The sequence below is a fragment of the Lactuca sativa genome, chromosome 4 (assembly GCF_002870075.4).
Source record: "Lactuca sativa cultivar Salinas chromosome 4, Lsat_Salinas_v11, whole genome shotgun sequence".
Lineage (NCBI taxonomy): Eukaryota > Viridiplantae > Streptophyta > Magnoliopsida > Asterales > Asteraceae > Lactuca > Lactuca sativa.
This window is the reverse complement of record NC_056626.2, coordinates 111718841-111790929: the sequence shown is the minus strand read 5'-3', so window position 1 is coordinate 111790929 and position 72089 is coordinate 111718841. Positions and strand designations below refer to the sequence as shown.

General features: G+C 35.9%; 1 protein-coding gene and 3 long non-coding RNA genes across 17 annotated transcripts; all 4 read right to left on the bottom strand.

Annotated features, from left to right (window-relative positions):
- Positions 1-34396: 34396 nt before the first annotated feature.
- Positions 34397-35899, bottom strand: LOC128133253 (uncharacterized). Its single transcript, XR_008231660.1, has 4 exons — positions 35719-35899; positions 35205-35623; positions 34983-35123; positions 34397-34872 (listed from the first exon to the last, which is right to left on the bottom strand). It is a non-coding gene; the product is annotated as an uncharacterized LOC128133253 (long non-coding RNA).
- Positions 35900-36485: 586 nt separating this feature from the next.
- Positions 36486-45451, bottom strand: LOC111887757 (uncharacterized). 4 transcript variants are annotated; one of them, XR_006190609.2, is made up of 11 exons: positions 45022-45451; positions 44750-44861; positions 38965-43764; positions 38626-38870; positions 38467-38522; positions 38277-38386; positions 38113-38194; positions 37399-37614; positions 36794-37171; positions 36592-36670; positions 36486-36510 (listed from the first exon to the last, which is right to left on the bottom strand). It is a non-coding gene; the product is annotated as an uncharacterized LOC111887757 (long non-coding RNA). The 4 variants fall into 4 exon arrangements; XR_006190610.2 differs by having other exon boundaries at positions 38315-38386; XR_002848903.3 differs by having other exon boundaries at positions 38113-38386.
- Positions 45452-46770: 1319 nt separating this feature from the next.
- LOC111887758 (uncharacterized) lies at positions 46771-48712 on the bottom strand. The gene is made up of 3 exons (XM_023883917.3): positions 48555-48712; positions 47499-47564; positions 46771-47080 (listed from the first exon to the last, which is right to left on the bottom strand). Exons 1-3 carry the CDS (start codon positions 48600-48602, stop codon positions 47033-47035), a joined length of 162 nt encoding a protein of 53 aa, XP_023739685.1. The 5' UTR covers positions 48603-48712; the 3' UTR covers positions 46771-47032.
- A 4270-nt stretch (positions 48713-52982) lies between these two features.
- On the bottom strand, positions 52983-61195 carry LOC111887759 (uncharacterized). 11 transcript variants are annotated; one of them, XR_006190600.2, is made up of 11 exons: positions 60942-61190; positions 60592-60703; positions 59317-59385; positions 58691-59062; positions 58534-58620; positions 58327-58454; positions 57734-57817; positions 54284-54344; positions 54093-54160; positions 53852-53933; positions 52983-53573 (listed from the first exon to the last, which is right to left on the bottom strand). It is a non-coding gene; the product is annotated as an uncharacterized LOC111887759 (long non-coding RNA). The 11 variants fall into 11 exon arrangements; XR_006190599.2 differs by lacking the exon at positions 57734-57817 and adding an exon at positions 59961-60006 and having other exon boundaries at positions 60942-61189; XR_006190597.2 differs by having other exon boundaries at positions 57734-58454; positions 60942-61193.
- Between the last annotated feature and the right edge of the window lie 10894 nt (positions 61196-72089).

Genomic DNA, 72089 nt, shown 5'->3' with positions numbered 1-72089 from the left:
TGCACGAAAAACGATGCAAAAACGCGAGAAAAATGGAAGAAATGAGCAAACTACTCGGCTGCCCTCGACACCCTTTTATAGGGGCTAGAAGGCTGATTTACGCGGGGCGTAATTCATAGTTACGCGGGGCGTAACGACGATAAGGTCGCTGACTCCCCCCATGGATAATATCGGCCAATATATATTTAAATTAAATTTCGAAAATATTTAATAAACTTCAGAAATTCATATCTTCCTCATACGAACTCCGTTTTCGACGTTCTTTATATCCAGGCGTAGGTGAGACTACGATCTACAACTTTCTTTTAGACTTCGTCGGCTAATTTTGAATTTATTTTTAGTAGGCCGGGATAGGAAAACTCCGTTATAAAATCATAACTTCTTCATCCGACATCCGTTTTCGCCTATCTTTTTATCGTTTTACTACAATTAATGAGATCTTCAATTCTCATTTAGATTGTTTTGGCTAAAAACCGCTCGGTCTCAAATCGAGTATTCGGGCTGTATACCGCTATGTCGAAACTTCGAAAAATCATAACTTCCTCATACGAAGTCAGATTTGGGCGTTCTTTTTATGCACGCTCATGGTTTAACGTATTCTACGACTTTCATTTAGATTGATAAGGCTAAATATCGCTCTAACGTAAATTCACTTTTTACGTCGCGCTGTGTCGTGTCGGTTCTGTCGCGAAACTTCGACAAGTCATAACTTCTTCGTTATAACTCGGATTTCGGCGTTCTTTATATGTACGGAATCCTTGTAACATATACTACAACTTAGTTAAGATTATTCATTCTAAAAAATCTTTTATCAAAAAGTCATTTTTGACACTTATCGTCTCTAAATTGACTAGCCCTTATCTACGGGCGTTACAATTATCTCCCCTTAGGATGATTACGTCCCGGAATCATCAACGAAATAGGACTTGCATAATGATTCCACACGTTATTTATTCATCCTAGGTAATAACCGTAACTTCTATGTTTCCTCGAAAGAGTATTTAACTCTATGGCTTTCTTGACCACAGAAGATGCCAAATCTTGCATCTGCTTATCGTACTATGTTGTACTTTCAATCGTAACCTTCAAGTTACCAAATAAGTCCTCATTGTGGACTCCTTCTTCTTCTCAGGATAAATACTTTCCTTTACTATCGTAACAAACCGATGGGTCGTGCTCTATTGACCTCTCATCGCACGATGCGACGCTTAGACTCGGTCTTTAATAAAGTTAAATTCCAGAATGGAATATACCTTCCTTCATATTCTAATGTGATATAATCACATTTCAGCATGTAGCATTTCTACCTGCAAACTTCTTTTAACAACGAGCGCGACACTATCAATCGCATTAACTTCAACCTTCTGACTTAAGTCAGATGTTACATCTAACTTGGTCCTCTAGACCACGTAACATACTCCTCGTAGTCGAACTCAAATTTAAATATTACCACTAGGGTCGGAACAAGAACCATCTTACTAGTCATTACCGAAACAATGGTAATGACATACCAGAATAAAATGGAATCAATCACTAGCTTCTTGGTAACCTTGTGACTTTCCCTGATCCAAGTGCGAGTCATGTGCTTCCGGTAGTATATGCATCTACTACCTTTCACACCTACTCATACTCGTCCCAAGTATTGTCCCGCAGTTGACCAAGTCACCATACAAGAAAATCACAAAACAATTTAACACATACGAATGTGTCCAAGTAATCATAAACAATTTCCCTAGACTCTACTAGGACTTTTTCATTGCTCAATCTTCAATCATCAACTCTACTTCAACTCGATTGGTGATGAAAATATCAGACGATGAGACAACTTCAAGAACTTCACCAATCGTTCCATCATCCTGCCAATCGAAGGTGTACTTTAGACGTACCGTACTCCTCTAAACGTACTTTTCTTTCATAAGACATACTCTAAAGGCAAGATACCACTCTTACGATATCTTCCGATAGGTGTCTTTCACTATCATAAGCCTCCTTTATTTCCTCCATTTACTCAATTCTCTACAAGTCTTCACCATGACCTTTTATACATCCAAGCATACATTCGGTGTACCAAGCGAGAATTTTAAGATAAGAAAGTTTTAATTACGATAAACGTATAAATCTCCTTATCACCCCGAAACGTTTACATGCTAGTTCTAATACCGTAGTCGTACGCTTAGAATCCTAAACACATAAGGTTTCCAGATCCGGTCGGCAACAGACCATAGATCCGAACAAATAATAGCATCAATATAGCTATCACACAAAACATTTAGCACATAAAAGCATTTTAGGCATCACTCCTAAAATAAACTAGTGCTTGTGTCAATTTAGGTGTACTACCTAACATATTTTAGACACACTCCTCACAATCATTACTTAGCATTCTAAGTTTAAGTCTAGAAATTTCCTACAAATTCCTAGTTCGCTTAAACTAACGCTCTGATACCAACTGTGACATCCCCAATTTCTCGGCCAGAAAAGACCGATTTTTTTATGCTTGGTTTTTAAAATCAGAGTAATCTTTTAAAGAAAATAGTTGCGGAATTTGTTCCCAAAATATGATAAAGATTTATCAAAGCATTTCTTTAGAGAAATGTATTTTTATTATATAACAAAATCTCGGGATGTCATGTTCCGATACAGACACATAAGCATAAACAGAACTTACATTATTTACACTAAAGATTTTACATCTCCTTTAATCTCTCCGTGAAATATATCTTCGTATCGATACCTGTGATACAAAGAAAACTGAGTGGGTCAGGCTTGGGAGCCTGGTGAGCATATAGGGTTTTCAACCCACAATAATATAATTATTATATTTAATTATCAAACAATCAATTCAAATACCCACCCCCATTATCTCCATTTATTTCTTAAAGATTTATCCTAAGAACCAATTACCCTTCTCCCATTCATTCCTAAGGATTGCCCTAAGGAACTAACACAATGTCTAGTGCTGCCAAGGTTCTTAGATTACCTCTAGTGAACACGCAATTCACAATAATTAATGAACACCTAGTTCAAGAACACCTAATGAACAGTTAGTTCCAATATTACCCAATGAACACCTAGTTCACAAACACTTAATGAACACTTAGTTCAATTATCTCTGATGAACACTAAATTCAAATATCTAATGAATACTTAGTTCGATTATCCCTGATGAACCTAATTACCTAAGGAATACAGAGTATGAAAGCTCTTAGTTCAAACAACGTGATAATAAAGTATATCTCGATCCTGCAAAATCACTAATATTATAAACGCATATAAATTATATTTCTAAAACAATATATCTCATCCCGTCGATCCCCACATACTGACCCTATACTATGATCTTACGAGATCTAGCCTAAGGAATCGGTATGAACAACAAACTGACGAAGCTGCTTCGGAAATTCCCTAGCAACAAACGAGGATCAATAAAGACATCAAATGAGGGGAATAGAATGAGTTTCACCACAAAGCTTCGTTCGTAAAACAAAGAACCACAAGACATTTTAAGTCAGGGGTAGTTATCTAGATAACAATGCCTAGGCGTGGTCTGACTATCATGAGGTATTATACCCCCAGACTTTACCTATCCCAGCATCGAACTTTGCCTAGCAGTGGCCTGAATACACGAGGTATTTAACCCCCAGACGCACCCTATCCAGCAATATAACACCAAACATACCTAGCAGTGGTCTATAACCGACACACTTTATTAGGCAGTCTACGAAGTTCCCTTAATTACTTCGTGAAAGAAAACGTTGACATATGAAGCTCGATCGATCACTTCATAAAAGAAACGCTGACTCCAAAGCTCTCTCAAAATAAAAGTATTGGGAATACTACTAGAGTACTCCCGTATGCTCCCGTAACTAACACACAAAATTGTCAAAAAGACTTTGTACACGATAATACTTCTGGCACATTATAGTACTCTGGTATGCGAAAGGATCGTACCCGAGAACATAATAGTACCCTGGCACAAGCAGCACCCAAGACACTGAGCATTGAAAAAGACTTCGTACATATAATGTACTTCTGTACGTAGGACGTACTCCACCGATCATCAATCTCACAACGCATGTACTCTTAATAAGAGACTACCCAATGTCCAAACATAATTGAACTAAAAATCCCATTTAAGTATTAGCCCATCACTAGGCAAACCTACCTTACTTATAATCAATTCCCAATACTATCTCTGTTTAGGAAAAAGACTAACTGGCGTATACTTAACACAAGGTTTTAAGTAATAATACCATATATATATACATCTTAACACATATTGAACCATATCTGATTCGTACGTTGTATATCATCAAATATATCTAACACTTATTTCAGAAAATAACAAATACTTCACGTACATATGTATATTTCATACTTTAATCAATTCTTGTATTCAAAATCACGTTCCTAAAAGGGACTATACACATGATACCTTATCGAATGAACACGTAATTCAAAAATAAATAATCCTTACTCCCGGATCTAAAACTAACCTCTTGATCTGATCCCTACTCTCGGATCTAAAACTAATCTCTTGATCTGATCCATACTCTCGGATCTAAAACTAACCTTTTGATCTAATCCATACCCTCGGATCTAAATCAAGTTTATCTCTTTATTCCTTTATCTCATGGCCCAACCCATATTTTATCACTTACCAACAACCTCATCTACTCATGTTCTACTCAACATACCTTTAGATACAAAATACATATATAGTTTAACTCATTAAAACTTATATAATTCACCCGTTCCACAATCATCTCAAATAAACAACAAAATATTATACACATAGCACGTAGTTCATAGCAAATACTTAATATTTATGTGTTAGAAGAAAGTGACCACACACTCACTTGATTAGAAGATGATCGGACAGCACTACGACTTGTAGAAGTAGTAATCCTCAGCAGATCTGGAAGATCTCTACAAAAATCGAACTTCTCGTGGGCAGAGCTTCGGCTCGGGAATTGCACTTCTCAGGATCTTTGGGGCCTCGGGACTTGCTTCGGGGCTCGGGAATGATACCGGGGCTTCGGGATAATTATTGCACGAAAAACGATGCAAAAACGCGAGAAAAAGGGAAGAAATGAGCAAACTACTCGGCTGCCCTCGACACCCTTTTATAGGGGCTGGAAGGCTGATTTACGCGGGGCGTAACGACGATAAGGTCGCTGACTCCCCCCATGGATAATATCGGCCAATATATATTTAAATTAAATTTCGAAAATATTTAATAAACTTCAAAAATTCATATCTTCCTCATACGAACTCCGTTTTCGATGTTCTTTATATCAACGCGTAGGTGAGACTACGATCTACAACTTTCGTTTAGACTTCATCGGCTAATTTTGACTTTATTTTTATTATTTATTTTTAGTAGGCCGGGACAAGAAAACTCCGTTATAAAATCACAACTTATTCATCCAACGTCCGTTTTCGCCTATTTTTTTATTGTTTTACTACAATTAATGAGATCTTCAATTCTCATTTAGATTGTTTTGGCTAAAAACCGCTCGGTCTCAAATCGAGTATTCGGGCTGTATACCGCTAAGTCGAAACTTCGAAAAATCATAACTTCCTCATACGAAGTCAGATTTGGGCGTTCTTTTTATGCACGCTTATGGTTTAACGTATTCTACGACTTTCATTTAGATTGAAAAGGCTAAATATTGCTCTAACGTAAATTCACTTTTTACGTCGCGCTGTATCGTGCCGGTTCTGTCGCGAAACTTCGACAGGTCATAACTTCTTCGTTATAACTCGGATTTCGGCGTTCTTTATATGTACGGAATCCTTGTAACATATACTACAACGTAGTTAAGATTATTCATTCTAAAAAATATTTTATCAAAAAGTCATTTTTGATGCTTATCGTCTCTAAATTGACTAGCCCTTATCTACGGGCGTTACACTCTCAATATCCTTATCCGTAGGATATAGGCAGCTTCTCCAAGGTCCTTCAGAGCGAAACACTTCCCAATCCTGGACTTAACCTCCTACAAAGTTAGGATGTCATTTCCCATGAGTAGTATGTCATCCACATACAGTACCAAAAAGCTAACTATACTCCCACTAGCTCTAACATACACACAAGACTCATCTTCGCTTCTAGCAAAACCAAACTCTTTGACTTTCTCATCAAAGCAAAGATTCCAGCTGCGAGATGCTTGTTTCATTCCATAAATGGATTTCTCAAGCTTGCACACTCTATCGGGGTACTTTGTATTGACAAAACCCTCTGGTTGACTCATGTAAACATCCTCAACCAACTGTCTATTATGGAAAGCGGTTTTGACATCCATTTGCCATATTTCATAATCATGAAATGCAGCAATGGCTAGCATAATCCTGATAGATTTAATCTTTGCTACTGGTGAAAAGGTTTCATCATAATCAATTCCCTGAGTTTGAGTGAAGCCCTTCGCAACCAGTCGCGCCATATAAGTGTGCACTTTCCCATCCATGTCGGTCTTCTTCTTGAAGATCCATTTGCACCCGACCTTCTTATGACCTGGTACACTGTCAACCAAGTTCCAAACTTTATTGTCATATATGGATTGAATCTCGCTGTCCATAACCTCTTTCCATTTAGCAGACTCGGGGTCTGCCATGGCTTCCCTATAGCTGTTAGGTTCATCCAAATTTACCAGTGTACTATCACTGGTAAAAGTATCACATTCTGCAGTAATATGGAAACCATAATAATGCTTAGTTGCATTCCTAACTCTAGTGGAACGCCTCAGAGGTACAGACTCATCAGTTGGTTCAACAGGAGTTTCCTCCTCAGGTTGATTGCTAGGATTTGAGGTTCCTTCACCACTTGACTCTTGAAGCTCTTCAAGGTCAATTTGCCTCCCACTTTTTCCTTGGCTTATAAATTCTCTCTCGCGAAAGACCCCTCTCCTTGCCACAAAGACCACATTTTCACTGGATCTCTAGAAAAGGTAACCAAAGGATTTCTGTAGGTAGCCGATGAAAATACACTGCTCACTATGAGGTTCAAGCTTGTCCCGAGTCTCACTTCTCACGAAAGCCTCGCAACCCCAAATCTTGATGTGGTCTAAATTAGGAACTTTCGCAGTCCACATCTCATGAGGTGTTCTGGCAACCTTCTTGGTAGGGACTAGATTAAGGATATGGGTGGTAGTCTCTAAGGCATACCCCCAGAATGAGATTGGTAACGAAGCTCGATTCATCATGGAACGAACCGTGTCTAACACGGTTCGATTACGCCTATCAGCCACACAATTAAGCTATTGTGTTCTGGGAGGTGTCAATTGTGAAATAATTCCACATTCCTTAAGATAGTCAAGGAACTCTGTACTAAGAGACTCTCCTCCTCAATCGGATCAGAGCATCTTAATGTTCCTGCCCAGGTGATTCTCCATTTCCTGTTTAAACTCTTTTAACTTTTCAAAGGTTTCTGACTTATGCTTGATTAAGTAGACATAACCATGTCTACTGTAATCATCAGTAAAAGTCACATAGAAGCGGTTAGCATCCCTTGTGGCGGTTCTGAAGGGTCCACACACATCTATGTGTATGAGGTCCAACAAACCTTCACCCCTAGCACAAGTACCAATAAAGGGTGACTTTGTCATTTTTCCAAGCAAATAAGACTCGCAACTATCATCCGAATTTAAGTCAAACGACTCCAAGACTCCAGCCTTTTGGAGTTGGCCTATGAGCTTCTTGTTGACATGTCTAAGACGACAATGCCACAACGATGCCTTATCCAAACTAGTGAAAGAATTGACATACAACAAATTATTTCCTAAGTTGTCTACAACCGACACAGTTTAATATACACTATCACAAGGTAATGCTTTAAAGTAAAGAACATTATTATAAAAAGTATTAATACCACCACATTCATTATCAGATGAAAAAGTAAACCCTTATTTGTACAAACCGTGAAAATAAATAATATTTCTTGCCATTTCAGACGAGTAACAACACTTATTAAAATCTAACATTAACCCACTACTTAGCAACAAAGAATAAACTCTAATATTGGTGACAGGTGAAGCTTTCTTATTCCCCATGATCAAGTTTATCTTTCCGTGCTCCACATCCTCACTTCTTCTTAGGCCCTGCAAATCAGAACATATATGAATACCACAACCTGTATCAAGGACCCAAGAATTTGTATGCGGTGAGTTATTAGACAATATAGTGTAAATACCTACATGGGTAGGTTTGACCTTCCCATCCTTAACATCTTGCAGGTACTTGGGGCAGTTTCGTTTCCAGTGCCCCTTATCACAAAAATAGAAACATTCAGCTTCCTTTGGGCTGGAAGAAGGAGTGACAGAACCACCTTTGGTTCCACTTGAAGAGGAGCCATCAAGATACTTTCCTTTGGTACCCTTCGAAGAGGTCTTCCTCTTTTTCCCTTTACTTTGCCCGGTTGCCAAAACAGGGGCGGTGTTAGGAGTAGGAGTAGTAACAACCGATTTACCTTTAAGACCAGTTTCGGCGGTCTTCAAAAGTCCTTAAAGTTTGCTGAGTGTGACCTCCACCTTGTTCATGTGATAGGTCATTCGGAATTGATCATAACTAGTCGGTAAGGAGTGCAGTATGATATCAATAACCAACTCCTCAGGGAAGTTCACATCCAACTTTAGCAAGCGGTCTACCTTTGCATTTTATGCATGTGGCCCGTGAAGGAGTCACCATCCTTCATTCGGGTTGTTATCATGGAAGAGATAATTTCATACCTCTCTTTACGATCACTTTGATGGTAGTGGTCCATCAGGTCCATGTGCATCTCAAAAGGGTAAAAGTCCTCATAGGACTTCTAGAGTTTAGTTGTCATTGTGGCCAACATGATACATGCCACCTTAGTGGAATCTCTCTCATGTTCCCTAAAGTCAGCGATCTTCTATGGAGTAGCAGTAGACTCATCAATTTCTTTCAGCTCCTTGTTGAGGACATATTCCTTGTCCTTGTAACGCGTGACCATCCTGATGTTTCTGATCCAATCATTAAAGTTTGAACCATCAAAGATGACTCTCTCACAAAGGTTCATGAGAGAGAAGGAGTCGGTAGGGTTTGAGCCAAAAGCAACATTGTTGGAAGACATCTGAAAAGAAGAAAGACAAGTTTAGATTAGATATACAATCCTTAATAAGACACCCAAATCTAATATTAAGGCTAGGACCCTACACAATACTTTATAACGTGGAAGAGGGATGCCTTAATCCAAGCTATAAAATATTTGAAGGTAGGCGAATGACGATTCACCAATTTCCACCATGAAAAACGAAATGAATTATTAGGTTTTAATTGGATTGAAACTCCTAGATCTTTGGAGATTCATTGAACTTTTCAATGGCATGTTTAAATCTCGATTGTGCCCTCTCAAAATTGTGACTGGGATGCCGAGGATCACAAACAAGGTGTAAATAACCATGCTAATTAACTTGGTACCCTTAATCTTTATCACCTAATCAATGTGTCGGTTACCCACACGCGCTCCACCGATCTATGATAAAGATTAAGTCACCCTTTGCAACTCTTACTAGTCCATGTTAGTGTGTCGGTTACCCACTCACGCTCCATCAATGACTTGATAAGGTACAAAGTGTAATTTCATGGGTTAGCACCAATTTCACATTTTCCTAAAGTAACTAAGATTGAGAATTTATAAAAAGTTTAGTTACTTTATATCTATCATTATACTTTTAATGAGAATTATAGTACTTGCCCTACCCGTTCGGCTAATGACCCTCCACCAGTCAAGGATGTGGTGGGTGAGAGTGGACACCCATTAAGCTGTCATTTTATAGGCAACAACCTTATACCCCCCCCCCCCCCTTATAGACCGGCTTCGTGAATGAGGTCTACTAACGGTAAGACTGACTTGATCTTATATATATATATATATATATATATATATATATATATATATATATATATATATAATTAACTTATAATACTATAAAGTATATGGGTTGAATTTTAACTTTTTAAAACTCTAGGGTTTGGAATTAAAGTGTGTGTGAGACTTTATAAATTCCAAGACTTGAGGGAAAGTTTTGAAACTATTCAAGACTTTTCAACTTCATAACTTATGAGTTTAATGGTCTATTAAAATGAAGACTCTTCATTTTATGTAACATATGGTTCTTTAATGACTCTTTAAAGAAGTGACTTTTGGTAATCCAAAACTTGAGGACAAATTATGCACTCCATCAATTGGCATTTAGATCAAGAATTACACTAACAAACAATTTGCAAATAATTCCTATGATCTACTAAAACTCATAAGTATGAACATACATATCAACAATTTCAAGAATCATATAAACACATATAAAAATTGAAATTTTGACAATAACCATTGAAAATGGATTAGCATAATCGTTACCACATCAAAAACAAGTTTTTTTTAAGTCCAAAACAGTTTAGGGAAATGCTTCTAGTCCATTTCCAACAGCAAAACTCGAAAAAATGCACACATGGCCTCCTACTCGTCGAGTGCAAGAACCTACTCGACGAGTAGGATGAATTAACACATGGACTCGTCGAGTCCCCCCACGGACTCGGCGAGTTCACTAAATAGTGAACAATTTTGCAATTTTTTCAAGCATTTTGCATCAAGTATAATGAAAAAAAGCCTAGGCTCTGATACCACTGACGGGTTTTAAGCATTCCAGCATTCCTATGGTGTACATGCAATCCTAGAAACATTGGATCTACGTTTTCTCTAATATTCATGCAAATTTGATTTTTCCAAGGTTCTCATCCTAACTAGCATGACATGGGGTACTTGTAATATAAAAACTAGTAGAATGACATACCTTTCTTGTAGCTTGGATTCATTTAAGAACTTGTGAGCCTAGCACCCTAAATGTGATGCCTCAGATGTTTCACACAACACCACAAATCTTGGGATAACTTGAGAGAAGAACACTTTCACTCAAAATCGGCTAGCCCTCCTTATTCTTGTCTTAGTGTCCGATTTTTCTCCATATGAGGTTGCTTATATAGTGTGTCACATGTAGGGTTACACCATGTAAACCGTGACGTGCATGGCTTTTCATTTCCCCCATGATCCATTGGTTTTAACCTCCATGGGGCATCCATGGAGCACCCAATGGGTCCTAGCCCAATCTAGTAAATCATGGACCATAAGCCCACTATATAAGAATGAATGATTTACAAATCAATCCCCATATATTTAATTAGTCTCTTTTTAATCACAAAATTAATTCCAACTTAATTCTTGATCAATACTAATTAAATAATATGATTTCATATTAATATATTAGAACTTATAATATATTAACAAACCATAAGTGCCCTTATTCTCATTTTGTCTATCCAATTGTTATGATGCCATGCAACCCGATTTGGCATGCTTATAATATATTAACAAACCATAAGTGCCCTTATTCTCATTTTGTCTATCCAATTGTTATGATGCCATGCAACCCAAATGGACCATGCCAAATCGGGTCAAGTACATACTAAATATAGTTATTAAATTAGACACCTTATCCAACATTAAGTGCTTAATACAAACAAACTTCTCTTCTTAGCACTTAAAGACCTTCAAGAGCATGCATGGGAAAGAACTAAGCATCAACACCTCATTTTTTTTGACTCAAGACCCCTCAATGGGTCTGAAAGGACAACTGATTTGGTCAAGAGCATGCCGTGCTCAACAATCACAAAGGTTGGGACAAAAAATTCCCTAAATAAAGACATAACTAGATCCATAAAAAAGATGATCAAGCTAGGAGCTTTTGAGCTCGTGGAGTTTTCTAATAAGTAGAGAATCCCATATCTAAGCTTCTCCCAAGCTCCAATGTCCTTCTACCACCCAGCGTACTATGCTCTAGCATGTGCGCCCAATGTTCTAAGCTCCGTCCAGAAATTACCAAAATGCCATTATAGGCCATTTTTCAACCTTTCTCATGCACAAGGACCAAAATGCAATATTTCTTCATACATAGGGTTAAAATTGAAATTACCTCATAACCGGGATGCTACAGCTTCCAACTTTATCCATAACAAGGTCACGAACTTCAAGATCTAAACTTTATGCACTAAAGTGACCAAAAGTGACAGATGTGAAAATTAACAAGATCCATGAAACTAATGACCAAGTTTGAATCTTTTTATGCACAATGGTCCAGAAATAATGTAATCTTGTTGGATCTATGCTTAAATCCTTCTTCCATACACTTTTCTACTATCTTGTTCTTCAAGATTCCACTTTTTAATGGAGAAATAAGCTCATAAATGATGCCAAGGCTCAAAATAAGTGAGAGGTGGCTAGGGTTTCGAGTTAGAGGCTCAAGAGTGTGCAGGCTCATGATAGGAAGGACCCCCAAGGGGTTAATGACCTTAAGTAGGGCTCAAATCCCCAAAATTAGGTTTTTTACACTGCAGAATTACGCCATGTGTAACTTTGGGTACGCCATGCGTACTTTACTAAAAATGCATCCCACTCTCAACATGTACGTTCTGCGTACTCCCTTGTGTATGCCCTGCGTACTACTAGACTCTCTTTGCCTAACTTCAAACATCCATCACTTCTTTGTTTCAACTCTGTTTTTGATTATATTTATATCCAAGGAAAGGTATCGATGAGCCCCACTACTCTATCTAGTTACTTTTGACTAAAATATCTTGAACTAAAATCCTTAATTTATGCAAGACACCCAAAACATTACCTTTCCCATTTTACCTTACAACTTCCGACGAACAATGCAAGGTTTAAATTACTTATCTAATGCCGTCAACATCCAATAGAGTCTAAACTCAATTCCCTTGAAATTCAAGGCCTTACATGGTCGATTTACGGTCCACAAACCCCTGAATTAAGAAATGTACCTAAACATGATGTAACATGGATGCTTGTAGAGAAAATCCACTTTGAGCTTTTGTCACACTTCACTAACTTCCAATCACCCATGAGATTCAAAATCTTCAAAGTTTGTAGTTTTTTTTCCTTCTATGGTTGATTTTAATCTTTCTATATATTTCATGTTGATCCTTTGTTTGGGAAATAAAACTAGTTTTTGTGATACTCTTTACATTGATTCCTTTGCTAAACTCGTAGTGTTGAGACTATTTTAGACAATTTTTGAATATAAACCCAACAATTGGTATCAGAGACATCTTGCAAGCTTAATAAGATTATTTTATTATTTGGATAATCTTGGTTCTTGAATATAAATAATAACAAATTTTGAATTATTAAATTTTTAAGTTTAAAATTATGATTTTAAAAACTTATCAAACTCCAAACCTAATATAATAAAAGGGAAGTTTTATTAAAAACTTTATATATGCTCTTTTGCGATCAAACTTCAAACATTAATACTAGATATTAAATTTAAATTTGGTCGCGTCAATTTTGTAAAATTGGATTTTATAAAAGAACATCGCTATAAAATGTGATTTTAATCATAAGGTACCATTACTTATTAGATGCATGCAATAATCATGATATCATATGATTTTAAAACTAGAATTATAAATATATAAAGACCCCTTATAAAACGCAAGTTTATTTCATCCACTTTGAAAACACTCGCACGTCACTTGTATAAGTTTGTGGGAAAATTTTCACCTAACCACTAGTGTTATTTATTGATGGTTGTGGTGTATTCACAATTTCTATAATTAGTTATAGACCGATCACATATGTTCCTCAAACTGGATGATTTGATCGAAAATCTGTTGTGAAGAAGGTCATATAAGCAATAGAGATCCAATGTGTAGATAAGATCAAACACATCAATTAACTAAATTTGCTAATGATCTCATAACGCTACGAATTATATATTGTACTATAATCGATAATCACTATCTACCTTGTTGAATTCAACGAATGAAAAAAAATGATACCTTACCATTTATTTGTTTTGCAACTTGGATTCTAGACTTTGATAATTAATGTTTTGAAACTTAAAGGGTATTAATTAAAAAGTTTAAATATTAAAAATACTAAATGAATTATGTTAAATTTTTTAAATGAAAACAAAATCTAATCTCATTACCATGCAATATCTTTCTGTTGCAGATCTACAAGAGATTATAACATTCGAAGGATATAATTTCAACGAATGACTTTCTACTTTGAGAGTCATTCTCGAAAAAGATGAAAAATTATGTATTCTTGAAGGCCCTATTTCTAAACGAGCTGCTTTAAGCAGTAGACCTAAAAAGGACGCCTGGTAGAAGCATCATTGTGATGCTGAAGATGTACCGACATCATACTGGAAACTGTAATTTCGGACTTCTAGAAAGTCTTGTTGAATTTAGAGGCATGTCATATGTTTCGTCAGGTGAAGAAAATATTCCTAAAATATAACTATTTGGTTTGATCCAGTTCAAACATCAGAAGAATTTAAGGCTGAAAAGAGTCACATTACATGCTCAGAGGCCCTTAGTTCATGGAAATAATACAAATAAGCCCAAGAAATCTAGAAAGACCCTTAAAGATAGATCTTGTTTCTATTGTCATGTAAAAGGACACTGGAAGAGCAACTGTTTCTCTTATCTATAAATAGCCAGACCAACAATTCGGGTATCTATCAAATATTTAGATAGAACATATACTTTTCATTTAACACTCAAGTACTTGATACTTTATCATAATCTAATATTTGTAAATGTTTACAAATATTCAAGAAGAGTAAGCAACTAAGAACAAACAAGTTAGAACATAACTCTTGGAGTTTATTATTTATGCTGTGAACATAAAATACTTGTATTGTAAAACAATGTTTGTTCTAAAAATAGTATGCTAGAATTTATCTTGCCCAATATATATATATATATATATATATATATATATATATATATATATATATATATATATATATATATATATATATATATATATATCGGTTAATTGATCAGGTAATTGATTATTTACTTAATTGTTTTTCAAAACGATCACATTCATATTTTGTAATGATTAATTTTGGTTTCGAGAACGAGATCTCTTAATAGAATTATAAATTAAATATCAATATTTTCTATGGTAACGTTCTATAAGAAAACTGTAACGCCCGCAAGATAGGGCTAGACGATTAAAGAATGATATGAAAATTATTCATCACGACAATAAAACAAATATTTCGTTAGAAGATTGTTTACAACAAATTATCTAAGTGAGATTCGTGGGAATCCTAAAACCGAGAGCCTGCATATACAGAACGCCTAAATCTGACTTCGTGAGAGGAAGTTATAATTTTCAAACTTTCAGCAGAACTGTGTTATCACAGAAATCGAATTTTAGATAGATCGATTTTTAGCCAAAATAATCTAAACGAGAGTTGAAGATCTTGTCAACACCTCTCTGTCGATATAAAGACAGTCGAGAATGGATATTTTACGAGAGAGTTATGAATTTTTAACGGACCTTAACAGTCTAAGTTTGTTAAAAATATAACTTTAAAAATAAAGTCAATATTTTCCGATGGAGTCTAAACGAAAGTTTTAGATCACGTCGATAGCTACGCGTTGATATAAAACGTGTTAAAAATAGTGCTCGTATGAAGAAAATATTTTTTTTGAAGAAACGAAAAATCCCAGTGTGCGCTCACGTGCAACAATAGAGTGCACGACATGCACTGACACTCCACCAGTTATCCACCAGACGTAACGCGACTGCTGGATCTACGACACCCGTCCCGACCAAGTGCACGATGGGCATTAAATTTTCTCCTATATATTGATCCGTGCTACACTATTTCTTCACAACACCACCCCAAATCTCTCTGAAAACTCTTTTGTATCTTTAGCCATTTTACTCTCTTGTAACCGACCCCTTTGGCGAAGCCGTGCGGTGTTAGATAGTCGGTGAATAGAAACTCCAAGATCAAAGTTCTACTCACATAATTCTCGGTTTTTCGCTAAAAGCTCTATAAGTTAAGCTACACTTATTTTATTCAAGTGTAACTTTTAATTATAGTCATAGTCGTAATTATGAGCCTGTAATTAAGAATTAACAGTGGTTCCAAGTTATTATACTATTTCATCTAGTTATGGGGATGATGTCTTTGATGGATTTAGTGAGTTGTTTAAAGTGGTATTTCCAAATAGTATACTTTGTATACCAAACAGATTCTACCTCTAATATGATCCAATGTGTTTGTTCCTTATTTGATTGATATTGATGTAGACATTGAGGTTAGTGGGGAATCTAGACTATCATTAGTCGCCAGGAATATAAGACTAAGACTTAGTAATGTGAAACGAGGTCACGTAAGAAGAAAAGCTAAAGTAGCAAGGCGAAGTTCTGCCCAAATTCTGAGGCATCCACTTTTATCAAGTGAATGCATAGTTACGTTCATCTTATACATAGATATAAATATTTAGATATTTAAATGCTATGTGAACCTATTATCTGCAATATGTGTTGGATGAACTTCTATGATATGATTTTACTCGATTTTTATATAAGTATTTGTGTGTGTGTGTGTGTGTGTGTATATATATATATATATATATATATATCGGGTAGTGATAGATGATGAGAGATGATAGATTAAATGATTAGCAGATGCCCTGGCCCTTGCTTGCAATGTTCATGATGATTGTGATGTAGTCATAAAGCAGAGTATAGACGACGACCACGGATTAATCTAAACAGTCTAGTGGAACACCGACAAGTTCACAACCTGTTGGTGATGAATTACGATTTCAAGCGATGTATGAATCATGTATTCATGAGATTCAGGAGTCGGTATTCTTCCTCCAAAGATTATAGTACCAAGTACTTCCTGGCGCGCTCTAATATGATCAGATTTGTACTCTACCGAAATGTACTACGGAGGAAAACCCCGAAGTAGTACTATCACTGTGATGATAGGCAATGAACATTAGGAGAACCCATTAGCGATGAAAATATAAAATGAGCTGATTAGGTAATGAACATTAGGAGAAGACCTTAGTGATGAATATATGCGATGATGAGGCGATGATAACTAAGAGAAGTCCTTAGCGATGAAATTATACAAAAATACAATGTTGGCGAGGATCTTTAGAAATAAATATAAATAAAATGGGGGTTGGTAATTGGGTTACCTGTTTGGTAATTAAACATATTAATTATATTATTGTGGATTGAAAACCCTATGTACTTACAATGTTTCCCAACCCGACTCACTCAACTTCTTTGTATCATAGGTATCGGTAAAAAGTTACATGCATGATGATAGATTCAATGAGATGTAGACTGTTAGTCTAATATATTGTAAGGCCTGTTTATACTTATGTTTTGTATTAGTTACTACATTCCAAGAATTTATAAATTGATGGCAAAATTTCTTCGGAAATAATTTGAAGGGACCAAATTCCGCATTTATAAATAAACATTGTCTTAAATAAGCATAAATAAAAAGTTGTAAAATGGTCGTAAAAATGGAGATGTCACAGTTGATATCAATGCATTAGTTTAAGCGAACTACGAATTTTATAGGATTTCTAGACTTAAACTTAGGATGCTACGAAATGATCGTGAGATGTGTGTTTATTATATTTTAGATAGTACACTTGAATTAGCACAAGCACTACCTAACCTTAGGATAAGATGCCTAATTTTCGCTTATGTGCTAAATGATTTATAGTATGTGTTAGGTTGCCTCCCTATGTTACTAATACTTGAATAGATGAAACATTTAAATGCGGTATTTAAAATGGCTTATCAATTTTTGGAGCAACAAGGAGGATTAGACCTCTAAAAATATAACTAAAATTTTCTCTAACATAATATACTTGTGATTTTGGCACCGTGAACGATTGTTTTGGTGTACAGAACGTCATGGTGAAAATTGGAGTGGACTAGGAAATATAACGGAAATCAACAGCCTAAGCCTAAGCATGTGATGGGTCATACATCATTCGTTGCACCTACACCTGAACCTATCATAATGGCATAAGTCCAATCAGTGATGCAAACCATGCTAGATCGACAAATGGAGGAGACGAGATGAATACTTCGAGAGAATAAGGATGAACTTACTGCACCAGTTGTGCAATTTGAGTTGAATAAGGAACGGTCAAAAGAAGGAAAATATAGTAGAGTTGTTAAATAAACAGAACCAAAAATGAGTAGGAAGGACAATACCGAAGACACGGTTGATAGATATGGATGCAAATATGGAGAATTCATGGCATCCCAAACACCAAGACTTTCCAAAACACCAACCCTAGTCGCAGTGATGGATTGGATTTATGAAATGGAGATGACATTCGAAAGTTATGACTGTAGCGACAAACGAAAAACAATCTTTGATGCCAGACAACTACAGACTGGTGTGTTAAGCTGGTGGAAACAATTGGTCATCATTATGCTAAAAGGAGTAACATGGAAGATGTCATGGGAAGACTTCCTTGTACATTTAAAAAGGGAATAGTGCTTAGGAGGAGACCTAGGAAAATAAGCAAGGAATTCCAGAATCTGAAGCAAGGAGACATGAGATTCAGTGAGTACATTGCAATCTTTTTTGAGAAAATGAAGTTAGTTTATCACCAAATTTTTATTGAATCCTCCAAGTTATAAAAACTTTCTAATGGGCTACCAATGGATTTTACTCCAATGGTGAAATTTGCTAACACTATGGCAACAACCATCCGAATTGCCAAATCTCTTGAAGATTTGATCAAAGGAAGATCCACCACCCATGCTGAAGTCTGGGAAAAGATGATTAATGAAGGTCCTCAGAATCCAACAAAAAGAGGAGGTTTTCTAAACCTAGCCCCAACAAAAAAGAAACCTAGGGAGCACAATGATTCAAAATTGTGTGAAGAATGCAGAAGGAAACATCACAGACAATGAAAAGAAGAGGTGGCATGCTTCGACTGTGGAAAGATTGGTCACTACTCTAGAGATTGTACCCAAAACATATGTTACAAGTGTGGAGAAATGGGGAATTTTTGGAATAATTGACCAAAGAAAGAAACTGCACAAGCATCTGAAATGACTGTCAAGACAATAAAGGAGGAATCATATATAGCTTCAGGAAGCCAATTATAACATCCCGACTCCCAGGTATAATATTTAATTAATTTATATTCATCCTGACATGGCAACTTGATGAGTTGGAGGCCCCGACTCTCCGAGTAGAAATTGAGATGGCCGCAAGATTTTTAGAGTCTACTCGACGAGTTAGGAGGACCCGACTCGACGAGTAGGAGCTGAGTGTGAAAACCCTAATTTCCAGGGGTTTCACCCAATTTAAAGGACCTTACCCCGCCTCCCTCATCACCTTAACACCCTAAGAGAAACCCTATTCGAGCTATTATCATCTGTGTGAGAGAGAGGCTAAGAGTGTGTGTTTTAGTGCAATCTTGGAAGGAGCTTGAGGAGCAAAAGGCTTGGAATGAGAAGGAGTCCTTGGATCCAGCATTCTTTCAGTGTTAGCTGCCATTTGGAGGTAAAAAACTATTACCTTGACCACTTGATTGATTGATCTCTCCATTAGAGAGTTTATGGCCATTTCCATCTTCTCTTTGAGTCCTTTAGTTGTTTCAGCATGCCTTGAAGACAAGACTTGATATCTGGACAGTATGAGGTCCCTTAGGCCAAAAAATTCAAGATTTATCAAGATTTCGCCAACTTTCATGCCTTAAACTCTTTATTGAGCTTGGTTTGGCAAACCTAGCCCTAGATGTCATGCATGGATGTAAAGCTTGTAGCTTTACATGTTATTTCAGCCTTAGGAGGCTAGATGTAGAGTTTGGGACCTAAGCCATGCTTAAAGATGTCTGAATGAGAGAATAGTTGAAGGGACTCAACGAGTTGGTGAGCCAACTCGAGGAGTAGGTTAGGGTTTTCCCCGATAATCTGGACGCGTTACGAACTCGGCGAGTTGGTAAGACAACTCGGCAAGTTGAGTTGGATTTTCCCGATTTTTCAGAAAAAACGAAAGGAATCGACGAGTGTGACAACCCGAAATTTCTATCTTGTACAAAGCCCTACATCTCAATCAAATTCCAACTTGCTTCTGCTAACTTTTAGCACTGTATAGAATCTGTTGGAGCTTACTGAGCTTAGTACATCAAGGGATCAAATACTAGAATGGGTCAAATAGAGTTACAAACCACCAAACATGCTTTAAACCCTCCAATGAGGAGTTTACGGCCATGAGACATGGGTTTACGGCCATAAACTCATGGTGGCCGTAAACTCCATGGCTATATATGAAATACTTGGCCATTTTCATTCATTATCACACTTTCAAGCCTAGAACTTGGTTTTGCTCTCAAGTATCATCAAGAACTTTCATTCCAATCTTCAATCTAGTTAGTAATCTTTCCACTTCCAACTTGATATCCTTCCATATCTAGTGAATACACATGATTTCATCCAGGAAATCTCTTCTTTTGGTTAGATCTTCAAGTGTTCTTCATTTCACCAAGAACACACACTAGTGCTCTTGGACTTTAATCACCCTTACAAGCTTCTATATTGTAAGTACTCTTACCTTAGCTTGTTTTAATGCTTGAATCACTTAGTTTACCCCTTGAAATCATTAAAAACTCAAGAACACATGGTGTTTACGGCCAAGGCAATCTCCTTGGGTCGTAAACACTCATAAGTGGTGCATTTGTGCCACCACTCCTTCCTAAGGCTTAGAACTTGGTATAGAACGCTTCAAACTTGAGCTAAGGACCTTAAACATCAAAATGGTAGAAGCCACAATGATTTTATGGCCGTAAACTCACTAGGGCCGCAAACCCTAGGCAGTAAACTCATGGAGAGTTTACTCTTGGACCGCAAACTCCCAAGCAAGACCCTATAACCCTAAGATGCAACCCTATGATCTTCTAACACTTGAATCAAAGTGTTTTCCATGTTCTAGGGTGTCTATACTTGCTTAATTAGTTGTCTAATAACTAATTAGATACAGATATGTGTCATTATATGTTAACTAGGATCTGTCTGTGTGCTCAAGCCTTCACTTGACACCTAGCATCCAATACCACTTGTTTATTCAATCTACTCACTATAGGGGAGTTCATACCCCTTAATCAACCTTTTAAATGTTTTTAAATGCTTTTATGGGGGGGGGGGGAATACAAGTTGAATCATTATAGTTACAATATCAAACACATGTGATTTATAACTATCAAACAAATGGATTTTGCTATACTTTTAACTGTTTTATCAAACAAACCATTTCAACCTACTTATCAAACTCTTTTACACGTTAAACTCTTTATCAAAACTTATTTCTATATGCCAAACTGCTTTTAACTCGTTCTATAAAATGACATCAAGTCATCATTATTTATTTAAACTTTTCAAAAGGTTTTCCAAAACTTATTTTAAACTTATGTATATTGTCAAAACCATGTCTAATGCATATATAGTTATATAAGTCAGGTTTGAAGGACTTAGAACTGATAACTCACTTTATTTCCTGTTCCTCGTTTGGTTGTGGACTTAGAGTACCTTGTTGTTTGTCCGAGTGTCGTTTGATCCTTAGTTATATATTATGTATATATGTGTAAGACATAAAAGCTTTTTTCTCATTTCAATACATTCAGTTATGCAAATAATTCTACTAGTAAACTATAACAGGTATAGTTTAGGATGATACTACTCATTACTTCTAGTGCAATGAAACATACAAAGAGTCAGTTCATACAGGAGTCAATACATACTATTATGAGAAACTAAGAGAATTCTATAACGAGAAACTAAGAGAATACTATAACGAGAAACCAAGAGAATACTATAACGAGAAACAAAACATACAATATACTACACTATACGAGAGAACATACAATACTCTAGTACATACAATTCATACACACTATATACTATACAAAAGAACATACTATGATGAAAGTCAGAAAGAACATACACAACACTAATACATACAATACATACTAAGATGCTATAACATGGAACAACTACAGGATCTAATTATACCAATGAATCACTAACTTGTTGTTCTAAACAAAAGGTGATAGTTAAATTGCGTATACATGATCATATAACTTTAATATGGATGTACACGATGCAACTACCGGTTTGCCGAGTCGCGTTTGGTTCCCAGAATCTTTTGACAGGGAGAGCATATAGTATGGGATCTAGCCATAACATTATACCTTAATAGCCAATTTAAGGCAATCAGTACAGCATTAGTTATTATAACACAATACTACAGTACTTAAATATTTTCCCCATTACATCTACTTTGTGATCATTTCATGTAAACGGTAATGTAAAAGCTATATTTTATTAATAATAGACACATTTGGGAGAAATACTCACTTTTACGATGGATAAACATACAACACATTTGATGCCTTGGTAGAAGGCTACTTTTAGTAGAAAATATAGGATTTTCTAAGAGATATAAACATTTACTACAAACATTTACAAACTTATATATTCAAACGCTTACAAACATTTTCATACAAACAATGACACTAAAATACTTATGAACTCACCAACTTGAAAGCTGATAAACTCTTTCAAAATAACTTGTATTCTCAGGTCATCAGTAGACAGGTACCGATATCAGGTTTTGAGAAGATGAAGCTCGTTCAAGATTTATCTCTTATTTTGATTTACATTTTTGTATCTTATAAATTATACAGAATACTCTTGTATTAAAATACATTATTTAATGCAATGGATGATGTTGTTTGCTTCTTTGCTATTATTCTGTGTTGTGATACTGTACATGACGTCCTCCACCCCAGAACATTTCCGCCGTTCCGGTTTTGGGGTGTGACAGATTGGTATCAGAGCATTGTTTATAGTGAATTAAGTATATCAACCCATAAAAGATATACTAACTATAAACACAATGGGATTAAAATACTCTGACCAAGAGTTTATACTTTTAAATAATAAAATATTTAACTAAGTATACAAACCTGCGTTCATACTAAAATCAGTGTCACTAGGACAGAAGAAAAGTATTACGATTGTTGAATATCACAAGTAGGCTCGGGGTTGTATGGTCAGTTCTGGGAGTGGCATAGCCTGATCAACTATGTTGGTCCGAGAAGTGATTAGCATATGCCCTAGAATGGTTGTGATGTGGCAACAAGTCTAAAAACTTACCAACACTACTACAATGATAACATTTGAACAGAACATAAACCTAAAATACTATAGGAGTATTTTGTGTTACTATAATTTTTATCTGAGAACTAAAAAGGTCTTTATTAGTATGTCAATAGTTGCTAAGTGGATACGCTAAGGTTATATGTAGCTAAGATGTCATAGACTGGGAATCTGTGATCTTTGCTTTACTCCCTGTTCCTCGTTTGGTTGTGGGTTTAGAGTTAGGGTCACTTATTCGAAGGTCTATCCTGTTTTGATTACATATAACGGGTATGCACTATAAAAGTATTGAAGTAGCTAATAAAGATCATCTTATAATTATCTAATTAGTACGTCTACTAATTATTTCTTTATCCCCATTCTCGCGTAGATAACATGGCTAGATTCCATCCTCACGGCGACCCGTACTTCCCTAACCAAGGCAATGTTGGATGGCTTGAAGAAGAGCCAGAAGATGACCATCCAATCCCTTTGGATGATCACCATGGTGAAGGCTTTTCTGATGCTTCTGACTCCGAGCCTGAAGTCAATAACATACCCCCGGTGGCTCCTATTCCAAATCCTAACCCTCGTTCGGCTTTTCAAGGCCCGACACCTCCTTAGGTGGAAAGCTTGAAAACATGGAGCCAAGAGCAGGATCAACCTATGCCATTTAATGGAGACCAAAGCTTTTACGAACTGAGCGAAGGAAGCTCAGAAGACAGGGTCTTGCCAATCTTAGTCCGCAGGGTTGCCCGAAATGAATTCCAGGGCAGGACAGCTCTCCATCGCATCACGGAGGTTGATACCAATGCAAGAACGCATACCATCCGTACCATTCATCTTGAAGATGCTCGTGAGAGGTCTAGGAGAGACCATGAGTCCTTGCTACAAGCACTTGCTGAAACTCGAGCCGAAGTCATAGAGCTCCGAGTACGCCAGAGGGTGTACGAAAGACACTTGCTTGATATAGAGCAGCAGCTGGCTGAACTAAGGGTTCACCCAAGGCATAACCGAACCAGACGGCTGAAACGTCCGGAGGCTTGTGCGTGACTTCATCCCTGTAGTATCATCACATAGTATATAATTGAAACATAACATCATCATCATCAAACATGTAATATAACAACATAAATAGTCTACATCGAGTATTGTGTTTAAATATTACATGCCAAAATAATGTAAGTATGATGAAACAAAATATAACAACACATCCCTTAGTTTTTTCAGCTCACATTGCTTCAATGGTTTCCTGAGAATACAAGTTAATTTAGAAAGGTCAACATAAAAATGTTGGTGAGTTCAGAAGCATGTTTGAGAAAATGATTTGTACAACTTTGTAATCACAAGAAAATCCTGTATTTTCTTAAAATGGTTTAGTATGTTTGTGTCCGATCTTGTGTTAATGCATGTGTGTTTTTGTTTAATAGAATGCCAAGAGTAAATGAAGAGAATGTAAAGAGAATGCCCCCAGACAACCCTATGTTGCCTGTAAAAGAGAATGTTGGTATATCAACCCCCGAGATTGAGTACCGGTGTGAGTATGTTCCCGACTAATCCATAGAGAAAAGAGAATGGTCTCCCGTAAATTTCATAATATTAATTCCTCTAAGTGAGTCGTTATAACCATACTAGATAATGACAAGTTCGCCTGTCTTGGCGTTTATGAACGCCGGCGGAAAATAGAATATAGTTTTTGTCACTGTAGACTGGTGTAGTCTAACTGTAGTGAACAACTCAGGTGTGTGGTGTCATCCCCGTATAGATCTATACACAAACCCCCGCTCCACCAAGAGACTCTAGTTATAACTACAGGCTACGATCGTACACTCAATAGGTGTCAATCGACACGTCTTACTAGATCCTTGATCGAATTTACGCGAAGAGAAACATATAAAACTCATTCCAGGCCCAATGAACCATGTAAGCGAACAACTAAGGCTCACTAAACATGTAAGTCATTTTCAGGCCCGAAAGGAATGAGATTATATAACATGGGCCCAAAATATATGTAAAAGGACATATAAGGCCCATTTCACGTGTAAGGTATTTACAAACCCAAATAGCACGCAAATAGTATCCAAGGCTCGTCGAGCATGTTAATGGGTCAATGAGGCCCAATAAACATATAAAGTATTCAGGACCTATCAAGCATATAAATGGGCCACTAAGGCCCAATAACCTGAGAATGGTAAAAATTAGTCTGTTTGTTATTATTTTGCTAGTATTAGCTCAATTATTAACTAAAATAGCATAAAAGGTCCACGTTTTGTAAAAATGACATTCTTGGCCCATTAAGCCAAAAATTTACAATGAAGGCCCAATTTTAGTAAAAATAACATTTTAGGCCCCTTTTTGGACAAAACTTGTATTTAAGGCTAGTTTTTGTAAAAATAACATTTTTAACCCACTTTTGTCAAAAATATCATTTTTAGCTTGATTTTTGTGAAAATACACATCTTCGACCCATTATAGAAAATTTCATATTTTTGACCCAAATTTTCATAATTTCACAACTTCGACCCTTTTTATCAAAAATTTACATTTTTGACACAATTTTCTTGAAAATGACAATTAAGCCCACAAAAGATCAAAAATTACAATTTTAGGGCCCAAAACCGTGAGAAGCCCAAATAAGGCCCATTTATGAAAATATTTACATTTTTGGTCCCTATAAGGTCTCAAATGTCGAGATTAGCCATGTTTAGCAAAAATTTCCTTTTAAACCCCTTACTAGCCGTGAGTTACATAAATAACCCAACTTTATCATTTTGTCGATTTTAGCCTCTTTCATGAAGTTTTTCTTTGATCCAAGTAACCTAAATGTATTTTAAACCTTTTTCTTGTAAGGTAAGTTGAAATAAGTGTTATGTTATCCCAATATCATCATCTTTTAGTATATCTTTTAGTTCATGAAGTTTACAACACATAAACACATATGTAACTAAAGAAAACACACAAAATTATGCATACACACATAGATCTATACAAAAAAACTTGTATTCTTCCCCAAAACAAAGTAAAAATAAAAAATGAGGAGATCTCGGCCCTAGATGTGTTCTTGAGGAGATTTTCGAGTTCTAAGATGTTATAAGAGCATAGATCATGAAACGTTGTGGGTTAAGAAGAAATTTTTGGTGTAAACTTAAAGTTAAAACTATGGAGTCTTACCAAGAGTGATGAGCTTTGATGAAGAGTTCCTTATGTGCCCCTTAAAATCCCCGGCAACGGTGCCAAAAACTTGATGTGTGTAAAACACACTAGTTTTAATCCTATTACATCAAACACCAATTAAACACACGAAAGGCAGTGAACCTATCGATTAATAGTATCGTTCAAGAAAGTAGGGTATCGAACACAGGGAACGGTAACAATCAAATTAAATACTAGTATTATCTAATTAAAAACAATTAATAAAAGAGGAGGGTTTTCTCTAGTTTTGCAAGACTAGAAACTTAAACACTCAATTAACTTTCAAACAAAGACAACTAACAACTAAGAAGAACAAGAAAGGACAACGAGATTCAATGATAAAAGAGACTTCTGTTCAGATTTGATTCACTTATTCCTATGGTTGATTTCGTGGCAAGTGCAATGGATCAATATGTCAATGATTACCGATTCCTAATGTGATTGGGTTCATGTTCATTATTACCAATCCTTTAGTAGACAAGTTAATTCAAACAATGGCCAGTTGATTAAACTAACAAGTTTCCTAGTGTTTAGTTCGTATCAAGTAAAACTTGTAATAATAGCTAATCAAATTTGTTCAATTCAATCAACTCATATATGGTTGTTTGTCATACATGCTCACACATTGATTTACATATTTCCTAGTTAACCCTAGTTTCATATTCATTATTCCTAGGCATACAATCTTGTATTCACAAAACTATATGAATCAAGTAATCAAGAAGATGTTCATGCAACTTAATAACTCACTTATTAACAGAAAATATTTATCATCAATACATGAGGATCTTTAACAAGCTTAGCAAGATGAATAACCAAATTAATATTAATCCAAACACTCAATCAAACCATGTTCATAAGTTCATCTCATCCAAACAGAAGTAAAAAGCTTTTAGCTCATATCTAAAGCAAGTAATAACCTAAAATCAAAATATAATGATTCAAACATGGTTCAAAACAAAGATTAAGAAAAAAAGAATGATTATTTGCCTTTGATTCCCTTCTAAATTGTTTCTTATGTTGAATTCTCGAAATCTGAAGCTTCAAGAACCCTTCTGGTCTTCAATAATCGCAGCTAGCGTCCAACAAAAGTTAGGGTTCGAACGAGAAGCGTTTCTATATATAAATTCGGAAAACAGGGCCAACTCGACGAGTTTTTAAGAATTTCTGGGGGAGAATTGAAACGCCCCGATTCTCAGGTATGAATTTAAATAAGGAATTTCTTTAGTTTTAAGTCCTACTCGACGAGTTAAGGCTGCACTACTCGTCGAGTAGCAGCAAGGTGGGATCGCGAATTTAGTGATCTACTCGCCGAGTCCACAAAGGGACTCGACGAGTAGGAGCTGGCAGATGAAACCCTAAATTTCGGGGCATTTCACCCTATTTAAAGGATCATTGCCCACCCTCTGGCCTCCCGTACACTACCTCTTGTCCCTCTAAAGTCCCAATCGTGTGTGTGAGCTCATCTTGTGCATTTTTAAGCTTGAAGGAGAAATTCTTGGAGAGAAAAGAGCATGGAGGCCAAGCATTCAGAAGCAAGGAGCTTGGAGGACTGAAGATCATCTGTGGTTAGCAGCTTCTAGAAGGTAGTGGAGTTCATGTTGGTGATCCGGGAGCTGAAGCTTTCTAGTTTTCTGACGTCAGTTGCGAGGTGAGTTAACCTCACTATACTAAGGGGTCTAAGGCACCAAGGCCGGCCCATTGGATTTGATATCCTAGTACTTATTGATATGTTATGTTGAGTTAGTAATGTATGCCAGTTGATATGCTAGTCGGGTAGGTCGGTAGGACTGCCTGTGATACTGATTGATTACCTGTATGTGTATTTATTTGTTACATGTTGACATGTAATGTGGGGTGGGTTGAGGTTGTACTGCTTCGAGTGGTAGCCAACAAACCCGAGAGTATTCCAGATATGAGCTGAGGGCCCGGTAGGCATTCCAGACTCATACTGAGGACTCGGGAGTGTTGGTGCATGTAAATGCTCCACAAATAATGAGTGATAGTTAGGTTATATTTTCCCTGTATTGTATTTTTGGTGTAAATACTCTCCCTCCTATATAAAGGGAGAGTTGGTCATTTATTTCCTAAGTAAGCTAGCTCATTTCTTTTGTAAGTTAGTGATTACTTTTCTACCATGTAATCCTAGAGATAGAAAGTGGTGGGTTCTCCCCCCCCCCCCCCCCCCCCCCGGGGAGAGTTTCTCTCCCACCATGTTATTCATGCAATATTATGAATATTCTCTCTTTGTTCTTGGTCTCTTTTCTTATGAACTCATAATATGTTCTTCGTGTTCATACTTCCAAAAAACACGATTAATCTCGAGATATCTTTCTTCCGCATTCACCATTCGTTATAAAAATGGATCTCTACAGGGAGCATTCCAGATACGAGCTGAGGGCCCGGTAGGCATTCCAGACTCGTACTGAGGGCTCGATGGCATTCCAGATACGAGCTGAGGGCCCGGTAGGTATTCCAGACTCGTACTAAGGGCCTAGGGGTAGTCCAGCTTGTAAAGTTGTGGACCCAGTGCATGTTGTTCTGTTTTGATTGATATGATATGTTAATGTTGATATTGCTATGTGGAATGTATGTGTATCGGTATTTTTGGGGGTAACTCACTAAGCTTTCGGGCTTACAGTTTCAGTTTATTGTTTCAGGTACATCAGGGGATCGAGGCAAGGCCAAGGTGTGATCGTACAACTCCTCCTATTGTGTTTATGTTTTTGGGAAAAACTCTGATAATCAATATTTTGAATACAAAGTTGTAATGTTTGACGAACTTGATATGTTTTAAAATGTTTAAATTGGTTTGAAATTTTGGATGTTACACTGGAAGCGGGAGTGGATGAGCTAAAACAGGAAAGAAGAAAAAGAATGCTTGAAGATTGTTGACCACATCGTGGTAACCAAATTTTGGCAACTACAAAATCCCGATCATTAAGTCGAATGGGGAGGATCCAACCGGTTTTTCTAAGGAGAATTTCGACTAAAAACCTCTGGAAATTCAAAAGAAAATCGAGAAGCAATTGGAGCTAAAGAATTGAAGAAGAATTAGAAGATTTTCACATAGATCATGTAACGACCCGAATTTTTTTCAAAGAAAATTTTCATTTTTAATTACCCATCCACATTTCCAGAAATCCAGAATCTCCAAACAATTGTTTCAAATCCATATTCATTACAACTTTATTTTCAAATATCAGAGTGTCCCATAAAGTAATCTGAGAGAGAGTACACGTCAAGCCATCAAGCTTTGCCCTTTCCCTTGGACTCAGATGAACCTGAAACAAAATCCACAAACTGTAAGCAAATGCTTAGTGAGTCCCCCAGAGCATATCCCACACACAAACCACAAACGCATATCGAATTACCCGTACACTACATATATCACATAAGTCATGCATTCAACAATTAAGGCAGCCCTAGAAAGCCTCCCGGGTCTTATACCAAATGCCACGGGAACCCCCACATGGTCTTTGTCTACCATGGGAACCCCCACATGGTCTTCCTGCCTTGGGAACCCCCACAAGGTCTTCCTGCCTTGGAAACCCCCACAAGGTCTTCCTACCAAACAAACATAATGCAAACTATACAAGAAAATATTTTAGGATGCCATGGAAACCCTCCAATATCCTATAACAAAAGCCACGAGAACCCCCACGTGGTCTTCCAAGCAATTAACATACTATCATATCGCACATACAATCAATAACTGTATCTCATAAAATGGGTCGGCCTTGGTGCCTTAGACCCATTGATATGGTGAGCAGACTCACCTCTCACAGGCTGAACCGGCAAACTGTAGTCAAATATATCCTACGCTGCTCCTCCCAAACTGCCTATAATCAATGCGTAAATGACTCAACATAACCCCATAAATACCCCCAGGGTCAACCCTGGTCAAATTCAGATCTATACTCAAGGTCAACAGTCCATATTGATCTTGACTCGAAGAGTACAATCAGTCACTTGTCAGGTCCACTACGTCACTCACCGACTCACTGAGTCACCCGAGGGACTCTTCGAGTTCCTTGATGTTCACGGCCGTAAAGCACCAACCGTACACCCCTGACCGTGGACCCTTGGCCGTAAACCCTTGGTCGTGAACCCTCTCGACTCGCCGAGTCACCAGAGGGGATCGACAAGTTCTCACGTAATCGGTTCTTTCCAGTGGGATTTAAGGTTTCAAACTTCAAATCCATACTCTCTTAGTGAGATATCACGTAAAGTTGCAAACTTTACATGCATGCATAGCCTCACATGGCCATAACACTAAAACTAACATTCAAACAAGGTTCTTATGCATGGAGAGAGAATAACCTCAATAAAAGATGCAAATTTATGATATATGGGGCCTAAGAAGGTCCAGATCTGGAACCATATCCTTGTGATAGGTTCAGATCTAAGCTTTCTTCCATTTCCTCAAAGTTGGTCACAACTCTCAAATAGAATTTAGGCTTAAGGTAACAGATTCAAACCTCAAATCAATGCCCAAGACAAACTAGATGCTAGATCTAGTGTTTTCCCCTTTATACCTCTTCTTCAAGCTTGGAATCCTCCCCAAAATCTCAAGGATGAGCTCTCAATGGATCTTACTTCACTCACAAGAGGGTGTGTGGCCGTAAACGTTCTTCTATGGTGCTAAGGGAGGCTACTGGGGTGGATAATGACGTTTATAAAGGGGGGAAACCCAAAATTTAGGGTTTTCTTTAAACAGCTCGGAATCGCCGAGTCGACCTTCGACTCGCCAACTCGGTCCCGTTCCACGTTTCCATGCATAAATCCTTTCCAATTCAAACCAGGTGTTACAGATCAATTTGGTTTGCTTATCATACTCTTGTCTAGTCTTTATTACATGACTTTTGTGTGTTTTTCTGCTACCATGAGAGGCTAAAACCTTTTTACATCTGTTTGGAGAAGATGAACCTAATTCTATTGTGTTGATTTTGTTATTTGGATGATATATGTTGATTTTACTTATGTTTGGTAATTAAAACCCTGGCATGTTTTAGTTCTAGTTTACATTGCTTAATATACATATTTTGTGTGATAGTTGATCATTCTAATTGCATGAATTTGTTCCCTAATTGTTTATGATCATTAAATAATTAGAGCTAGGATTAATCACATCTTAGATAAAGTAATTAAATCTAGTAACTTTAACTGTGTTAGAGAGCACCCTTAATTTTAATTTGTGCTTGGTTGCTTAACCTGGTCATAGGAGAGTAACTACTATCATTTGTAGTCCAACTTGTGCTCACTATTAATTTGATGTTTAACTTGTGCATGTGTAACACCCCGACTCCCAGATATAAAAATTAAATTTTATATTCACATGCTTAGACCTACTCGACGAGTTGGATGCCCCAACACGTCGTGTAGAAGCGGATTAGGCAGCGTAATTTAGGAGGTCTACTTGATGAGTTGCAGGACCCCAACTCGACGAGTAGGAGCTAGAAAATGAAACCCCAATTTCCAGGGTTTTACACCCTATTTAAAGGGTCATTAGCCTCCCTCTGCCTCCCTTACCGTCCCCCTTGAGCTCAGAAAACCCTAATCGCATCTACTCTCCATTTTTATGTGTTAAGAAGCTTGGAAGGAGGATTTTTTTGAAGAGAGCTTGAAGTCTAAAGAGCTTGCACTACTAGAAAAACAGCCTTTTACGACGCTCATTGTGCGTCGTAAAAGGCTCAGACGACACGCAAATGCGCGTCAAGGAAGGCCTTGTCATAAAGAGAGACGACGCGCTTTTGCGCGTCGTCTATAGACGACACGCATTTACGATGCTCATTTACGACGCGTAATTACGACGCGCGTTTACGACACGCAATGCGTATCAAGGAGGGCCCTGTCATAAAGGAAGACGACACGCATTCGCGTGTCGTAACCTTACGACGTGCGTGTTAATGACACACAATGCGTATCAATAAAGACCCTGTCAAGAAAGGCCATGTCATAAATGAAGATGACACACATTTTTGCGTATCATAATTTTAAATGTTTAAAAAAAATATTATTTATAGATTTACTAATTTTCAAATTAAATTTGTATTTAATGTCTCATAATAGAAAATAAAATATCATATACAAAAAATACAATCCATAGCATAAAATTTAATGTCATACAAATAATCGTTCCATGGAAAGATAATACAAATCAATAGAAGTTGTAACAAAAATTTACTAACTAATTAGATACAAGAAATAAAAAAAAATATACCCTCATGTAGCACTTGGTTACTGGTACGTAAAATTTATCTAAGTATTTGTCATTTTAGCCTTGAACTCGGCGAGTTGTAGGTCCGACTCGCCGAGTAGGGACGCGGTCCGGGGGTACGTTTAAGTTGGCGACTCGGCGAGTTCATATTCTGGACTTGGCGAGTCACCGCTGTCTGTTGAAACCCTAAAATTCAAGGGTTTGCACCCTATTTAGACACTCATTTCCGCCCCAACCTCGCCCCCATTCACCCTCAGAGCTCCCAAACTCGTGCTACCCTTATTCCTTGTGAGATTAAAGTGTTTTTGTGTGTTCTTGAAGTTTTTGAGGAGAAGGAAGAGTAGATCAAGAAGAGGAGAAGGAGGCCAAGCATTTTTGTGACATCTCAACATTTTCCTTGAGGTATAGTTCGTTTCCCCTCTGTTTTCAAGCTTGTAGTCCCTAATAGCTTCATGAAAGTCCTTTTTGAGCCATTCTTCAAGCTTGTTTGTGCTTGGTGGGTTGTAATAAGTTGTTAGCCTTTAGATCTAGGCCTGATTTAGTCCCTGGAGCTTGGATCTACTGCCTTTATGGAGTCTTATTGCATGAAAGTCCTAGATCTACCCATTTTGGTGAACTTTGAGCCCTAAAACCTTCATTGGTGATTATCTACACGTAAAGTTGGAAACTTTATGTGTAAACCAGGCCCTAGGAACCCAGATCTATGAATGGAATGGACTGGATTCAAGCAAAATTGCATGTATAGTTTTTGCATGAGGCAGACTCGGCGAGTCATTCATTTGACTCGGCGAGTCGGGTCACGAGTCCCCAGGTTGTTCCCCCTTTTTGTGTTGCGAGTTGGAGTGGTGAGTCATAGGGCATGACTCAGTGGGTCGGAAGCCAGACTCACTCATGAAGTCACTCGGCGAGTCAATGCCATGACTTGGCGAGTTCATGGCAATCTTCTTGTCTCAAGAACAACTCGGCGAGTTGTTCATACAACTCGGCGAGTCACAGCTTAGAGTGTTCTTCGGATGAATATGAACTCGACGAGTTGTTCATACAAGTTGGCGAGTAGGATGAAGGACTATTGGCCATGGGTATAGAAGGAAAACTCGTCGAGTCTACGCTTAACTCGACGAGTAGAGACGGACTTATGGTCAGGCTAAGGGAAAGGCACTCGGCGAGTTGGCTAGCCAACTCGGCGAGTCTGGTCAACTGGCAGTTGACTGTGACTTGACTCTTGATTTGTAAGGGTAAATGGTTAATTCACCCTGAAATCGGTTAGCAGTATTTGACTAAGGGTTTTGTGGGAATTATAGCCGGAAGATCTCCGGAGCGGCAGTAGCAGCAGGCAGTCAGTTCCCACGCAGATCGATAGTTACTTTGAGGTGAGTTTCCTTTCAGTAGGAATGGGTCTAAGGCACCAAGACCGGCCCGTATAGACGAGATGTTAGTACTAGAGTGTGGGCCGAGCCCGTATCTCTTGGTTGAGTTGATTATGATATGTGCCAGTATGATAGAGTGGTCTATACTTGTTGTCTGTGTGATACTTGTATATTATGGGTTAGCGGCTGAGTGTGGGCAAGGCCCGTATCTCTCCGAGAGTGGAGTGTGGGCGAGGCCCGTACCTCCCAGATAGTGGAGTGTGGGCAAGGCCCGTATCTCTCGGCTAGCGGAGTGTGGGCAAGGCCCGTATCTTCATGAGTGTGGGCAAGGCCCGTATCTCCTAGCTGTATGTTGTATGCTTGCATGGTATGGGGTATTATGGGGGAACTCACTAAGCTTCGTGCTTACAGTTTTCAGTTTTGGTTTCAGGTACCTCTTCGTCGAAGGGGAAGGAGCTGGCGCGGTAGCGGTACATCACACACACACCTGCTTATATTCCGCATTATGACATCTACCTGGGAGATTGTACTCTGACATTTTGTGATTATGACAATGTTTTCCGACATGCAACATCTTTGTGAAATGAAATGGTTGTTGAATTTCTAAATGTTTTGCTAAGTACATGTTTAAAAAACGAAATTTTTGGCTCGTATTTTTGGGACGTTACACCTCAAATGCTTTTCAAAGTCTAATCTCCATGTCAGCTCTTCAACTCACTTCTCCAGTTTGTCCTTAGCTTCTCTAATGGGTCCAGCATCTCTTGCAGCCTGTGACAACATTCTTAATTCTTTCCTAAGTGACACATTTTTCCTATCTGTTAATTCCCCTGTGCTTGTGTTGAGTAAAAAGTTCAAAAGATGTCCATCCCCAATTGCACACAACCCCTCTTGATGTCAGGATGAAGGCCGGGGTGGTTGTTCCCATTGGCTGGTAGTGATAAGACAAACCAAACTTACCATGTCAAGAGAGGACATGCTCTCCAAGCTGCAAACGGAAAGTACACCCATCTCCAATAGAACAGGGAATGCCCCAAGAAACTTGAAACTTTCTGTACATTCCACAGCTAAATAAACTACTGCACCTTATTACATTTATAATTTTAATGATAATCAAGATAAGAGGGAATTTTTATTTTATTCAACATCCATATATACTTACCCCTTTGTCAACCAAGTCTTTAGCAAGCTTTCTATTGGATGTGGTCTCTTCATCAGATTTTGACAAGAACATAATAGCCTTTCCAAGCCCACTTTTCTTTAATTGCTCTTTTCTATCATATTGATCTAAATGAATTGGGAACTGGAGGATAAGAACAACTAATAACTAGTTATAACAACATAAAAAAGGCATATAATTAATCCTGGTTGATTCTATACCTACCTGAGTTAGGATCTTCTAGAACTCCATGATCTAGAAACTCTAATTGAAGTTGTTTCTTGCATTAAGAATTTAAAAAAGGTAAATGATATAAACAATACTATGTAACAGATATTTGACTTTTGCAAATAAGAGACTTTACTTAGATAGTACTTTAGTTAGAAGTGGCAAATTTTTGAGTTTATTAATAGCTGGTTTTGATTGTCTGTTTAGCTCTGCATCTTCTTCTGCTACAACTTCAAGTTCAACCATCACATTTTCAACAAGTAATGCAATCTTTGCAGCACTTTTCTCGGTCTTCTTCTTCTTCTTCTTACCCATCTTGAACATGTCTAATTCTTATCCACAAGAAGATTTGAAGACTTCTAATCACGGTGAATAATCGGTGGGTTGCAATGATGAAGAAAACTTATGCCTCGTGCCTTGAGAGAATCACAAATAAGACAAACAAATCAAAAGAAATATGGAAAAGATGATAATTAGCATGCTTAATGCTACTTACGAAAATAATAGTTACCTCCTGTTTAAATGATACCATCAAAACTTTGGGATAATTTTTAAGCTGTCTATGCCATCAAAATCTTGCTACATAGCTATTTCTTTTATAACCATATGCCAACATCCTCCATTATTGATCTTACAATGCCCTGGCCCACTTCCTAGAGCAACCGGCCTTCAAAACATCACCTTTTTTCTAACATTCCTGTGAACAAAGATTGAGTAATGTAAGGAATGGAATGGGTATAACAGTAAATACACCATACCAAGCCAACAAACAAAATACCATGATTAGAATCGTTTAAGCCTCCACTAAGGAAGAGTCGTCAAGTTTTAAATACGGAACAGGTGGGGGTGGGGCCCTGATCATGACACTCTGGCTGAACGCAAGCATCTAGACAAAAGGGTAAAATGGTAATTTAATAGATGGTAGTTATTGAGGTCTTTTGATGCACAAGGAATAAAGAATGTGTTTTGATGTAACAACCAACATAAAATTGAAATCTTTTTTCTTCTTTATACCCGATTATGGTCAATAAAATGTCAAACAAAAGGGTAAAATGGTCATTTAGCCTTTAATAGAAAGTAGTTAGAGGTTTTTTTTCTTATGCACAACAGAATAAAGAATGTGATTTTTATGTAACACCCAACATAAAACTGAGATTTTCTTATTTTTTTATATTCGATTATGGTCAATAAAATGTCAAAAATCAATTAAGAAAAAAAAATATATTTCTTACCACAGCAAATGAAGCACACACAAGACTAAAACCAGGAAACTCAAATGGAGCATTGTCAAATAAGAATAAAGCTGTATAAAACCATAAAATTCATTAGTTTTGGTTATAATTAATAAAAAAATGTATGCTACTATTGTTAAAAAATTAATCACCTGTTAGAGGGTTGAAAATTAGTGGTGAAACAATACTGGCGAAAGAACATAGGCATGTAATGCACCCTTGTGCCTTTCCCTGAAAACAAAGTAAAACCATACTTAACAAAAATAAATGTCCATTTTACCCTTCTATCTAGAAGTAAGACGTAATTAAAAAAAAACTTTTAATTAAATAAAATATATAAACGCTTAAGATTACCTGGTCAGTGGGACCTACTTGTTTGGACACAATACTTCTCAACTGAAAAACATCAAAAACTTGATACGATAACAAATATCAAAAATAAATAAATACTACAGACACAAGTAACTCCCACTTGGTCCAGCAAAAACAACCAGAATATGAAACATGGCTGCAATATAAACAACCTTTTTGATACAAAAAATAATAATCATTCCAGTGAACTTCTCATCTGTTGCTGCAGTCTCCGGTTGAAACCAGAATCGACTTCTTTCAAATTCTCTTTGTCGGTAGATTCTAAAATCAGGTTGAATTGTAGAAAAATTCAATGCGCTTGTGAAATAAACGCTGTTTTTTCTTCTGTACAATTTTGTCCATAAATGGTTCCCTGAAAACCTAGTAATTATGTGCAATTAAATGAGAGAAAAATGGTGCATTTTGCTGAGAATTAATATCACCGAAAAACTTGCAAAACTTGCTTCTTAGTAAGAACAGGGGAGCACAAGATGAAGGAAGAACAAAGAAGAAAGCAAGAGGAATTAAAGAAAAGCGAGAGAAATAGTATTGGAGGGCGGTGAGGCGGTAATCATAGCTGATAAGAACAGAAAAGAAAGTGTCGTTACCATGGAACACCAACTCCTGCTTTGTTTCAAGCGCCGGTTAGAAAACGGGTAGAATCATCAATTGATGTAGGTTACACTGCCTTCCCCCCAAACGACACATAAAACTTCTTTTCTCTCGTTTCCTAGGGCTCCTCCCTTGAACCTTAAATTCAAGGTTTTCTCTTGTCTTGTCCTCTCTTAAGATTAATCCTAATCTCCAATTAGCTAACATGATAACTGCTTCCAAAAAACAAACAAATATTATTTAGAAATAAGGCTATAGTTAAATAAGATAAGTAGCTACATAAAATGAGAAAGTTTTACCAAAATCACATAAGAAAGACACAAACTATAGGTGCAACATCTGATTAAAAAAACTTTCAAAATACTGAGTTAGAAATGAAATTAGGGTTCTAGCCCTTTACCTGGATTGATTCCAGACATGATGAAGAAAAGAGAATAAACATAGGGCTTCAAAATATATTCACATGAAGAGAATGCTAGAAGATGGATTAAAGTGAAAATGGTTGAAAATTTGAAAGTTTAATATGAAATACGACCAATATCTAAGCAGACCTTATGAACTGGATTCCAAATTGAAACTCTAATTTTTGTTGAAAAGAAGCAAGAATCAAATGAGTTGGAATATACAATCTTCGTTCTTTCAAATCATGTAAAAATAAAAGATAATAAAGATGAATCATACGGTGTTCAAGAGAAAGAGAGAAACAAAACCTAGAACGGAAGCGAAGTCCAGAAGATGGTCGAACCAAGTAGCTGGTGGCAAGGCTAGAAGCAAAACCCACTTTCAAGTCTCCTGTGTAGAAGGCCCAATAAAGGTTAAAACAGGAAATTCACATGGATTGGCTAGGATTATAATAAATAGAGAGAAATGTCACAGTAAGGGATGTTCCTTCTCCTTGTATACACGGGTGACCTGATATATCCAGGAGATTAATTGTTGGTGCACTTCATCCATTAGAGGGCCCCTTACGATAGTGAAAGCTTTCTGTAACAAAAGAAAGCGTTAGTCACTTGCAACAGACAACAGTAGTGGATAACTTCCCCAAGAGAGTATGGTTGACCTACCCTTGAGATTTTATTGGAAATGTGGCATTAAGACTGAAGATATAAGCTCCAGAAGCCTTCAAAAATTAGGAACAACATCAGAAAATGAACAAAAATCATGTAACTAACTTCAATACACACACACAAACACACATATTCTAGTTGAGAAATTGAATATACCTGGTCTGTGTCATTATAACAAGAATAGTAGATGTACCAGTGTTCCATGGCTCCTTCAACCTTCAATCATGTGCCAAACATGAGAAAATCAATGTTAATAGAGGAATTGAGCAGAAAACCCTAGCTTACAGATGAAATCAACATAAACAGTTCAAATTTAGATGAGAAAATCAATGTGAACAGTGGAATCGAGCAGAAAACCCTAGCCTTTTCCTTCACCCGTCTTTCTTGTGCTGCTGCTGCTTCTTGGTTGTTTGTAGAGAGAGAAAGAGAGGAGTGAAAAACGGTGTACTGCTGTTGATTAAGTAAGAAATGGAAAAAGAGCAGCGAGAGACATACCTTCTTTGAGAAGTAAGAGATCCGATGACGGTATTGTATCCAGACACATTGTTGGCGTAGTTTCTCTTGGCATAATCGTCGGCGGAATCGGAAAACTGATGACGGCCAAGTGCTGCGAGCAGTGGTTGGCGATTGGCTGATGAACCAACAACAGTGAAAATGAATGCTATTGGCTAATAAAAGCCTTAGTTCATGGGTGCGAACTTGTGAGGTCCAGATCATAAAAAGTAAAAACCCTAGTTCTTCTTTGATATCGGGGACAAGAAAAGCCTTAAAATCGCCGGCATTTCGAGTTTGAGGATTCGTAGACTCCCAATCGCCGAATCCATGAAAGATATTGTGAGGTTCGATTTTTTGGGAAAGGCGGGTACTTGAATTTTTTGGGGATTTGGTTTCCCCCCTTAGTTGCATTAAAGAGGGACACGCTTATTAAAATTTTATAAAGCGACATCTCTACACGACGCCCACTTAAATTTATGTGCCTTCCGTGTTTTTAATTTTTTTCGTTGGACATTAATTTTGGGGCACGCACAAATGCGTATCCTCTATTCTTCAAATTTTGCAAAACTGACATTATTTTTTAGGGCACGCACCAATGCGCGTCCTCTATCAGCGAGTGTCATTGTTTGCGCGTCATTAAAGGCCTGTTTTATAGTAGTGTTGGAGCAACGAGAGGCTTGCGGATCTGACTTCTACTTCATCTTAGCATCATCTTGAAGGTAACAAGTCGTTACCTTGGCTCCTCTCTATCTAGATCTCTTCATGCAAAGGTTTAGGGTTATTTCTAGTTTGTTGTGGAGTTATTTATGGTTTTAGGCATGATTTGAAATTGTAACTTCAGATCTGGACTCCTGTAGCCCCTTATAGTCATAAAGTTCTAGTCTTTAGCAAGTTATGTACTTCTCCTTACCTAAAAATTCTTCTTTGGCTTGGTTTTGGCCTTTAAGACCTTGCATGCATGTAAAGTTTGCAACTTTAGGTGGTAAATATGCCTGAGGAAGCTAGATCTACAATTTGGAGCTTTGGGATAGCTTAAAAACGTCTGAATGAGAAATGGATTGAAGGGGCTCGACGAGTTGCATGGTCAACTCGACGAGTCAGATGAAGATTGGTTGTTTTTGGTTTCTGCATGGACTCGACGAGTCAGTGAGATGGCTCGACGAGTTAGTTAGGGGTTTCCTAACATTTGGACATCGCATGGACTCGACGAGTTGTCTGGAAAATCGTCAAGTCAACTAGGGTTTTCACGATTTCTCAAGTTCTAGAAGAACTCGACAAGTCAGTGGGCTACACTGGACAAGTTGGGTCAACATGGACTGTTGACCTTGACCGTTGACTTTGACTTTGGCCAAGGGTTGACCAGTTTGACTTATGGGGGTATTTTAGTAATTTGGAAATTTATGAAAGTGGATCATTGGTGGATTTAGGTGCTTGAGTTGGGAGCTGTATTTGCGGAGTTTGACATTTATCATCCCGAGCTACTTGTGAGGTGAGTTGTCCTCACTATACTAACAGGGTCGAAGGCACCAATTTCGGCCCTTTTTGGATTTGTATCTAGGTTTATTGCATCATATGCTTATTGATTTGCATCCTGGTAATTAGGATGGTGATATGTTTAGTGACCTGGTAGGTCGGTATCCTGGTATATAGGATAATGCTATGTTAGAGACCGGTTAGGTCAGTATCCTGGTTATAGGATGTTACTATGTTAGTGATCTGTTAGATCTGTATGACTATTTGTACATGCTAGATAGCATATGATATTTATGTGCACATGATTGTCTGATTTGGGGGTTAGGTTGAGGCGGAACTGCTTTGTGCTGAAGGCCAACATACCCAGGGCAGACCGGATAGACTGCAGGCCGGGAGGGCATACTAGTCAGGCTGAAGGCCCGGCGAGCGGTCTGGATAGGCTGAAGGCCCTGAGAGGTAGTCCAGACGTTCCGATGGCTCGGAGAGCGGTCCATATAAATTGATGGCCCTGCGAGGCGGTCCAGTCAGGCTGATGGCTCATTATGCATGTTGTTTGTATATATGATGTTGATATGGTTTGCATGGCCTTGGTATTTTGGGGGAACTCACTAAGCTTCGGGTTACAGTTGCTGATTTTGTTTCAGGTACTTTTTCTAATCGCGGGAAGGCAAAGGCGTGATCGTACACCTCCTTATATTTTTATGATTTGATTTTGGGATACTCTGACATGAAGCCATTTTGAAAACAAATTTGTAATAATTATTGGTTTTTGAATGATTTACAAAGTTTTAAATTGGCATGATTTTTTTACAGGTGTTACAAGTTGGTATCAGAGCCTTGGTTTGAGTAAATTGGAGGAAACACTCGTGTGTCTCCAGTCTCAAACTAAGGACAGGATTTTAAAATGACTTTTCAAATGGTTTTCAAAATACTAAAGGATGATGCAAGTGTACGATCAGTCGGAGCCAGTAAGTAGACCCCAACATACCTTACGGATTATTTGATTTTGTGATATGTTAGAACAGCATGCTAGTACTAGGCTGGGGATCTTCAGGAATTGCATGATAGAATTGCCTGATTATATGATGCCTGATAGCCTAGGGTTTTTCCTTATATGAAATTGACATCATTACTGTATTTGCTTAGTGTATGCATCACGGATGTACATAATTAAGATCTTATAGCCTAAGAATGTTTGGTTTGGCCTTATTTCATGTTCTTGTTTGATGAAGGGCTTAGGGTAGGATCAGGTATTCGAAAGTCTATAGGGGCCAACGTTATGTATGGCTAGCATACACGAGTGTTGCAAGGTTGGTGGAAGTTTCATGGGTGGGTTGTGCGGGGTCAGTAAACCAGTCACACGATATTTAGCCTTCCTCTAAGAGTGAGGATTGAGTGCACACCATGCTTATGTATAATATTAGGGTGTTGTGGTGATACTTGAGAAAAATATGGGTAGGTGTGGAAGGTAGTATGGGCCTATATTACTGAAAGCACAGGACCCATACGCGTAGCAAGGAAGTCATAACCCGAAAAATTAGGGTTTTCCTTTCCAACTCGTCGAGTAGACCCTTCATCCCGCGTCCATAATGATTCCTACTTGACGAGTTGGAGCTCCCCAACTCGTCGAGTCCCGATCCAAAACCCTAAAATTTTAGAGAAATAAATGATACCTGGAACAAGCGTTACAACACCTGCTCCGGCTTGTGGTTCGTCCGAAGCCCCAACTCTATCTCTCGTTCTCAGGCCCTCGCAATCATATCATTTAGGGTCTTGCACCGTGAATAGCTCACAAACTCTCTGATCTCATCCTTCAGCATATCATGCTACCTTGTCTTCTTCATCTCCTCATCCGCGACACACCGCCTCAGTCCCCAACGCACAACCGCCCTCCTCCCACCAGTCTCGGGCTCGGTCTCTCAAAAGGCAGGTGACGGATCCCACTTTTACCCCTTTAGGGTAGAAGCTTGTTCGCTGAGCATTTTCCATGTCAGTGATCCACCCATGGCTGGCAATGGGATCCTTAGCCCCAAAGAACTCTAGAGCTCCACAGGCCTTAAACTCCCTAAATGAAGGTGTTCGTGCTCCTAACTGTCCCAAAGCGATCTCCGCCCGAAGGGCTCCGAGTCGCTCATCCAAAAGCTCCATAATCCCCTCCTTGATGGTATCGAAAATCACAGGGGTAGACTCCATAATACCGTGAGTGATCTCATAAGTGATAAACTTTCGCAACCGCTCATCAATGGATGCGGCACCAGCGTCGGAACCAGATCCATAAGCTCCTCCTCGAGTAGACACCATACTCAACTGAACTACAAACACACAAACGATCACCATAATTTCAAGGAGACTTCTTTTGTACAAGATCCTTAGAAGTTCCAAAATTGCTCTTATCTCAGGTACATATCCTATGCTTTTAGTAGTATGACCCCAATACTACCTTCCACACCTATCTGTACTTTCCTCAAGAACCGTCCTGAAACCCCTAAGTCACCACACTAGATGAATATACACCATCCCTATGCTAATCAACATGCAAATAATGTTATGGCATTCCTAGGTTCTCCTAGGAATCCCCAATTCAACCGTCCTACAATACCGAGAACCTCAACCAACACCGTTATTTGCCTTATGCATGCATGTTGTACACAAAATGGGATCACAAAGACTGTCGAATAATGATTCTACCCTAAATCCACAACCACACAAGGAACAGGAAATGAGGCTAAACTGATCATTATAGGGCTATATGAACCTAATCATATACAACTTTTAAAGCATACACTTAGCAAAAAACTAAGTCGATATCAATTTAAAGTAACACTTAGCATCCAATCTTCCTAGGATATAAGGCATCATACAAAATCAGACAATTCTATCATATGATTCCTGAAGGTATCCTTATCCCTACACTAGCATGCAATTCGCATATCTAAAATACATGGGTATAGATATTTTGGGAACCACTTACTTGAGATCGGTTGATCGCACGCATCACACCCCCTTTTCACTTAGTAAAAATCTTTTTAGAAATTAAAATTTTCTTTTGAAAAGATTATCATTTCCTCAGTTTGAGTTCTAACACACCCGAAAAGTGTGCCTGAATCCATCAAACCAAGGCTTTGATATCAACTTGTAACGACCCAAAAAATGAGATATTTTTTTTTATTTTTAAAACCATTAGTTTCATTCATCAAATATCTCAAACTCAATCACAAAGTACAATATCAAAAACATCATAGTACAAATATCCAATATAGTGTGGAAATCATGAGGGGAGGATGTTGTGCCATCACGTTGGGCCCTTCCCTTTCGTACCAGAAGAACCTGAAACCATAAACGTAAGTTGTAAGCATAAAGCTTAGTGATTTCCCCAAAGTACCACATACCAATCATGCAATTGGGCCTAGCTCTGAGGTATATTTCAACCCAATAAACAATCACGGACCTAGCCCTGGGGCCCAGTCATGGGTTTATTTCAACCCAACATACAAACACGTAAGAGTCACAAAGCAGCTAGAACCATACATACACAATTTAGTGGGTCGGTATTAGTGCATTCAACCCACAAGCACAGTGAGAAGCCTCACCTCTAACTAAAGATAACTCAGTCACACTCGAGATGCTGCCAACACAGCTCCTCACACTAATCATAACCCAATAACAACCCTAATTAATAATCAGGGTTTAACCTATAATTAATGATCCAAAATCTTATTTTATCTTACCAAGGGTAAAAGGCCATTTTGCCCTTTCCATGTATGCCCAAAATACAAGGCCCAAATCCCCTAACAACCCAAGGCCCAAAAATGGCCCAAGCGGGTTTTCTGGGAGTACTCCCTTCGTACTCCTAATTACGCCTAGCGTACTACTTTTCCTTGGAAGGACTACGGGGCAGCAACCCTCTATGCCCAGCATACCCAGGGTTACGCCCAACATACCCTTCAGAAGGTCAAATTCTCTAATAAGGTCTTAATGCTTTAAGATTTAACATCCAAACTTTAGATCTAAGCCTAATGAACGTCTAAAGTCATAAAGTTGTAACCTATATGCCTTTGCATGGAAAAAAGGAGATCAAAACCAAAACCCTAACTTATATTTCCATCTAAAACTCAGTAACTCTTGCATGGATGAAAACAAAGGACCAAGCTTGCATTTTTATGTTACCAAACACTCAGAAATGCCTGAAAGGACAGCTCAGATGGTCTGTAGTGGAGCATTCTCATAAGACCAAGGTTATTGGGATAAAAAGGTCATAACTTGCAACCTAACAAAATATAGCAAGGAAAGCATCAAAATTTGAACTTTATACCTCCTGGAGATGCACAAAGATGTGAAGAATCTGGATCCAAAAGCTTGAGTACAACACTAGTTTTCCAAAGATCTTCCTTCACCACCAAGAACACCAAAATATCACTCAAGAGCTTCAAAACACATACACACACAAGAATTAGGGTTTCGAGATGAGGGCTAAGAGGGATGGTGGTTGGATGTAAGAGAGGGTTCAAGGCCATAAAGTTATTTAAATATAGTCCAAACCCTAAAAATTTGGGTTTGAAGTCCACACGAGTATGCCCGACGTACCTCCACATACGCCCAGTGCACGAGCCAAAGTTCGTGCCCGAAATTAATGAGCTACGCAAGGCGTAGCTCCAACTTACGCCATGCGTACGGACTGAAAATGCAAACATTTTGGGTTTTTAAGCTATAATTTGAAAAATACGTGATAATGAATGTTACACTATGAGATTATGTTTGTTATTTAATTGGTGGCTATTATTTGTATGAAGTTATCATGATGTAGCTTAAACTGGTTGTTGTTATGGAATGGACACTTATCAAATGAAATGTGCATGGAAACTCATGCTCCTAACAATGGTGTCAATGTGACCATATGATGTAGTTTAAACCGTGTAACCATATTAATGAGCAGGATGACGATGTTAACTCTCCTCAGAATCATAATGAGATGGATTCTAGAATATCAAGTATTTAGGTTGCATTACACTTCACTTGCAACAATTCAAAGGTCTAGATAATTCATTATAAGTATTTAATATGTATTTATCATGATATAAAACATGTTTTTATGAGACAACTTTGTAAAAAATTGTAAATATATGTGTTTATTTTAAAATTGTATTTTTGTCATTAATAATTATGTTCATTCCATCCAATGTGCGTTTCTTGTCTACCAAACAACATGAAGTAATTGTTCATTCCATTTCGTGAATGTAACCAAACATAAAAATGGATTGGTAATGATTCATTCTATTACCTTGTCCATTCAATTCCTTTGTAAGTTATATATATATATATATATATATATATATATATATATATATATATATATATATATATATATATATATATATAGGTGTGAAACCCGTGTATTATAAGAGTTTATTAAAAAAAAATTTGCATTTTATCCCTTAACAACATCATACTTTTATTTGTATAACATAATGGCATAGTACTTTCTTTTATTTTGATCCCATAATAGCAACATTTTTATTAACACATAGAGGAGCAAAACAATCAAATCATACATTTTTATTATATTGGAAGAAAAAGAAAATAGTACATTGTTAAATGCATACTTTTTAATTTTTATTTTGTGATTTTTATGTAAAATATGTAGAAATTCAGGGACAATCAGTTACAAACAACAATTTTTTTTTCTTTAGGAAAAATTGTTAATTTTTTTTATAAAAAAAAGTATTAATTAAAATGTTGTATTTTAAAAAAGTTTCATTGTTTAATTTAATGTTTCTATAAAAAAATGCAGGAAAAATAAATGTAACTTATAATAAAATACTTTTTAGTAAGGGCCTAACAAGCAAATTTTTGTATTTCTATATAATGTAGTTATCATGGTGTTGACATTTTATAATGAAAGTGGTGACAAAGATATGGAAAAAAAAATTTAATCATCACAAAACAAAAGTTTTTTAGTAAGGGCCTAACAAGCAAAATTTTGTATTTCTATATAATGTAGTTATCATGGTGTTGACATTTTATAATGAAAGTGATGACAAAGATATGGAAAAAAATAAATTAATCATCACAAAACAAAAGGATAAAATGGTCATATTGAGCATTTAGCACACTTAGTTAGAGACATAATTAAACATCATGGTTTCAATCAGAGACAGATTCTAGTCCGGCCTCTCACCCAATCAAACTCAATTAGTATCTATTAAACAATCTCTAAGTATCTTAAATCGATAGACTAAACAACAAATTTAGTTAGAACTTGAGACTCAGTCTCTCTCACTTAACTATCAAACAACCTCTAAGTATTTTTAATAAAGAGACTAAAGATGAAAATAATAAAGTAAACAGAGATAACTATTTATTATTTTCAAAACCTACAAGTGCATCGAGATCACAACAAAGATCAATTCAAAAACTACAAGTGCATCGAGATGCATTAACCCGATGATATAAATTCAAGACATTTTCTTGCCCATAGATAGAAATCTCAAGTTCTCAACTATTTATTATTTTCTACCAAAAATATACTTTTAACCCAAAAAATATCCAAAATCATATCTATAAAAAGCCAAAAGAATTATTTCATATTTTACTTCTTCTAGTGGTGTGCCTTTGCCTCGGCTTTTCTTTGTGACTTAGCCTTCGCCTGTTAATAATAATAAAATTAAAAAAAAAAAAAAGCATAACAATTAACAAGCATCAATAAAATGGTGTTTAAAAATTTATTTTAAAAAATCACAGCACAAAAATTATTAGTTAAGTCGCTAAACCAATAAAATATGAATGCTTATATTTTAACTTTTAACCAGTTTAAAAAAATGTTAGAATACATACAAGTATACCTTACTTTCATCAATTTAGCCACTAGATTAGTATTTTTATGATAAAAGTTCATGGCTAAATCGATAAAATATTAGAATTACTAGGTAAATCAATAAAATATAGCAATTCAACTCTTCCAAATTGATAAGGGCATAAATATCAAGAAAGATTATTGATACAATTCAACTACAACTATTAACACATAGAAACATGAAATCAATTGATAAGAAAGGTACCAATACCTTAAGGTATTTGAGCTTGATGCTACCATAAACTACTCCAACAGAGAAGGCTGACACACGTGCCACCTGTAATATCAAGATCCAAATTAATCATAATCCCATGACTCAAAGAAATAAAAAACAGATAAAGCCAACAAAAAGAAAAGCATTTATATCACATATAAACAAAAATCCAAAATCATAATATTCCTTTGCAAAATGTGTAACGATATTCATTGCAAGCAAACCATTATTCTTTTTAAAGTGAAATGCACATTTATGTAACAACGAATAACCATTTTCCCATTTTATGCAACAAAAGTGGTTTTTAATATAAAATATGAAATTATACATGTCGTTTCATTGTAGAACCAAAATATGTTACCAATTACTAGTATAACCGGTTGAAACATGGCTAAATAATTAGTTTAAGTTGAATAAATTGGTAAAACAAAACGATCATTGTTGCATAATTTAATAAAAAAGTGAAACATTGTTGCATAAATAAGCATTTGAGGAATGAAATGTTGGTGCATAAAATGGGAAAGCATTCTAGCAATAGTAGTTACAGAAATGCAAAAAAGAACAATGCTTTCAGAAAAGAAAAAGAAAATGATTTTAGATTTCTTATACAGAATATCAAAGTTACCATGTGAATTTACATTTCCACAGTCTATACAAACTCCACAATTATCATAAGATGGAATTTGCGTTTATCATTTTCGAAAGGACAAATGGACAATGTTTTATATGCAACAGAACGTCGATTTTAATGTTTCAAATGCTAATAGCTCTTTGAAAATACAATCACTGCAAATCTAAGAAAGAAAGAAACAAACAAGCAAAGCCTACGTCACATCAAATCAAAATTGAATCAATACATGAAACGCTAAACTCGTGATAATCAATTGAAAGACAGATCACACAAATAATAACATTTATTTTCATGTCGAATAAACTGAAGGTAGAGGAAAGCAATTAAATCAAACATTTTGCACGAAATCGACGCAAAAAAAAACACATAAGTATACAGTCCCGGAGTTTAAATCGATGAGCGGAAATTGTGAAGATTTTTACCAAAGCGAAGGTGCTGGTACCGGAGTAAAGGCCGGGCGGTGGCGCCATCGGGAAAATGTGCAGAATCGTTGATCGGGAAATTGAAGAGTAAATGAAGAGATCAGTCGCAGGTCATAAGCCCTAGAAGAATTCGCAGCATCAGATGTTTTGTTTTGTGGGTTTACGGTAGAGTAAACTACTAATGGTCTAAGGTAATTTGTGCGTTTGGTTCCTAACTTATTTTTTTAATTCGAAAGGTCCCTACTAACTCGAAAGGTCCCTATTGTTTGTTTTTATTACGCGCTTGATCCCTGTCTTACATAAAAAGTCTATTTCTCCCTTTATTTTTTAATTTATTTAAATAAACACACCTTAATCTCACCCTTCTCACCTTACCTTACGTACCCTATCAGTTTTCCATATTTAAATAATAGTCTTTTTAGGTATGACATGGACCAAACGCATAACAAAAACAAACAATATGGACCAAACACATAATAAAAATAATCAGTAGGGACCTTCAGAGTTAAAAAAAATAAGTTAGGGACCAAACGCACAAATTACCCCAAATCATAGGGACCATTCGTGTAATTTACTCTTTACGGTATAATTTGTAATCAGGTGTGGTCATGTCTACCATAGCTAGACCTAGTCGGGGTATGCAACATTCGTGGTGGTTCGAGCTATTAAATCGAAAAACTAAACCGGACCGAATGAAAGATAGATTAAAGCCAAAAACATGTAAATCGTCCATATAGATTTATTAGATGGAGTTTATTGTTTAGATATATGAGGCTGATGGGTGTGGTGAAGGCGGTCCCGATATTTTAGAAATTATGTGCGAATTAATAAAAAATAGACCCTAAAATTTGAAATATCTCAAAATTTAAGCAAAAAAATATACATTTTAATTTTTTGTTGTAAATACATAAAATAAAACTTCATTCAAAATAATACACAAAAAAGAAATTGGTTTCTACTTGAAAACTATCATCATCCTAATATTTGTTGGAATAAATTTCTCAATAACATCTTCATATGTAACTTTGTCCAACATGTTATGCTCAATCATCATCAAAGCCAATCCATTAAGTCGTTCTTGAGTTATTGTAGATCGTAAATAGGACTTCAAAATCTTCAATTTTGAAAAACTTCGTTCTGCAGATGCAATAGTAACAGGAATAGTCAATATAATTTTATATGCAATAGATGTAATAGTAAAACAATCAACACGTTTTAAAAAGTTTAAAATGTCAATTGTTGTCATTTTTTCTTTGGGCAAGAGATGTAGAAATAATTTTAACTCAACATACAAGTCATTTTCATCAGTATCCAATTGCTCATCTTTCTTGAATGAAGTTTTAAAAGACTTACAACAAGATTTTAAGGTTATATCATCTAATGAATGTAGTTTTTCTAAATTAAACAAAGAACCAAATATTTTATCATATTGTTGATATTGTTCAAAACCTGTAGTTAAACCAGTAATTGCTTGATCAACAATATAAATAAAATATTTAACCCTAAATTTCTCTTGCGCGGATTGTGAAACACTACAAGAAGTATGAGATGAAATTTCATCAAAATGTTTTTTAATTTTAGGTTCATGTTTTTTAGAAAATATTGGATCGTTGCCCATTTTCAAGGCAATATCTTTTGCAGTTTCTAAAGCATTTAAAAAACCATTTTCTCTATATTCTTTAAAAAACGAAATCAGCCCCTTTATTTTTTTTTCCATAGCAACATCAATAAGCATATCTTTTTATTGCAATTGTTTGCTAACTAAATTAACAGTATTTAACATTTCATACCAAATTACTAAAGCCAATATAAACTCAAAGTTACCAAACTTATTTTTTGCTACAGATTTAGCTTCACTTGTTATTTTTAGATAATTATCATTTTTGGCTACTTGAAGTAAAGCCTTTTGTATGTCAAAAATTTGAAATCTTGTAGTTTTAACACTATCAACACGACTCTCTCACTAAGTGGATGACTAAGATTTATGAGTTAACCCTTTCAGATTATCTTTAGAATTTGTCATCTCTTAGTGGAATTTGCAAAAATTGTATAGATATGTTGTATTGTTCCAAAAAAAAAAAACAAAAAAAAAAAAAAAAAAAAAAAAAAAAAAAAAAAACTTTAGCTTTACCACAAGTATTAGCCATATCACACAAAGTTAAGTTCAAACTATGGCAACCACAAGGAGTATAAAAAGCTCTGGAATTTATATCTAAAAGCTTTGTTTGCACTCTTTGATGTTTTCCTTTCATATTTGATCCATTATTATAACCTTGTCCATGCACATTATTAATGTCAAGATCAAGCAAATTCAATTCATTTTGTAAAACATCAAAAAGTCCTTGGTCGATTGTATCATTTACATCTAAAACCCCTGAAAATGATTCTTCAATGCAAACAACATTTGACGAAACATCCACATCTCTTAAAATGATAGTCATTTGCTCTTGGTGACTTATAGAAAAATATTTTGCATTTTTTATCTTTCTAATAGTCATAGATTTTATTTCCGAAGAAAGCAAAACTATTAATTCATTTTGTATCCTATGCCCAAGATAATGTTTATGGATACTAATTTTATTTGTAATACGTTGTATATGCTCATAAGAAACCATGTTAGATTCAACCAACATCTCAAATAACTCTAAGAAATTTCCATTGTTATTTTCATACACTTTCTCATTAGTTCCACGAAAGCAAGATTATGTTTAGCAAGAAATTTCACAATAGAGATAATTCTCAACAAAACTTGTCTCCAATGAACTTTTTCTTTTTCTAATTGTTTTTGAGCCGCACTATCAATAGTTTTATTTTTTTTATAATCATAAACGCAAATCATACCAAGTATTTATATTTTTAACATGTTCCATACTAGTTCCATGCTCTTTAATTCTAGTGTTAAGATGTATCTAATCTCTAAAACCATCATTTGCTAATTGACCCTTTCCGCACCCTTTTTGAAAAAAATTACAGGAAAAACAAAAAATTTTTATCAATTTCTTTAGAATAAACAAGTCAATCTCTATCACATTTTCCCCATTTGGTAAAGTTTTAGTGTAATATGTTGTAGAAAATATTCTTAAATATTTATCTTTAGGACCTTTTATAATTGATAAATCTCTTTTAGGACCTTTCAATACTAATATATTTATCATATTAGAATCAAGAACATTCCAATTTCTTGGATCAAATATATCAAAAGTGTGAAAATCAACATTATCATCAACGTCAACACAGGGCCGGTCCATAAGATTTCTATACCCTGGGCGAAAAGACTTAATGATGCCCTTATGTTCATATTTTATACCATAGGGTTAACACTAAACCTATATACAACAAAAACTTATAACGTGTCCTAATTATATACGAGTTTTGTAAAACTCTTATGGCCTTAATCAATATTAACATAAGAGATTGAGTTTCTTCCATTTCCTTTCAAAACTCATAAGGTGTGTTGTAGGCAACTAGGCCCTTAGGTGATTATGTAAAGAGCTATATTTATATAGATAGTTTTTAGCAGACTTTTTTTTACCTATTCTCAGCCAAAAAATTTAGATTGATCAATCATTAAGGCGATTAACCTATAAACAAAATTAGTATTAGTTATAGAACTTGCAATTGTTTCAACATTTTTGGCAATGACATTTGATATATCCTTATATAACCCAATCTTAGATTACAAACTAATCTAATCATAGGATTAAATTTGCTGAAAATGAAGGCTTAATAAGATTTCCCACAAGCTTGTCGGAGAGACCTTAGTGATGATTATTTGTAATGCTACCAAGCTTTTGTAACTTTAATATTTCTTAACCTGGAAAATTAATACTAAAACTAATATTAAAGCAATATCTATTTGACTATAATTACAGAAGTTTATAAACTATAAATGAAATTAACAAATAACAAAGAAATTCAAATACTAAAATTGACAAACTGCAGAACTTTAATTACAGATATTGACTCTAGTTTCAAATAGCAAATATAAATTTGACAAATTGACAAGAAAATGCCTCTAATTATAGAATGACATATCAAATCAAATGACAAAATTTTCATAAACCCTGACTCCAAAAATTAGAAAGAGATTAAAGTTAGATAGCTAATTAGCATTCATACGAAATACAGATTTATTGCATTCCAACTCATGTTGCACAATAAAATGACAGGAATTTCATCAATGAGGACACTAGTGAACAATAAATCTAATTCCTTGAGAACAATGCAAATATAAGTTCTTATTGGAAACAAATAAAAAAATACAAAGCAGATACATCATTACGTAATCAAAAGTTTGTAAACAAATGTGCAATGGCAAAATATGAACTAAAATTGCTGAAATGTAAGCTAATAGATTTTTGCCATAAATTACCATCTATTTGAAATTCCTACTGAACCTACAGAATAACATAATGCAAACATAAACAATTCAAATCAAATCATTCACTTAGTTATATGATCAAGAGTTCGAATTGCACTCTATATCCTTTGAAACTTCAGCATAGCCCTTTGAAACTTGAAAAGTTCACTTTATGCGAAAACAATGAAATTTAAAAGTCAAGAGAAAACAATGAGATTAAGGATAATAGATGATTAGGAGGACCGATTCAATCATAAATTCACAATCAAAATCTCAGAAAGAAATTAAGGGAACCATAAGTTTATTAGAAGTTGAGATAGTGAGATCATCAGTGAGGATCGATTCAATCATAACCTCGGTTGCCTCGTCTTCTCGTCTTCAATTATTAGGTGTGCCGATGCTTCCTTGGAGACCGAGGAGTCGAAAGCGTGCATCGTGCATGCCAAATTCCAAAATCAATATTCAATTGTCGCCGAATGTTGCTTAGGTGTGGGAGACTCTGCTGCCTCTTTTCATATGGACTGGAAACTTATGTTTTAGTTGTTGGATTAAAAGCTTTGGCCCATATGAATACACATAACACCCATATCAAATATGATGCCCCATCAAATTATGTTGCCCTGGGCCTTGGCCCAGCTCGCCCTGGGCTTGGGCCGGCCCTGCGTCAACATTAGGATTATCATTAGCATCAACATTGTCATTAGCATTATCATTACCATCAACATCAACATAATCATCATCATCAAGATTATCTTCATTAACAGTTTGTGTTTCATTTTTCGAAAAGTTGTGTTTTTTTGTTATAACTTTATCCATAGAACCTGCTTGAGCTTTATTATCTTCTTCAATTTTTTGTTTCTTCTTACGTTTTTCATATCCAGATGCTTGTTTTTTTAATCTAGGAGGCAATGTAAATTATAGAAAACAAAGAAACGACCTTATATGCGAATTGAGATTTGTAGATTTCTTCTTGGTTCTGGATTTTCCACACTTCAAATTACCAAGAGAAGATATCAAAACTGTAAATAAAAATCATAATCCAAATAAGAAACCAAATAGCATTTCAGAAAAAAAAAAAAATAAAGAAATCATATAAGATCATAATTAAAGAACAAATATATCATTATCAAGAAAAAAAGACAGTCATATTCATAGGATATCATAAATCTGAAAATTACCTTATGATTTTGACACTTCAAATCAGAAAACAATGGTATGCTCCAAAAAAAATCAGAAAACCTGCAATCTGAGATCAAAATATAGTTCTTAGTTCTTACAAATAAGAAGTATTAGAAACAAAAAATCAGAATTTATGATTTTTCATAAACGAAAAATTAGAAAAAATAAAAATTTTGAAAGGAGAATTTACCTCAATTTGTTATTCTTTGACCCTTGTTCCTTCTTATTTACAGAAACTGATATTGATGGTTCTGAATTTCGAAATTGATCAGAAAAAGAAAAATTGATCAAAAATTTTCAATCTCTATTCTAATAAAAGAATAATTTTATTCTCCTTTTGACATATGTTACCATACTAGGTTACAACCCGTGGAAATCACGGGTAAAAGATTTATAAAATTTTATTGAACAAATAAGAAATAAGTTTTGTTTAGACTATTATATTACTTATTTAAAATTAATAAATATTTTTATTTGAATACCTGATATACATTATATATATGAAGACATTTAATATAACTAAGATTTATAGAACATAATATAAATTTAAATACAGTATAAAAGACATAATCAATCATGAAAATAACATTGATATACGAAAAATTAAATATAACAGAAATACAATAAAAATAAATAAATACAACACAATAAATTACAAATTATTTATAAATTTCTAAAAACTCTTTTATACATAATATTGGAAGTTTTGTTTGTAAGACTACTATCTTTATCTAAACTTAACAATTTCAATCTTTTTTTATTTTGAACACTACAAAATTATTGAAAATATAATAGTACAATTGATGTTAGCAAAAAGGTAAACAAATGGACACATACATACCACTTAATAGTGAATGTTACATAAACAATCCTTAGGTACATAAAATTTTATGTATATGGTCCCTATATCAAAATTGATTATAGAAACAAATTTCTTTAGGTAAACAATATTTATAAATGTGATCATACAGTTTTAAATTCATAGATATAATATAATGGATAATCTAGAAAAAATATTATAGGAATGGAATTAATATACTATATATACTAAAGTATTTCATACAATATATACTATATATTTATGGGTCCTAGTTTTTAAAAATTAGCAAAAATGAATAATTTTTAAAAATATTACAACAATGGTTCTTACATAAAAGAACTACAGGAATGGTCCTTGTGTAAACTGTTAAATAGGAATGACCATTCATTTAATAAATTTTGAGATGAAAGTTAAAGATTAAATAAAATCAAATTAAAAGATATTTATCATATATCGAAACTATAATGCTAAAACAGGAAAAGAAGAAAAATAGATAAGTAAGATGTTATATACAAATGCAAGCATATAGTTTATTACAAAAACAGTCCTTGCATGCATTTTTTTTACATATATGATCCATGTAGCAAAATTTATTATACAAACAGATAATTTTACGTAAACAATCCTTATAAATGCAACCATACTATTTCACACTCACGGATATAACATGATAATTTCAGTTTTAAAGGATAGCAATATATATACCCGTAAATAGGATTATAATGATTCCATTTAATTGGATTGCAATCTCATTTAGAAAAAAACATATCACGGTTCGAAATAAATAAATATCAGATTTTAAGGATTGATTCTTCCTTGATATTACGGATTGTTTATAACAAATATTATGGATGTAATAATGTTTACCGAATTCGTAGCATTTTATAAGCACGAATATATGGTTAGTTTACAATTGTATTTAAAGCATCCCATTTAATTATTAATGGGAGTTTCACAATTGTATTTAAAGCATACCATTTAATTATTAACGGGAATTCAAAAAACAAAATAAGTATTTTATCACTTACTAAATCTAATGAAATAGAAATTAATGGTATATGATGGAAAGAGATAGTAACCGAAATTAAAAGGAATTAATGGAGGGTATTGTAGTAAATTAACATTGTCGTAAAAACACGTTGTGAGAGTGCCACGTAGGAATAAAGGTTTCTTTTATTATAATACTAGGCTAAAACCCGTGGAACCCACGGGTGTTAATTTTAAATAGAATTAAAAAAATTGATTATGTAATAAAATAATATACCATTAATTTAGAAAACTTATGATTAAATAATATATTTGCAAACATTTTTTGTATATAATAAGAGATTTATGTTGTAATTTTATGATCATTATATACAAATTAATCATCTTGGTAAGTCATAATTCATTAAATTGAAATAATTGTAGAAAATTATCTATGCCAAATGAATATACATATCAATAAAAAACATTAAGAATACAAATTTAAACAAAATGTAACTTGAAATTGTTTAAAGTTTATCAAACAAAAATATATATTAAACATAAGATGATCATGGTACATGTTATGTACCAGTAGATCAAATATACAAAAATTCATTGCAACTTTAAAATATAATGGTGAACATCTCTATTCTATTCATGACACCAATAAAAAGCTTCGTTGCTTCAATCCTATAAATCTTAAGGAAGATCCAACAAACAATCTAAGATGTTACAAAAATCAAACAAATTAAAGTATGTTGTTATTTTTTGGTTTAACACTTATAAAAATAACGAATTGGAGGAGAAAAGTATCATTTTCTTTCATACATAATTTCATCATTGCAACACTTTCTTTGCATCTATATCTCCAACCATGCATGTTGTCGATCCAATGTAAGCTTGTAATAAGTAAAATTTGATAGTTAAAATATATAAAGGTTCAATGGACAATCGAAGTATTAGAAGACTTTAACTCACATATGATCAAAAATGTATGTATGAAATAGCAAGATAACTTGAGGATCAATAATGATAACATATAATATGTTTTAAAACAAAAAAATATGAAAAATTTAGAAATTTGATCTTTATAGTATTTTTCTTTTTACAATTTTGGGCCAAGGACAAAATGGTCATTTGTAAAATATCAATTATGGGAATGCTAATTTTATATAGTTTTCTAACAAAGAAGGGTAAAATTGAAATTACAATATATTTTTTTGTTTGGGCGGATAAAAGAAAAAACAATGACATTTTCCTCACTTGAAACACAATATTCAAAACCATGACCAAGACATTTCTATTGATAACCAATATCATGGTAGCTTATAATAACCGAAAACCAAAATAAAAATAAATAAATAAATAAAGCATGCTCTAAAAAATGTGTTATTTTACTGTAGTTATTTTTCCGATTCACAAAGTTAATCGTTAAATGTTATTTAAATATCAAAATAATTGACATAATAAGTGCTTTCATGATTTGGTAGAGGGCTATTGTTTTTTTTGTTTTTTGCTAAAACTAACTAAGGATTTTCTGATTTGGATCCTTCAAATGTCTCACTTGGCGAGTGAACTCATATAATATCTCTAAATTTTTTAACAAACAAAAATTGCAAATAACATTTTCATACTAATGAATCTAGAAAAAAAAATTAGATTGGCACTTACATAAATTTTAATCTAAAAAAAATAAATAAAAATTCAAAACTATTTGACACCTTTTACTTGAATTCTTTTATTATTTGTACTTTTACAATGAAATGCAGTTTTTATGTTTTGACCAACAATTGCAATTTAGGGGTATCTTCGTCATTTTTGGCAATCTTAGTGATATGTGTGTAAATGAAGTACCTTGGAGGGATTAGCAAACTTCATGGACCATGGTAATTCAAGAATTTTCAACTAATACAACTTGATTATGTCAACCATATTAACCTACGCATAAAAATCCATTAAATTGAATGATGGAGGGAAATTAACTACCATATCTAATGAATTTATTCGGCAACATGTAGATGAAGCTAAAACAGAATTTCATTTGTTTCTGTTTTTCCATCTAGTGTCATTATAAATTTGGCATTATGAACATCGCTTCTTATTCTTAAAAAATATAACATAAAAATATTAAAAATAATAATAAAACATATTTTGAGCCAATCATTTTTTTTTATGCATCCACATATTTTTATAGTTTGCTGACAATTATGCCCCTCATTTAAATATATAATGTATTTTAATTATTCCACTTCTTTGTTTAGGCGTTGATTTGTTTAGACTATTTTAATAAATTTATTTTGAGGGAAATATACTCTAATTAAGAAAAAATTACATTTATATCTACTCCTGTGATAGCACAAGTGTGTCTTCCTCATCTTTGTTCTTTTTCGATGGATATTAAGGATCAGAAACATGGGTGGCTCAAAAGAAAAGAAAAGAAACATTACCTTTCATATGTTTGATCCAAAATAATAACACCAGGAACTTGGACCTTGTATGATGTGAAGTCTTTGGATATGTCATAGATGAGGAACATACGGTTTCAAAGCCTCATAAGTCTCACAACTGTTGAACACTAAGATTATTTAAGGAAAACACAAGCAATGGCCCAAAAATGAGAATACATATGTAAGACTTTAAAAGACAATGGATACTTAAAGATGTAAATTCCTCATATGCAACACTTTACTCCATGACACATCAAGAAGATGGATGTTGCTTGACAGTCCAGCCAAACTCCCCTAAACCGTCAACAATGAACTGCTGATCAATTTAAGTAACCAAAAGAAGAATGCAAATAGTTATACTAACAATCTGGTGTTAGGAATCATGGCTCTGTAGCTGATGGAAATCTGGAACAAAATACCCCCGTCAAAGGATCTGTGGTACCATCGCACCTATTTACTGCTTTGCTGCATTGAGGGTGTGGTAGATTGTGTAGATGCTCTATATTTGGATATTCTAATCTATAGGGCTTCTCCTCCTGGATTGACGAATCTGCCCCTGCTCAAAGCCTCCTCGTATATGGACTTTTCATCATAGAATGGTTTGAAATCTTCAAACTATCTCCAATCTATTTTGTCTAAAATTGGTGTTGATGTTGATCACCTGGCGAATTCCTACGCAGGTAACTCCTCTATCATTAAGTATTGTTGATTTCCTACTCTACGATAAGATGCCCCTCTGGAAAAATATATTGTCATTACCGACTATTTCAGGCAACTTCTAGTTATCTCATACATACAGTTGACCAGAAAGTAAATACACATCAAATTTTATGCATGCAAGTATATATATATATATATATATATATATATATATATATATATATATATATATATATATATATATATATATATATATATATTTGTTAATGAAAAATCATGATGCAATGATCCAATTTAATTGAATTAGTCATCACCAACAGTGAAGATCACCTTAGACAACCAATGGGGTATGAATTCAGCTATCCAAGTGCTTCATAAGGAATTGTCACCATGTGAAAACTACAATACAAATCAATCTATGAATTATAGATATAGCAACATACTTCCATTTCTTTGTGTTTTATAGCACCCTACTATCAATTCTTTCCATTGCAACATTATTTATACTTATAACTTTTTATATTAATAATGCATTTGAAGGGCTAGATATCCGAAATTATAGCATTGTACTTGCAATTTTTCAAAGTAGGATGTTGTAATATAGACATATCAATTAAAAACTTCAAAAGTAGTCTAACGATTGAGTGCCAAATTGATTACATAACAAATAAAGTGCCAATTTTTGTAGCCCCAACTACATTTGCAGGCGATATGCATGCTAATTGGATAAACGGATCAAACGAAACTCAATAACTGAATGTTAACATGGTACGTAAACATTTAAAAAGTAGAATAATAGGTGAAATATATGAACTTTTGCAACAAAAGTATTTGAGGATGATATCAAGGGAACATGGTATCTAATGTCAAATCCCACATGTTCTAAAATAAAAAAAAAATAAAAAATAAAGAAGGCATTAAAATTCAAAAAAATCTAGTATAAATCTTGTTAAACATCACAACAAAACAGTTACCAGTAAAAAAATAGATCCACATTTACCAGCCAACCATTACTTTAACCTGAAATATAAACATAAATTTAACACATTTGGAAGGTTTAATTCAAAAATGCACTACAAAATCCATTTTCATTTAAAAAGTAATCACAACCCGCTATCATTCAAAAGAAAAAAATATAACCAACAGAAAACTAAGTAAAAATGTTATGTGTATTAGGGAGGGGGGGTCTAGAAAACTGAAAATCATATACGAAATATATGGAGATAAAGAAATTACATAGATACAGTCTTTAGCACCAAATACCAATAAGAAAAGTTATTTGAAATTCATGATTAAGCTAATGTATAATATTGTTTATGTTAGGCATTTCATCGAAGACCTATTAGGTGTCATCATAAAACATCCCTTTCTAAACCCCTCTCGTCATTTACCTGCTGCAAGCATTAAAAATATAGTAAAGTCTTGTAAAACTTCATAATTGCAATTTGTAGTGCTTCATTAATCTTGTTTTAGAAAGAAATCCAGTTGAACTATTGCAATTTTAAGAAGATCATACAAGATTAGAAGTGGAAACTTCTTAGGGTTTTTGGGTGTTCTTCATTAGAAACAATTTATGCAGTGACTAAAAGAAGAAAATCAAAGTACCTTCATTTTCCGACGAACTCCATCAAAATATTTACCCCCATATCACCATATCAGTACTGTGCCATCAATTTGATGTTATTCATGGTAGGGATTAAGGTTCGATTAAAAAACCCTACAAAATTCAAATACCAAAAAAATTTGAGAATCATGAGCGATGTAGAAAAAAAGAGGTCATCAGTTGCATCGTTTCTCTTGTAAGAACGATTCATGGAAAAAAAAAGATCAAAATTGGGCTGATAATCAGAGATTCAGCGAGATTTCATAAATCTCAAAATCAAAAAAGTTTTGTTAATAGAAAATAGAAGGAATTCCAAAATCGAAATTAATATAGATGGAGAGAAAATAGATACCTACTCCTTAAGCTTGTGGTGATTGGAGAAAAAAATGAAGATTTCAAAAGAAGATGGCAGCATTGATATAGCTAGCTATGGTTTGGCGTATATAATGGAGATTTGGTTTCCAAAACCGAAGGAGAAATTAGAGGAGGAAGAGGCGTGATACGGGGTGATTGAAGAATGATTTCAATATTTTTTTTATTTGAGTTTTGAATTTGAATAGAAAAAGAAGACAAAATCAAAGTGAAATGAGCAGGAAAAAAAGAAAGCTAAGATGCTAGAAGGATACTTTGGATCTCAAAGGGTAAAGCCGGAAATTCATATTTGTTATTTGAGCGGGAAAATTAGATGTGAGGGCTCTCAGCGACTGCCACGTGGCAATTTAGTACTTATTTATTAGATTAGGGGAAGGGATTAGGCCTCATAATTAATGTATATTTTATTTTTCTTTTGCCATGAGTCACTTTATTATGTCTCCTAATTAATGCATGCCACTTGCTAACCTATTGAATCTCCATTTTAAATTTTAAATTTTTCACTCTAATTACATTAAATTAATAATATTAGAATGGAAATTAAATAAAATTAACATAAATTATAAAGTGATATAATTTTACATATTTATTTAAAGCAATTATTATAATTTTATATAACTAAAAAATTTCTTAATTAATAATTTATTTAAAATAAGTGATTAATAATTTTGAGTTTTTAATATTAAAGTTTAATTAAGTTTGTAACTGTGTTTCCCACGGGTTATAAACTAGTTGAAAATAAAAAACCATGAAAAACAAAACTAAAGTTTAAAGTTACCTTTGATTTTGAAACCTCAAGGTTCAAGCAGGTAAGATTTTGAAGCTTCTGATTTTGAAATTTGATGCTTCTTAATTCGAAATTTGAAGCTTGATAGTTCTAAACTTCTAAGACTCAGTGAAGAAGAAGAAAAGGATTAGAAGAAATAGAAGTAAGAATAGAGTGAAATCGTTATCACTAGAGAAGAAGAAGAAACAAAATTAAGAACTAAAATTGTGTCTTTAATATTGGAATAGAAACGATTGAATAGATATTACCGTTCCCCCTGCTCCTGTAATGATGTTTCCTATTACCCATGTCTATGTTATCAATGAAGAAGATTAGAAGAAACCGAAGAGAGTTTTTGTTTCCCGAAAATTCATTACCGCTCCTTCTTCTAGCTAGCGAGTAATAAAAAATGACCTAATTTTTTTGGGCCGAATGAACCTAGTCTACAAGAATTACTAAACAATTTTTGGGCCCAATGATTTTTTGGGCCTTGTTCTTCTTGGGCACTGGTTGAACCTCCATTGGGTCGGCACTGGGTGTGGTACCACATTTGCAACGGTCCACGTAGGCGTCACATCATACTTGTCACATTCTTAGCAAAACTTGTCATTGGGTAGACGTAGGTTGTCATACTTCATACGTTATTTTTTTAATATACAAAATAAATAATTTAAACATAGCATTTTTTAAAAAACTTAAAATTCATTAAACTTAAAATAAAAATACAACACACCAAAAAAAAACATAGAAATTCAAATTACAAACCTAAAAATTTTTAAAAACATAGAAATATAAAAATAAAAATAAAAATAAAAATAAAATAAAAGAAGAAGACAGTAAAATTAAAAAACCTAAACTAGATGTTATATTTTTTTGCAAGCTCATCTTTGGCTTTTAAAGTCATTTCTCGTTCGCGTCTGGATAGCTCAGTTGTAGGTCTCGTTAAAATGGACATGACACGAGTTTTCTTTCTCTTGTGCAAAGTTCAAGTAGCGCTCGAAAGAAGACTTCAAACCGTCCATTTTTGTTGATAGTTTTTCCAAGTCTACAGAAGTAGTTGTCGCAACTTTTCCCTTTCGCTTGGCCTTGTCTCTTCCCACGGGACGAGTGGCTCTTGGAACCTCAAAAGGCTCATTTTCATTGAGATCAATCCCGATATGTGCATCAGACGATTGACTGTGTGTCGTCTCAGACGTTTTGGTTCTTTTAGACGAACCACGCGTAAAGGTTTGAGAAGATGCCAAATCCTATCTTTTTTTTTTTTTTTGACAATTTTACAATGTTCCAAGCATGTAAAAATTTAAATGGGTCCCCTTTTTGTTCCCAATACATGTCAAGAGATTTTTGCAAAATGGTTTCGTCGTTTGCACCACTTTTCCATTGCCGTTTCACACTCGAAAACAACTCGTTGAACTCCGTCACCACTTTGTTAACAGTGTGTGACTTAGAATAAAATTGGTCTTTTTCTGGTAATTACCAAGATTCATCTCGTTCAGAAACTGTCGCGTGATTTTCTGGAAGAAAGTTGGACAATCCTGGTTGTTTTCGACCACCGAATCTTCAAAAACATCCACTCAAGCACGCGCCAATGTCTTTTCTTCGGTGGATGTCTATTGCTTTGGAGGCTGTTAGGCGTGTCAAACCCAACAAATAAAGGGGTACGATATACTCCAAAAGAATCCCACTATATTGCACTAAAAGGTAGTACAAGGCAAGCAGGGTCGATCCACAGAGACACAGGATAATTAGTTTATACCTCTTTGCGCAAGGTACTATAAGTAATCAACTAAAAGAGTGAATTAAATTCAGAAATGGTAAGGACTCCAACCTCATGTATGACAACTTAGCAATGTGATTCCAAGATAACATGATATTTGATTAATTCTATCTAAGTTGGTACTTGAAAGTGTTAACAAGCTCTAACACTTCCCATTCACCACATTAATTAACCAAAACAAGCTCTTTGATTAACCGTAACCTTACTAACCTAATCTAAACACGCTCTTAGAATTAGGTTGAAAGATTGCATTAAACTTTATGTGAATGTTCCCAACAACACTCAATACTCCTCACAAGCTCGGGAGCGTAAGAGTGTGTGAATAAGATTTACACTAAATTCATTCAATGGAAATTAGTTTAGTTCTTGTTAGTTGTTCAATTTCACAAAACAATTACGGATTTTGTAAAAGAGATAACTTGAATGACCTAACCCTAATTCAAATGGCCAATAAGAATCACAATTAGAATCAAACATTCAATTAAAGATAAATCAAATTCACTAGATATAAATTAAGAACAAACATCAGGTCATATGATTGAAGTCACTACCAATAAGTCAAAACATGAAATTGGAGAAACTAGGGTTCTAGCCACACATGGCTAGAACAAGATCACAAGTCTAAAAGATGAAATTAAGTGTAATTACAACTTACAAAAACGAGAATTAATGTTTCCAAATGATTAACGGACAAACCCTTGCAAAACCTTCGAATTCTCCTCTCCAATGGTGCTCTGATATGTTGTGTGTGTGTAAAAATGGCCCTCAACTCGTAATATGAAAGATAGGAAAAACTGTCAAAAGTTGGTTTTTGGGTCGAACACGGCCCGTGTTAAAGTAGGCTAAACTTACACGGGTCGTGTTCAGCAGCCAACACGCCCCGTGTTCAGCAGCCAACACGCCCCGTGTTCAGCATGGTCAACAGCTCCCATTTTGATCAAACACGCCCCGTGCCCACTTTTCAGTGTAAATTCAACACGCCCTGTGTACCTCTTTGACTCCAATTCCAAACTTGATTTTTCCAACTTTTTCGTTCTTCGCCCGATCATCCTGAAATCTTCACCAATGCTTCCTGGCACTTCCCAAAGCGCGTTCCAACCTCCGGTTTACTTGAAAAAGACATAAAAGTGTGCAAATAAGGTTGTTCTAGAGACTAACATTAATATGATGAAATGCAAGAAAAAGGAAGAACAACTGTGCTAAATAGATGCATGAAATGGGACTAAAATGTGTGCAAAAGGTGCACAAATAGCACCTAACAAATCTCCCCAAGCTTAGACCTTTCTTGTCCTCAAGAAATGACAAGAACCGGGCAAACAGGACGATTTCTAGATGACAAAAAGAAACATAGAAAAATGTGGACAGAAAGATTCTAAAACCTAAGAATGAATGCATGCGATGATGTGACATCCCCAAAATCACGGCCAGAAAAGACCGGTTTGTTTATGCTTTGTTGAAAAAAATCAGAGTAACATTTTAAATAAAAGTGTTGGGGAATTTGTCCCAAAACAAAATATGATAAAAATTTATCAAAAGCATTTCCATAGAAATGTATTTCATTAAAAGACTTGGGATGTCATGTTCGTACAGATCAAAAGCATAAATAATACAATATAAGCCTTACTACATTATTTCATATCTACAGGCCTATATCCGTAATCCCTCATCCAAACATCATATCTATGCTCAAGCGCCACTACCTGTAATACATAAAACTGAGTGGGTCAGGCTTGGGAGCCTGGTGAGCACATAGGGTTTTCAACCCACAATAAATAAGTTTATTAATTTCATCAATCAACAATAACTCGATTACCCGTTCCCGTTATCCTCACTTTACGTCCCTAAACACCTATCATAAGGGACCTAGCCTAAGGATCATCATCGGGACGGGCACTACTGCCAAGGGGATTCCTTAACAATAAATGTCCTAAAGGCAACCATGTGGGGGATGGAGTACACCGGTGAACACATCGTTCACAAACACCTACAGGTTGCGAGCCTGCTAGTGTTCCACTGGACTGTCTAGAAGAGTCCGTGGTCGTCATCCATACTCCGCTAGATGACAGAATCAACAACATCAACATCGAGGCCTCTCATCATTTTATCACACATCACCTATTACATCTACCCATGTTTCACCCCAACATTTTCGTAGATATAAAATACATATACAGTTTAAATCATTGAAAACATGTATAAAAACGTTCATCTAACATAGATAGCAAGTATTCAGATAATATGCACACATAGCATGTAATTTATATAAAATACTTCATATCTCTATGTAAGCTGAAAGTAACTATGCACTCACCTGAAAGGTGGTGCCTCAGCACTCAGACAGCGCTTCGATACTCTCAAAACGATTTTCCATCGATAAAACCTAGTATCGATACCACTAGGGTTTAGTCTAACGATAACCGCGACAAATTAATTGTCTGACTATTATTATTATTATATAAGCGTTAATAACACTCAATATAACTCGTAATAATAGCCCAAATAATTATTTTAAGGACCTAATAACATTCATATAATTATTTGAAAGCTATATAAAAAATTGCGTAAGCGTAGCACACTTACAGCGAATTTTATCGAAAACTGAAACTTAATTGGAGCAGCGTTTTGAAACCGAAAGACTCCTTTTTCTCGGGACTCCGGGAGCCTCGGGGCTTCCCTAGGGTGCTAGGGGATTTATCTAGGGCTTAGGGGTGTTTAGAGCACTTAGAGAGAGAAAGTTTTTAGAGAGAGAATGAGTTTTGGTGTGAAAATGAAGGCTGCCTTCAGACCCCTTTTATAGGCGCGAAGCCTCGGTGGTACGTTGGGTGTTCAGTAGCTACGCGGGGCGTAGCTTCGAATTAGACCTCCAGGTGTCAAGCTTCGCATGGTGCAACGCGGCCTGATCTCGGACCACATGAAGACCCTTCGTACGCGGCGCGTTCTGAGCTCGGACACTGGGCGTAGCGAGGGGCGACACGTCACTTATCTGAGGCGGGTACTGAGTCAGCAATGAAGGGTCCAGATTGCGCCATGTCATCGGATTTGCAACAGACTTCACAATTTCGAGTTACAACTTCAAAAATTCGTAACTTTCGCGTACGACCTCCGTTTTCGACGTTCTTTATATCCACGTGAAGTTGGGAATGTACTCTACAACTTTCGTTTAGAATCCGTCGGCTAATTTAGGCTCGATTTTTAATTTTATATTATTAACAGGCCGGGACAGGATTGGTCCGTTAAATCCTCATAACTTCTTCATCTAACATCCGTTTTCGCCCATCTTTTTCTCGTTTCGCTACTCTCAACGAGATCTTCGATTCTCGTTTAGGTCGTGTCGGCTAAAAATCACTCGATCTAATATTCGAATTTCGGGGTGTACACTGCTATTTCGAAACTTCGAAAAATCATAACTTCTTCATACGAAATCAGATTTAGGCGTTCTTTTTATCGATGTTCTTAGTTTAACATATTCTACGACTTTCGTTTAGATCGCTAAGGCTAAATCTCGCTCTATCGTAAATTCACTATTTACGCTTTCCGGTATCATGCCGGTTCTGTCGGGAAACTTCGACGGGTCATAACTTCTTCGTTATAACTCGGATTTCGGCGTTCCTTATATGTAAGGAAACCTTGAGACATATGATACAACTTTATGTAGAGATATCGGGTTTATCTCACACTTTAATTTTGACGTTCATTTTTATTCTTTATTAATTATACATTTATAATTAAATAGTAAGCACATAAACACACATAATTCACATAATACTCAAATATTTCATCTTTATTACTTCAAAAAGAGTTACAAGAGTTGACCTAGACTATTACATTGACAAAAATGTTTAGCCCTGAAACTTGGGCGTTACAATTCTCTCCCCCTTAGGATGATTCCGTCCCGGAATCATGCATCAGCAAACAGATGTGGATAGCGACTCATCATGTCATCCTCTGTTTCCCAAGTGAGATTCGGCCCATTCGAATGTTTCCATCAGACTAGCACTAAGTCAACCATCTTGCGTCGTAACTTCTTAGTCTTACGGTAAACAATTGTCTCGGGCTCTTCGATCAGCCTTTTGTTCTCATCCATCCTTAACTCTGAGATTGGAATTATGTCGGGAACATCTCCCGTGAATTTCCTCAGATAGCACACACGGAAGGTGTTATGAATACCATTGATTTCTTCGGGTAATTCCAGCTTGTAAGCTTGTCTCCCAATCTTCTGAAGAACTTTGAACGGTCCAATAAACCTTGGACTCAACTTTCCTCGTTTCCCAAATCATATAAGTCCCTTCCACGGTGAGGCTTTTAGCAAAACCGAATCCCCAACTTCGAAGGTTATCGGTCATCTTTTCTTATCAGCATAGCTCTTCTGATGATCCTAAGCTGCTAACATTCTTTCCCTAATCACCTTCAACTTCTCAGCAGTCTCATGGACTATCTCGAGGCCCATAAACTGCTTCTCTCTGGCTTCAAGCCAACAAGACGGCGTACGACACTTTTGTCCATACAAGGCTTGGTAAGGTGCCATCTTGATGCTCGAGTGAAAACTATTGTTGTAGGAGAATTCTAACAGAGGTAAGTGCTCGTCCCAATTCCCTTGGAATTCGAGGGTACATGCTCTCAGCATATCTTCCAATGTCTGAATCGTTCTTTCACTCTGACCATCAGTTTGCAGATGGTAAGCAGTACTCAAACATAACTTTGTACCCAACTCCTCTTGTAGACTCCTCCAAAACCTCGACGTGAAACGACTATCACGATCTGATACAATTGTAAGAGGTACACCGTGAAGTCTTACAATTTCCTTCACGTAAGCATTTGCGAGCTTATCCATAGACCACTTCTCGTTGGCTGCTATGAAGTGTGCACTCTTGGTGAAACGATCCACGACTACCCAAATCATGTCGTGACCGCTCTTTGTCCTGGGCAGTTTAGTCACAAAATCCATGGTGATGTCCTCCCATTTACCCATGGGTACGGGTAAAGGTTCTAAACTCCCATACGGTTTCTGATGTTGTGCCTTAACTCTCGCACATGTCACGCACTCGGCCAGATACTTTGCAACATTGAGCTTCATCGTCGGCCACCAGTAGTAGGGTTTTAGGTCCCTATACATTTTAGTTCTACCGGGATGAATTGAGTACATGGTCTTGTGTGCTTCTTCCATCAAAAGGTTTCTTATTCCTCCCGTCTTAGGTACCCAAATTCGATCTTGGAATACCTTCAGTCCTCGACTGTTTTGTATCGAACACTAACGTTCTTCCTTTCGGTCATTCTTCTCTAAAGCTTCTTCCTGAGCTTTCCTGATACTTTCCACAATCGTCGAGACGACTTCAATTCTTAACGCTCTTGGCCTTTTCCTTTCAAGATTGACTTTCCGACTGAGAGCATCAGTAACAATATTTGCTTTACCTGGGTGGTAAAGTATCTCACAATCGTAGTCCTTGAGTATTTCTAGCCAGCGTCGTTGCCTCATGTTCAACTCCTTCTGATTAAAGAGATACTGGAGACTCTTATGATCAGTGAAGAGTTTGCACTTCGTGCCGTAGAGGTAATGCCTCCATATCTTTTAGGCAAATACTACCGCTGCCAACTCCAGATCATGAGTGGGGTACTTCTTTTCGTGCTCTTTCAATTGTCGAGATGCGTATGCTATCACCTTTTCTCTTTGGGTCAGAACACAACCCAACCTGACTCCAGATGCATCACTATAAACCGCAAAGTCTTCAACTCCATCGGGTAGAGAAAGTATCGGTGCTTCACATAACTTCTTCTTTAGCTTCTCGAATGCCTCATCGTGCTTCTCACTCCACGTATACGTAGCTCCTTTATGGGTTAACGCTGTTAATGGAGCAGCTATTGAAGAAAAACCTTGGATGAATCGTCGATAATATCCGGCTAATCCTAGAAAGCTTCGAATCTCCGTGGGATTCTTTGGACGTTCCCACTTCAATACAGCCTCGATCTTTGCGGGGTCAACCATTATTCCCTCTTGGTTAACAACATGACCCAAGAATTGGACTTCCCGTATCCAAAAGTCGCATTTGGAGAACTTTGCAAAAAGCTTCTCCTTCTTCAACACTTCTAATGCTTCCCGTAAATGCTTGCCATGCTCTTCTTGGCTTTTCGAGTAGATGAGAATGTCGTCGATGAACACTATCACGGATTTATCGAGGAATGGTTTACAAACCCTATTCATCAAATCCATGAATGTTGCAGGAGCATTGGTTAGTCCAAATGACATAACCAAGAACTTATAGTGTCCATATCTTGTTCTGAATGCAGTCTTCTCAATATCCTGTTCTCTCACCTTCAGCTGATGATATCCTGACCTAAGATCGATCTTTGAGAAGTAGCTCGAACCTTGCAGCTGATCGAATAGGTCGTCAATCCTCGACAATGGATACTTGTTCTTTACCGTTGCCTTATTCAGCTCTTGGTAGTCTATACACATTCTCATACTTCTGTCCTTCTTCTTTACGAATAACACCGGATCTCCCCAAGGTGATGAACTAGGTCGAATGAACCCGTTGTCCAACAGCTCCTGAAGTTGCGTCATAAGCTCCTTCATCTCCGTCGGTGCTAATCGGTAAGGTGCTTTTGCTATAGGTGTTGTTCCTGGTAACAAGTCGATACGAAACTCCACTTGCCTATCAGGTGGTAATCTGGGAAGATCTTCGGGAAAGACTTTCGGATAATCACACACAACCAGTATATTCTGCACCTCTTTCTTCTCCTTCTTAGCATCGATTACGAATGCCAAGTACGATGCACATCCTTTGGAAAAACATTTCCTGGCTTTCATCAGGGATATGATTCCAAAATTCACTCTACGTTTGTCCTCGTACACCATAAATGATTCTTTTCCGGGTGGGTTTACCCTTACTATTTTTTTTCGGCATTGAATCTCAGCATCGTTAGCGCTAAGCCAATCCATACCCAAAACGATGTCAAAACCGTTTAACTCTATGGGTAATAGCTCTTCGTGGAAGTCGTTTCCGTTTAGGTCAATGACGATGTTCCTAATATGATTACTAACAGGTACGAATTTTCCACTGGCAACTTCTACAATCAGGGCATTATCTAGTTTTTCTACAAGCAATGCTAATTTCCCACCAAATTTATGCGACACAAAGGAGTAGTTGGCTCCGGAATCAAATAGTATATTTGCAGGCAAACCATTTACAAGAAAGGTACCTGCAGCGACGTCTGCTGCCTCCTTCGCAGCCTCGAGCGTCATATGGAAGGCTCTCGCCTTCGGCTTTGGTGGTATGTTGGGTCTTCCTGCCTCCTTCTTCTTTGGGCAGTCCTTCAAAATGTGCCCTTCTTCATTACACCCATAACAAGCCTTCTGGTTGAGGGTGCATTCATTGGCATAGTGCCTAGGCTTTCCGCATTTGAAACAAGTGACCCCTCCGTCACACTTGCCAGAGTGCTTCTTCTTGCACTTGTCACACCACTTCGCTTCTGATCCTCCTCCTCTCGAACCAAACTTCGAGAATCTACTCTTCTTGTTGCACTTCGAGGATCCATCGAACTTCCGTTTCTCACCAACCTCAGCCCTTTCTAGACCTCATTCCTTTTGTTGGGTCTCCACGTTCTTAGCTGTTCGAACAGCTGATTTCAGAGTGGTTGCCATCTTGACTATTGGGCCAAAGTCAGCCGGCAGTCCGTTTGCGAATTTCTCAATTTTGGAAAGTTCGGTTGGCACTAGGTATGGAAACAACTTCATATTTTCCGTAAATGCAGCAGCATAGTCATCGATGCTCATTCTCCCCTTCTTCAAATTTTGGAACTCATTGTTCAGATCAATCAGATCTATCTCTGAACAGTATTGCGCCTTCAGTTGTTCCAAGAACTCATCCCATGACATTTTCAGAGCTTCTCCTCGTGGCATTGTATCTGCCAATAGCTTCCACCAGCTCAAGACTCCAGTTTTCAATTGTCTCACAGCGAAGACATTCTTCTTCTTCTCGCTGCAGTTGCAGCTCTCAAACACCATCTCCATCTCAGAGATCCAGTCCATAATCTCAATAGGCTTTGGGCTTCCTGAGAGACTTGGTGGTTTCGCACCCAAGAAATTTTTGTACATCCGCCCATCCTTGTTGTTTCTCCCTTATGGGCCATCCCATTGCTCACCTTGAGTCCCTACTTGACTCACTTGGCGACTGTAGTTCCCTTCCTCAGATTGCTCGGGAACTGGGTCCGTCAGTTCAACATGTATGGTAGGTTCGTCCCTATTCTCGTGGAGCATCCGTCTCATTTCTTCCCTTTGATCAGCTAGCATAGCCTGAATCATGGCTTGAACTCCAGCCATGGTAACTGGCTCAGGTGCAACTTCTTCAACAACAGGTATTTGCTGAACCACTGGGGGTTGGTTCCTATCTCCATTTGAGTTCACGTTTCCGCTACGGGTCCTTTCCATCTTGATCTATACACCGAATAAGGTGAATTTAGATCTTTATTTAGGATAGACGTTTAAATCGCCCTTATCACTCCGAAACGTTTACATGCTAGTTCTAATATCGTAGTCGTATGTTTAGAATCATAAACACATAAGGTTTCCAGATCCGGTCGGCAACAGACCA

Coding starts and splice junctions, on each gene's coding strand:
- LOC111887758 (XM_023883917.3), bottom strand. CDS start 48,602: ATGGCGCCACCGCCCGGCCTTTACTCCGGTACCAGCACCTTCGCTTTG. Junction 47,565..48,554: donor GTACCAGCACCTTCGCTTTG/GTAAAAATCTTC, acceptor TTGATATTACAG/GTGGCACGTGTGTCAGCCTT. Junction 47,081..47,498: donor TCAAGCTCAAATACCTTAAG/GTATTGGTACCT, acceptor TATTATTAACAG/GCGAAGGCTAAGTCACAAAG.